Here is a 72,089-nt window from a genome sequence, read left to right on the forward strand (position 1 = left end):
TAACATGTGCCTGAAAATGCACACAGCCAGGCTCATGACAGAACTGCAGGCAGAATCATACCTTCCTCATGGCATCAGCCAGCAGACCAAACCCCTCATATGTCAAGGGACTATTTCCTGCTGGGGCAATACACCTATCCTAAAATTTAGGTTTTCCCTGTGTTTAAAATCTACCAAGTCTAATTCTATCTCCTGTTATGGGGAATAAGCAAATCCAGTTTGTACAACTGAAATCTGAGGCAACAAAAATATGCCTTCCAGACAGCCCTATAACTACCTTTAACCATATATAAAATGCCCAATTTAACAAGCAGCATATACTATCCACTACACATAGCTCATGTACAAGTATTAAGTAGTACAGGTTGAACCACACTATCAGCTGGTACAACAGACCCAGAATTTGCCTTCGTAGTGCAAGAAAGGAATACTAATTAGAGAACTGTAAGACAATTTATACCCAAGTTGTTATAAAATACTATAAAAAGGATTGCTGCTGATAGAGGGAAGGGCATGCTGCTCGCATACAGTCAGCAAGATCATGATCAAAGCTAGGACAAATATACTGCAAATACCATGTAATGTACAAACACTTCAAAGGTACGCATCAGAATGTGAAGCATCCTCACAGCAGGAGTCTGGAAGCACATTTGGTGTAGCCTCATTTGCCAACATATCACAGCCAACTAATAAATGCATTTCCCAAAGACAGGCAAGTTCTGCTGGGCTGGCCTAGCACCATTAAAAAGCTGTTCTGCATACAGCACGCAGCAGCCATCCAAATCTGTGTTACACTTTCAGCACTGCATGTAAAACATTGTTAGAGCATGGTGCTTTTTTGCAGAAATTAGCAGTGGGAGGGCACTTGTCAGCAGGCAGCCCTGCATTAGCAAGGAGGACACTTCAGCAGCAGGCTGCAGTTAGGGTCCTGCAGTTAGGGTCCCCGCTTGCACCTACTGCAGCAGCAGGGCTTAGCTGATGCTCCTCACACCTTGGAAGGGGCAGTTCACACTCTGGGCAGGCTGGGACACTGAACCCCCACATCCCACAGACACTAGAGAGCGTTGCATCTCAGATGGCTAAAGTTAGCCTCCAACTGAGCTGAAGAGCTTTTCCTTTTAGGTGCTGCCTGTTTCCCTGAGCAGCAACAACTCTGCCTCAGTTTCCCTCTGTTGAGCAAATCCTACAGGGAATGGGACAAGGGAATAGCCATACTATGGAGTGCCTGTGCCTGGGGGTTAAGAGTAAGCTCCAGCTGCACATGATTGGCCTTAGCTGTCACGTCAGCTCACTCAGCTCACAAGCAAAATGCCCACGCTGGGTAAGGACAATTTCATACCTCTTCCCCACCTGTAGATAAAGTTACGCTCTACCACTGAGCTTGGTTTAGCCCTCTGCACCCACCATTGTAGACAGACCCTTGGGCTCCTGAATACCCATGTACTTTGAAAATTAAAAGAAGGGAGGAGGTGGCAGTTTTGACAATTGCAGCCGTAACCCAAAGCAGACTTCTGTACAACTACATGCAGCGCCTAAGCTTGCACATTTCCAAGGAAGAATTAATTATTAATAACTTAATGCAATAAGAGCTGCTGTTCTCATTCTCCTCACAGCTGTCAGGGGGGCACAGATGCAGCACCACCTTCTGTAATTGGAATCTTTATTTTACAAACGATGCAATAGACTGTGTTTTATCTCCTTTGATCCCTGTGTAATACAATCAACGCTCACTAATCAAAGCTCCTTCCCCTTTGTTTGCCCTTCAAATGCTGCAGAGAGCCTCTTCCTGCTGGATGTTGTTGTTACGTACATTGCACAGTGAAAATGTGTGTGATACATGAGGCATGAGAGAGAGGTTTTGTCCTAACTTTAAGGTATCTCCATAGTGCCAACTGGCAGTGCATAGCAGCCTGGCCAGGTGGTGTTCTCCTAAAGATACAACTAATAACAAGTCTACAAACAGATCTCCTTTATGATTCTTGGTGCTACTGAATTAAAATACACTGAAGAAGAACAATAGTGTCTGGGTCTTATCTAGCTGGCAGACCTAAAGCATGAGCAGAGCGAAGCAGCTCCACTAAGCCACAGAAAGGAAGGAAGCACATTCAAATCATAACCCTGTGGGAAGCCCTTCAGGCACAGCTGGAGCAGAGGCTGTCACTGCGGTTTCAAACATTTGGGACTGCGGAACACCATCTCCAGTTGGAACTTTGTCCAATCTTAACCAGTTAGGCCGTTTCTAAGGGGAGAGATTTTGTGTGAGCATTTCAATCACAGCACTTCTGCCATTTCTGAGAAGGACCCTGAAAGAAGAACAACCCAATTGTGCCCAGGTTAACTACAGATTTTTACAAGCTTTTTTTTTTCTTTAAAAGCAGGAGTATTTGCAGCAAGGAGACAAAATATAAACAGCTTTAGTTTTCATGATAACCTGCCTGATTTTGAGATAACTTCGTAAGTAGAGTTCATGCCCACTGAATATGTTTCCCTAGAATATTCCAGAGCCAAGACATTTCAAGGATGTCTGTGGGGTTTTTTTGCCTGCTTACTATAGCTGGTTCTAGGGGCCATAAAGGGGAACATTTTAAAATTAGAAAAAATCAGTGCCAGATAATGAGGGACAGCAGGATAGATAAGGAGATGGAGATAGATGGCACTGGCTAGGGAAGAAAAGAAAGCAATAAGAAAATGAATGTAATGACAAACAAGAAGTTTGGCTACAAGCAGTACAAAACCAAACACAGATGAATTGATGAACTAGCCATATACCAAGGAAACAAGCACTCACTTAACAAAGAGCAGTGTCAGTGGAATGCCAGGAAACCAGTAAAGACAGATTGGTTGAAGAGCTGGGAAAGCAGTGTGAACGATGTGAGGAGTTGAAGGCTTAACAGAGTTGGAGACTGTATCAGGCTTCGCAGGTGAGCCAACCAGCTGCAACAGGAAAGCAGGGCTACCCAAGTAGTGATTTTAGCTTTAAGGAGGTGAGGATCACAGGTTATGTTTGGATACAAACAACAGAGACAGGGCTTGTTTGAAAACGGGAGGAAAAGCAAATGAGCTTTGGGCAAGTGTGCAGTAGAAGGTGTCCAAAGAGCACATCCTCTCCCTAGCCTTAGCATCACATTTGGGGATAGATATTACATTATGCAATTAATTTAGCTGTGCAGCCCTCTGGTAACCCTGACGTCCAAGACTAGAGCAGATTTTGGTGGTCTCTTTCTCCTCAGGGTGTGAGAAGGATCTCAGCAGCTGAGGCCCAAACAGATGTCACTGCTGCCATGAGATGTGGCCACTCTTCAGCCAGCAGTGGCAGAATAGGGAAGATTTTGGGGTCTTTCATACACAGAACCTATAAATGTAGGTGAAGCTCACCTGCTGCCAGCCTTGCTGCACTATCCCAACTACTTTGCTCTTTGAGCACATGGGAAGCACAAGCACCTTTCTTCAGTGAAAACAGGGTGAGGCCCACTCAGCTGGCTCTGCCCTGGTTCTGTGCCCTGGAATGCCTTCCCACTTATCTTCCCTCTCTCAAAGAGGTGGAGAGAAATCCAGCAGTAAGGAGATGGGGGGGGGGGGGTTGGATCAGTCTGCATTTGCTACCTAAATCCCAAGAGCTCAAAAGCTTTCAGCTGCATCATACTCACATCTTTTCCTTGTCAGATATCCCTTGATGAGAACAGAGCTTGACAGGAGGGGAGGAAGAAGGAAATTACATAAGCAAAACAAAAGTGTAATTAAATTCCCTCTGCAGATGAGCAGATCAGGTCTCGGCTGTTACTTTTCTTCATTCTGTCACATTCTGGACTGTTCTTTAAGGAATTCTCTGTTAAATGAAACCAAGAGGGCAGCTTAAGGTTTGCTTTTTCCAAGGAGTGCCATATGTCGTCTGTTTTTTTCACTCCTGCTGTCTTATGCCACTCTTACTAACGTGAGCATTGACTGGGTGAAGGGCAAAGCACGTATTTTCAAGCTACTAAAATGAAACCACCAAACCCATGGTTGAATTTTGCAGGAAGAAAGCATGCTTCCACCAGCAGCCAGCCTCCCTAGAGTATTGTCCTCAGCTGTCTTAGCAACTGCTTGCAGTAGTAGCAAAATGCCAGCTGACTGATACTGTTAGCATTTCTAAGGCATCTCATCAATCACAGCTTAAGTCTTTCCCAGTGAGTAACTTGGAAAACAAGGCCATTCCTCCTGCTCTGATGATTTTCAGTGGCGCCATTATTCTGAGTTACTGACAAATGCTTAGTTTCTCCTGTTGCACAGCATCTAGGTGCAAACTACTTTTGATTTAGCACACAGATTAAGTCCTTATCCCATCTCGCTTTTCTAATTGGAAAGAGGCCTGAGGCAAATTCGAGGAAAATTGTCAATGATTCTTTCTTTCAAAATGGAGATGTGAATATTTTTTTAGAGGCACACAGAGGATGTTGGTGGTAAACTGCATTTTCAACACCGCCTGGAGAAGAAAGACTATGAGGTTCTAATAAGAACACTAAGTAGTATTACATTAAACTGCTGTACTTTTGTTCAAGGTTATTAGGCAGTACAACCTGAAGATACTCCTTATAGTGGGAAAACTAGATCAATTCCAGATATATTGTCTGCATGCAGAATATCATTCTGACATTCTTAGAGACCAAGACAAACTCAAGAGACTAAATTCAGCTACCCCAGATTAAGATCTTTAAAGAAATGAAATGCAAACTGCTGAACTACAACAAGCCTCTATGGCCCATGTCCAAAGAGAACAATATTTTTAATAACTTACTTGCAATACATGCACCCTGATACATTGTAAGGCCACTACGAAGGGTGCTGAAACGGTAGTTTGAATTAGTAATCTAATCACCACTCAGAAATGCTACCTTCTTTCTCAGATCTTTTTAGCAGCTGGCTATGAAATTCTAGAGAATTTATCCTAAACCTTGTCAAGACTCATAAACATCGTAAGTCCAATTGCTCATAAAAATTATGTCTTATTTTCTCAAAGTATTCTGATCAGCTAAAAGCTATGCCCTATTTCTGGGGGATGCAAAAAAGGAAACAGCAAAGATTTAATGTTAGGAATAGAAATTATGAACTTTCTTGTAAGTTGCAGGGAAAAGGAAGTGAATCTTTCAACTCAAAAATGCAAGGTAGACAAGAAGTCCTCAGCGTTTGAATCAGCTGAGACCACATAATGGTGCAATCAAGCTTATTGCATTGCCAGCTTTATTTCTCAACTTTTAACTTCATAGCATTTAGCACAGGTTTCAGAAAAGATTTTATATGGACGTTTAGTTTACTTTTAGGATACTTGATAATTTGGTGGGTAATTATTTGACAATGATTGTTAAAAAAATATTGAGTTATAGCTACCGTAGAGGAAAACTGTCTCTGAATACCATTTTATTTCCATGAGAGTTACTTCTCAAATTCAGACTCCAGAAACTATCAATTTAATGCATTAGATGGATTTGCATGCATTTAAATTCATGATATAAAATACCAGCAACTGTGCTCACACAAAATTAACATGCACATACACTTGCCTACATTTCACTCATTACAGTTTAACTGACCCTTATTGAAAGTCACCAGTGTTTTCCCAGGTTGAGGAAGTGATTTACATAAATGACCACCAAGAGGGGGAACTTGGGCTCCAAGTTCTGCCTTCCTCAACCTACTTTAAAAGCTCACCAGAACTTCTGGAGGAAGCAATTCCACATCTTTGAAGCAATGTTTCAGACCACAAGCAGCTACACTGGAATACACTGATAGTGGCCTGTATGGGAACGTGTTTCTGCTCAGTTCAAGAAACAGTAGGTTTGAATCAGTTTGACTATCACAGAATGATTTCTCATTATATTAGCCACAGGGTTAATTAGTCTTATTTAGGAAGGCATCGAATATAAAATGAAATGGCTTTACAAATATTGCAGGATCCTTAATGACAGATTTTGAGAGTATTTTATCATATACCTTGGGGAAGACTTTGCACATGCAGTCAGGCAGATGGCTGGATGACTGCATATCTATATAGTTTATTAACTGTATGAGTTACTAACAATCCTATTTCCAGTCACTTTGACCCACGGCTTCTAGCTTTTATGCTCAAAACTGCACATACAATTGCTTAATCCCTGCACTCAGCTGCTCACCCCTCAATCTTGCATGACCCAGATCCCTGCATGCAGTCAGCCAGTACAGTTCCAGTAAATAGGGAGCAGACAAAGATGTCCCGCTGGTGAGCACTCAGCAGGTGCAAAACCTGGCTACACACTCTGGCTTTTCTGCCCGCAAATCCCCAGTCACAGTGAACAGTTTTCCAAACCCTGTCTTAGGTGCAATTTAAACAACAATCATTCCATGTTAAAAACCATGAAGCATTAAAGCATTTCTACGCTATTTAAGGTCAATGTAATGACATGAATTAAAATTGCTAAATGAGTTGAGGCTTATGATTGAACGTGTCACTCCAAGGAACCACAGTGCTCTATAGTCTCTGAATGTTTGGCCTTCAGGCTCACACGTCTGCGCTATGTGACGAGCACACGTTCGCCATCATAGAGAAACAAAAGGCTGATCTTGTTAGCATGTACTCAGACATCCCTCCCAGCTGTAGGGAAGAAGAGAAATGTCATAGTCTGGGAAACAGCAGAATTTCTGTCAGTTGAAAATTCAAATGGAGAAGTTGTTGGGATAGAGCCAGTTTGAAGAAAGACTTCACAGAATCCCAGACTGGTTTGGGTTGGAAGAGACCTTAAAGCTCATCCAGTTCCAACCCCATGCCACCGGCAGGGACACCTTCCACTAGAACAGGTTGCTCCAAGTCCCGTCCAACGTGGCCTTGAGCACTGCCAGGGATAGGGCAGCCACAGCTTCTCTGGGCAACCAGTGCCAGCGCCTCACCACCCTCACAGGGAAGAACTTCTAACATCTAATCTAAATCTGTCCTTTGAGTTTAAGGCCATTCACCCTTCTCTTGTCACTACATGTCCTTGTAAAAAGTATCTCTCCAGACTTGGGGACCTATAGGCTCAGTTTCAAACACCCTTTATATATTGTTCTCTAAAACCAAGATTATACTTGATCTCTTATCTAAGAAAACATATTTCATCAAAGAATCAAACTAACAGCAGCATTTCTTTAAAAGGAAAAAAAAAAAAAAAGAAAGAAAAACAGAGTGACAACCTAATTGTGGCAAAATGTTATCCCTCCCATCAAATCCTGAGAATAATTTCATTGTGAATCACAGCGATAAATGTTTGCCTGTCTTAACTGCAAAGGACATACAGCTTATATGATCCAAACAATTGCTGGGAATATACACAAAAGTAAGGAAATAAATTACCCAGATTACTAAAGTGACAGCCTGCTGTACTATGTATATATGGTATAACTTGTAGAAACATTCATTTATCTATTTGCTTAATGCAATGCCCAGAATATGAAATTATACTTTGTACCATCTTATTTACTACAGGTGTCATGGTTCAACCCCAGCCAGTAACTCAGAACCACGCAGCCACTCGTTCACTCCCCCTGCTTCCTCCTCCCACTCCCAGAGGGATGGGGAAGAGAACCGAAAGAATGTAACTCCCAAGGGTTGACATAAGAACAGCCCAGTAACTAAGGTATAACACAAGCCACTGCTGCTACCACCAATAATATGAAAGTCAAAAACACAGCTCTGCACCAGCTACTAGGACGGAGAAAAAGGACTGCTACTGCTGAACCCAGGATAAGAGTAAAGAAGGTTACTGCAGGAGAACATATTAAATGCTATTTTCATTCTTTGAAATAATTGTGGCATTTGCAGAATCCTTACGAGGAGATTTGCAGAAGAAAGTGCTTTTAAGTAACTCCACAGGTAGCTGCATTAAAATAAATTCTCAGACAGTGAAGAGTTATTTAACAAAGAACTTGGAACAAAACAGCAGCCCCCACTGGAGACCATGCTTTCTGGTCCCAGGTTTTTTATGTTTTCAAAGCAGCAGCATCCACTGCGCACCATTTTGTTCTGTGTGAGCACAATAAGAAAATTTTCCTGTACTCACAACCAGATTAATTCAATATTTTCATACTGTAAGTAACCTTTAAATACAATACAGTCTGCATGTTCATCTCACCCTGATGTCTCAATATTACCAAAAACTGAAGCCATCACAAAATTGCAAAGGGAAGCTCAGCAAACAGGAGCAGGAAATAAACTGAAAACACCATAATCCTGGGGAGAGCTCCGGGGTGGATGCAGGAACTCATACTGGCAGCACATGGAAAAGGTTTATTCATCTGGGGCAGAACAAACTGTCAGAACTCATAAGCCAGCATGGGGAAACCAAGTCTAGGAAGACCCCAGGAAAGCCCATCACCACTGGCATAGATGGAAGAGCACCATCTCCTCCCTCCATTTGTTAGATGGGGCACTTTTACAGATTTATTTTTAATATCAATTGGTTCAGTGTTGTATCCTCTCGAGGTAAAATAGCTAAAATATACAGAGCTGATAATAATGACAGATATCCACACAAAAGAGAGGGAAAGGAAAGAGAAGTATCCTGTATTTTAATCAGCAGTTATAACATACGTGGCATGAATGTCTGGTCATACCACCTGGAGGAAGCACAGGAGTGGGAAGCATATTTTCCTTAGATAAGGTTATAAGAGAAGCAGAGGGCTATGTCAAAATTACTGGGTATAGAAACTCCAGGCTCGGAACATTCTGGTGGTCTTTGTCAGTCCCAGGGAGGCTGCCTGTCATAATCATAATGATGACGTTATTCAAAACAGTGGCAAGTTTATAATCACCAAATATATAGTCTTCACCAAATATATAGTCTTCAGTTTCACCGAAACATTACATCAGTCTCGAGCTGACCACAGGGACAGGGTGACCCTAGCAAACTCCTGTTTGCTCACTGGGCATCAGCACACAGCTCTGAGATGAAACAGAAACCAGGCTTTTAATAGCAATTGTGAACTTGGCTCAACTATGTAGATTTTTTCATTTTTACAATCTATTACTTTTCAGGCTGAACAATAATGACTTGTTTCTACATAAGACTCATGAAAAGCTGAATGGAAAAGCCAAAGTGACAGGAGCTTTCAGTGTGCTCTTTAAAGATCAGTAAGCCAAGAACTGAACTTGCAGGGACAGTAAATCTATGGCTGCTGCCTGCTCATTAATCTTTACTACCTACACCTACATTGCTACCTGTGAGGAGCAAGGCAGCCTTTCCAACCATGCCCACAGTCCCTCTCAGGTTATGGTAACCCTCCAAGGAGGCCAGCAAGATGCTATTGAAAGACTTCTCCTTCTGGCACAAACCACTGGGGCACAAACATTAGAACTGTTTTTCGTCTGACTCTGTTGTCATCTACATGGCCGTATATTTTAGCTTTAGACACATTACATGCATAATGGAGAATACATAAATGAATGCACAATGATTACAGATATTTATATGCATCCTGCCAGTGAGAGATCATGCCTATAACTGATTTGTGGTAAAGCCACAAAATTATGACCGTATTCCTACCACTGCCATTTATAATCCAATGGGAATCCATTACCATTTTATTTCTCATGTTGCAAGAGGCAATTTATGACCATCTGTACATCACATTATGGTTTAGAGGTGATGATAATGTAAAGGCAGCCTGACTTCAAAACGGACTGATTCAAGAAAAATGCCATTTCACAAGAAGTATACTTGGTTTCTTGGAGAAATGAGGAACTACAGGTAAAACTTTTTAAATTTTAGGGATGGCATTTATTTTAGAAAATCATTTTCATCAAAATAATCTTTTTATGGGTCATTTAATTTGATTTTCCTTTTAGGAACAGAGGTGCAGTTTTACTTTTTTAATCACAACAACATACGAACTCAGCCTATTTCAGAAGCTTTGAATAACCCATTCTCTAACGTTTTAGTTTGGTCATTCCCAAGCCATTTTTTTACCAATACAGAGCTGTTCCCAGCCCAAATGCAGATATCAAGGCCGTTACTATTTATCTACCTCCTACTTGTGTTGTGAGGCATAAGCTCTTGGTGCACTTACACACACCTAACACTTACTGTGATGCCTCTTTAGGCAGAGTTAACATCAGACAGCTGTAATGTCTAACTACACAGGATCTGATGGGTTAGAGTCGTACCTGCTATCTTCTACTTAGAAATGAAGTAGTATTTGCGATAACAACTATCCAATGTCCTCCACAAAAGCTGCATGCCACTCCTGAATGAGAGACATGATATGAATGTTCCTTTCTCACTGTTATTATTATTGGTTTTGTTATTATTTCTAAGGAGAAGTGTTCTTATTTCTAAGGAGAAATGTTCTATTACATTCATTTACTCCCTTAGCAGCAACATAACTTTGTTCACACCTTTGCAAACCTACCACATTTGATTTTTCAGTTTCTTAAGTCTGCCATATTAAGGATAGTATTGCTATATTCTGGTTACAGTTTTTCAAAAGCTGTAAGTTCCGTTCTCAGTTGAAGGGAAAAACCTGCCCTTCCACAGGTGTAAGTATTTCAGAGCAGATTCATGAAAATTGATGGCTAGCTAAACTTTATACAACTTGACCTCACTAAAAGTTCGGTTTCACCTGAAGAAGAACCATTTATACTGGCATAATAAGTATAGCTGAAGTCAAATTACACTTAATAAGCTAGACTGTATTTTAAAAAGATTAAATTATGGCTATAAGATTTAATGTGCAACTTAACTGTCACATTAATAGTAAATCTATCAGTAAAGATGACAGAGATACAGTGGCTTAGCAGTTGCCAAACCAGACCATTACTGCTTTATGAGTAAAAACGGTGAACAGCATTATGTGAGCAATTCATATCTTTTCTTATACGGAAGATCAGCCTCTTGAAATTCCTGAACAGTCCCAGCTAAATGGGACTAGTTATGACTCTGCCCAAAGTCAGTTGACATGCCAGAATGTGGCTCTAGCAAGTGCAGAACTTTCCATTTTCCAGGTTTAGTAGAATACCTTTTGCTGTGTCTTCTATGCAATGTCTGAATGGACTCAGGGGTCTGTTACTCTTACAGCGCCTAAAGAAAGACAACTCCTTTTCAGCATCAGACTGGAATTCCTTGTTAGACTCACCTGCACCAGCAGAATGAGCCGTTTTCAGATAGGCCACCTCCCTGAACCAACTCAGTGAGTATGGTGGAGGTGCCACAGATCCGAGGGGGCAGGACGTGGGACGGGAGTAGCCCAGACTTTGGTCAGTTTAAGCTGCCATGAAGCTGAATACCCAGACAGGAAACAGCTGAGGACTGATTCAGTTTCCATAAAGCCCCCAGCAGCTGCTGAGCGCAAGTACAGATAACAACTTTCCCATGCTTTGCCTTCACACCACACTGTTAAGGAATAAGCTATCTGAATCTCATTTTTCCTATGTAACTTATTTTACTTTATATAGGTTATAGTCTAAGTTTAATGCAATATTAAGTAATAAATACAAGTGAATTATAAAATATGTAAAAAGTTAACATTTTAAATCCGTTTATTAAAATTATATTTAAAAAAATCTGTCATTGTTGGAAAACTAAAAACAAATTTTAATTTTAATTTAATTTTGCTGTACTCAGTGCCTGGTCTACTTCATTTTTATGTCTTGTCATTTAGTACCTCTTAATCGAAGGTCTTAAACTGATCTGCACTGTATTTCCTGTCAGTATCATTCAGTATATCCTTCATTTAGCTCACTGAATGTAAAAAAAAAAGGACCAAGAACTGAAAATTGGAAAGAAAAAAAAAAAAAAACAAGAAAAAGGCTAACAATTCAGGAGAGCAAAAGTCTTAAAACTCAGGTCAAAATAAACCCTGGATTCATTTCTAATTTTTTCAGAAAGCCAGCATAATTCTTAAGTTTACCTATGCTGTGTTTACCAAAAGACAAGTGTTTGTTGGCAATATAACCAAGTATTTTCTCTAATTGTCAGCATTTTACACGAGGACTTGAACTATGCTTAGAGCTGTATGGCATTTGAAACAAAGAAATTATTATCTTGACTTTGACCTACCCTTTCAAAGGATTTGTGATGTAGCGGTTCAGCAACAACAGGCCTGTGGGGGGTGAATTCAATTTTTAAATCTCTTTTCTTACTAAGGATAATCTATGAATCCCAAACTTTGCAATTCATCTTTTTTCCATGTGATTAAGGGAGAGGTTTCAATACAAACCAGAGTAAATTACACAAGTGTCTCTCCCTAAAACTGATGTTTTCTCTGTTACAGCAGTGTGACACGACTTCCAAAAAGGAACAGGCAAACATGATGAAGAAGAGATTCTTATCAAGGCTTTGAAAATGTCAGAAGAGGCAATAACATTGGTTTAACTAGTTTGATTCTGTAACATTTTGACATTTCACAGAAATATCTCTGGTGGCAGAAGGAAGATAAAATTATGCTTTTGTTAGGTTTTCAGTGATGCATTTCGGAGCTTCTCCACCTATTAGGAGACTATTTATTTTTTTTAAATATCATCCTGACGATGCAACACTTCATACTGAAAGAGTGTTTTCTTCTTTTCATATTAAGCAAGCTTAATGTTGGACAGAGGTGAAGATTTATCTCCCACTATCTAACACTTCAACTTTGAGCTTCTGAACATTTCAGGAACGTCAGCCTCAAGCTCTCTTCACTCACCAAGGAAAACTGCAATTGCCCAAATAGCCTTCTCTTTCTGCCAAGACAACAGCTCAAGTTCCACCATGCCTTATTCATCCCTTCATTCACTGAACAGGCTGCCAGTACAGGTTTAGCAGATGCTATGTGGTCCATGTGCTTGAAACAATTTTTTCCTTGGGCACTGAACATTGCTCTTCAGCCATGTGCTAGAACAAGTGAAAAGCTCCACAGCCAGTTACAAACATGCTGAACTATTTGATCATTTGGATTAGAAAGGCTCTGAAGATTATACACAAAAATACACTTATTTAAAATTATCTGCTTTAGGCTGTATGCTGTATAAACCTGTGTTTGGGCCACCCTGTGGAAAGCTTTCTCAATGGAAGCTGAAGCCCTTGTTTCTATCTTTAGTACCAACCTCCCCCAGCAGGAAGTTTCATGGGCACTGTGGTCTGCTCAGAAATTCAGTTGCCTCTGGCCACAGATAACCATCCACTAAGTAACCCTAAATGTTATCCTCTCAAGGTTAAAAAAGTGTGTTTAGGATTACTCTGGCTTTCAGTTCACATTCTTGCGTCCTTCCTGAACTTCTGCTTCCCAGGAGATTCTGCCTGGTGATGGATACAATCTGTTTTTCCTCTTGTACTTAGAAGTTGATTCATTCATCACACTAGGTGGGGAACATTTTTTAAGCACTGGAATGAGAGCTGGTCAGCACAAACCAGCATGCATGAAAGATAAAACTGTGAGGAAAATAAACCTAGGTTAGGATTGAGGAAAAGTCAGAGAAGTGCACAAAAACGTCTCCTGCAATACACGCCTTGTATCAAGCAGCTCACTGCATCCCTTCTCAAAACTCTGTAAATCTCAACTGAAGTTCTAAGTATTGTGATGGATTATGGTTTATTACCATTAACCTGGAATATCACACCAAAAAAAAACAACATTTCCTCTCATCTTTGAGGCCTGTTCAGTGAAGGCACTCAGGAAGAAAACTGTTCAATACACTGCCTGCATTAGTATTGTTTACATAATGAACCCAATTACATCAACAGAATTTCTTACAAGTATTTTCCACATAAGTTTTTAATAGAGAGCGACTTTTCTCCATATATATTTTCTGCTTCATAGTATCTACACTCATCATCTTAACTCTCCCATATAAGTGCTAAAGTTCTCCTAGAAAACAGAGACCAGCTTTCACTACAGCTGAAGCTGTACATATCATTACATGTCTCACCATTCAGTTTTCACCTCACAATCAAAAGGAACTAGGATGTAATCAACACACATCAAATAACAAAACTACTCATAAGATTACTGAGAAAATTTCCTTTCAAAATCAGAGGGAATTAATTCCAGGGTTTGCCTTTGCAGGGTATAGATACTCATACTTACCAAAAACTCTTCAGTCATGGAGGATTTGACTTGTAGGAACAGCTAGGACTTTAGGACAGGTCACAAAGCTCAAAGAATGTAGTTTTCATCTACAGGTGTAGTTACTGTTGTGCTGTACATACAGAAGCAAACCAACTGTTTTAATGCTCAGGTTGCTTAATGCAACAAAATGCCATAACACATTCTGAATTCAGAACAAAAATCACCATCGGTATAGAAAATAAATTAAAGATGAAATCTTTCTGCTGCTGTTGATTTTCAAGTATCACTAATCTGCCCGATCTGTTACTTAACCTGCCCATGCTACCGTTGATTTCAATGGACCAATGCTAATGATTTGATTTTTTTCTAACGCTGTCCTTCAATACAGAAAAAAGACAGATGTCATAGCCACAGAAGAGACGCTAATAGGGCAGAGACACCTCCCTGCTGAAGTCCTATCAGTACATAAGGTGATTACCATATCTGGGGTCACCACAGCTCTGCAGGAGGGGATATCAGATACAGGCAAGGCAAGACACAACCCCTATCTACTGCTGAAAGCTGATACATACAGCAAAGGGAGTATGTTTTATTTTTTAAATATGACTCTCCTATTTCCCTCCTCCAAGATCTCATATTTCTAAAACTTATTAGCACTAAAATACTAACAGAAAAAACATTCTTCTCCTTTTCCTTAAATTTTGCCTTTTTTTCCCCAACAGCCAGTTTCTAAAGTGTGAAAACAACAATTCCAGTAGAGAAAAGCACACTTTAAAGGTACATGTCTAAAATTTTACAACAGTCTATACCTTATTTCAGCAGAAGTCCTGACACAATGTGCTTCCTGTCCAAGGCTTTGTTATGCAACGGAAATCCTTTCAATAGAAGCATAGATGGGTCAAAACAAGCCACAACTACTGTATTTGGAGAGCAAAAAACGCTCCCATTCCCACATATTATTCTATTCAAAGTGTATCTGATAGCATTTAAAGGCATCCCCATTGCATCTTCCCCTTGCACCACAGTACATGACTTTAATGGAACGCCTTAAAAAAGCTAAGAAATTAGTAGCTTATTTTCTTTTCAATAAAAGTCTCGACCAAGGAAGGGGGCACTTCAGAAGTCATCCAGTAAGTAAGCACATGCAACAAATGTCATGGGAAACACTACACTGGGGTTCTTGAACATCACACCACCACCTAGCAGTTCCAACCCAATTCTACTCCATAATGGATGGACTGAGATAGCGACAGAGACATCAACAAGGAGAATATCTCACACCTGACTTCATCTAGTATATTCTACAATCTGCTTTCTTAAGTTTCAGAGATCCTTTGGCCCTACACATCCCTACAATGACTCTCAAACCAGAGAATGAAGAGACCCTAGATGGCAAGCAGGCCTCCCCTGAAGTGATGGTAAGAGTCCAACACATGTATAGCATACAGCTTTGCAGCATCTTCAGCTCAGGCTTTTATTGCTGATGAGTACTTTGTGAGATTTGCATCATTTATATAACTGAAAGTAGCTACCACTACAGAGTTATATGATGCCTACAACAACATGTTACCAATCCAATTAAAACCAGCAGTCAGGCCCTGCTTTCCAGAAAATGAAGGCAGCATTTGATTTTAACTGGCAATAAAAGCCTTTAAAATCATGATTGTACTTCTTACTACTTAAAATCATGATTGTACTTCTTACTACTTTAGAAAGACACACTTCCAAGTTGTATCAAACTCCAGCAGTCCCAAGGGACTGCTCCCTTCTTGTCTTCAGAGGTTTGAGGGGCACGGTCCCATTTGCAGTACAGAACAAGCTGAAGGTGCTGCAGAGAAAGCAGGGCAAAAAAAAAACTGGAGGAGCTGCATGAGGGAGCAGGAGAAGGACGTTGAGTGCATGTGGACCGGCAGGGAAAAAGGAGGAGGAAATGCAATGTGCTGGCTGGAAGAGGAGGGGTGGGAAGGGAACCCTCTAAACAGCAAAAGAAAAAACAAATCCTCAGCTTTGTGACAGGAATATCTGCAATCCCCCAACCATCTCCACCTGTTTAGCCACAGCAATTCCACTGCACCACTACAAGCCAAGGTATCTCTCCAGCACCCCAGGCTCTTGGCTATACTTCATCAATAAGGATGCATGCAAACACGCTGCTCTGCCTAATAGGCACAACTTCTACAGAAGTTTCTTACCTTCCAGCAACAAGCAGAAGGAAGCAAAGATTGTTCCATAACTAAATTATTTTGGTTACAAGAACTATGAATTCCTGCTTCAAACTATGTTTTTTCATATTTATTAACAAGGGCACGTAGCACAGCACTCTCATTTCTCACATGCCACTTGGTCTCTTGCTCTGTAAAGCCAAATCAAAATCCAGAATTTCTCATTTTCCTGATGTGTGATGCATTAAGCTCTTACTGGGTAATGCAACTCTGTGACTACAATTGCTCTTTATTTCCCTTTCCACCTCCAGACTGTCAAGGCAAAATAAAGCACAGCATTTTTTCAAATATAATCTGTGACAGCTGTACTGGTCAATCACTGCTAAAGAAGAAAATCATAGAATCATTGAATAGTTAGGTTTGGAAAGGACCTTAAGATCATCTAGTTCCAACCCCCCTGCCATGGTCAGGGACACCTCACACTAAACAATCCACATTTTCAACTATTATTCAAGTTATAGTAAAAAGTGTTTAAAAACTGTAGTTTACAGCCTCAGTAGAAGCTCTTTATATTTACATTTGTACAATTGTCAAATACCAAGTCTGCTCCAATAGGTGTAAACTGACTCCTTATAAAATAACCTTTACTTTGTTTCAGGCTTTCATGTAGCACATTAAATATCTCAGCCTGCCAATAGATGCAGCACCACTGTCAAATTGTGCTCAGGTACCCATTGTTTTGAGTGTTAATTTGACCTCCCTTAAAACAAATCTACCTTTTGTAATGATAGCTGTAACATCTTTATTTTTTTTTCCCCCCTCCGGATAAGACAGGACAGAAAATTTTTGCAGTGACAGTCAGAGAGTGCTGATGTGAAACAAAGCCCCTGTAACACCCACATGTGCTCTTCTATTTTAGTGCTAGACAAGCTGTCCTGTGTAGCACTGGAGAAGGCATCCTTTCCCCCAGTGAAATCCCATAGAGTCAGGACTCATACCACTTGGACTGAAACACTCTCTCCAGAGCCACACCACACACGTTTTCTTCCCCATCCAGATGGAAGCCACCAAAGAGCATCACCCCCAGCCAACAGCACATTCCAGCTTGTTGACTCATTGCATGTCACTGCCATTGGGTTAGGTGCCTTTTTGTTTCCAGCACACCAGATTTTTTAAATCTGCTCTGATTTACTGCTTCCATTTCATAACACTTTTGCACTCAGTTCCTACATGCAGCCAGAGTGTAATGCTCTACATTACGAAGATAGCAAAGATGATGCTCCACAGGGATGATTAGAAAGGGCTCACATTTCATCCCAGCCTTCCCAAAACGAACCTTTCTGAAGATGTAAAGGAAACACGTAGAAGGCATTTCTCATTGTGCTGCTGTACACCTGCAGAGACCGACCAAGGTCAGGAGAGGAAACAACAAAATTCTTCAAGAAAGCCAGTTCCTTTGTCATCTGAACACATGCAGGAAACACTGGAAGTGTCATAAGAGTTTTCCTAATGAGATCCTAGCCCAGTCTTGCAGAAGCCAAATACTGATGATTGTTGTTAGTCCCTTCCAACTGTCTGTTCTATTCTATACAGCTCCGAGGAATAACTGCACTAACATCTGGCCATTTCAGTCCAATAGTCAACCAGGCCAGATCCCCACATTCACAGAGGTTTCTGTGCTGCCGAGCACAGCAACAGGCACAGAGCTCTGGTTTGAGGGGAGGGCAGGGTCAAGGTCTGGGTCTGGGTCAGAGCTCCTCTGGTTTAACTGCCCCATTTGCCAAAGAAGGGCCTGGGTTGGGGATCTATTGCTCCGGGTTAACTTTGGCAGCCTTCACAGAAGGCTGTAAGTTATTCTGTAACACAAATAATATTAATTACCAGCCATTTTTTTTCAGATACTTGAAGCACATTTAAAAATATTCCATTATTGTGCAAATAATACATAAAAGGTAGGGTTTTTTGAAAATAAAGTGTTTTGAAAATATGCTTTCTCTTCAAAGCATTTTTTAAAGTTAAATCAGCAAAATTTTCTGCTGCATTAAACTGGTGACAAAACAGCTGTAAATCTACTTGCAGTAATTCATGAACATTTATCTTTCCTCCTGTTTAATGTAAATATATATTTACACAATAACTTAATTTAGCAGCATTCCTTTACAGGAGCATGATCAGGAAGTTAATTCCTAACAGAATTGTTCATGCATAACCTTTGCAAACGAGCAAGATCAGTCATCTTTATATTTCTCTGAATTTCTAATATTAATGTAAATCCTGAAAAGTCAAAGCAAGGATTTAACTGTCTTAAATTTTCCATTGTGCTTTTAAATATACATTTTCTCTCATTTGAGATTCTATTTGGATGTTAGCAACTAACTCTTATTCTTTTTAATCTCTGTTAAAGTGCACAAGGATGGGCACAGCATAACCATTTGTAGGTTCAAGATGAAATATCAGCAAAAGAAAATTGTCCAAGGCAGATATATTTCAGCATGAATCATTAATTCCTAAAGCTTGAGACTCTTCATTATTCATTACACATTTTTCATCCTGCATTATTCCCTCAGTTAGCAGATTTGCAATGAGATACTTACAGCTCCAAAGTGTTAACACGTACCTGAGGAGGTGAGGCCCATGCACTATCAAACTGAGCAATTCACAGGTAACCACAAGATTAAAAACGTTTTTTCCACTGTATTGCCAAAATCACAGTCACTAAAATCTGGCATTTGACAGACAGAGCCCTTCAGCCTCTGTGACTAGTTTCCCTGACTATTTGCAGGGTGCTTCTTTTTGCCAAAATTGCAAACAAGAAAACCCAACCCCAAATATTCGGATTTCTATCAGATTTGTGCTGTCTCTATGCTGTTAGAAGCTAGGAAGCTATTTGTGCAATTATTCCATTAAGAATTACATGCTATTTTATCAGTTCTAGGGAAAGACTGTTACTTTATATTCCACATTCCACTGCAGTGCCTAAATTCAAACTGGTGTAAACCAGAGCTGCCTCATTGCAGAGGAGACAACACCACAGCAGAGAATGGCCTCCAGTGTTTAAATAAGGGAAAATACTAGCTGCTGCTGCCTCCACACATATGGCTCCATTTCAACAGGCTGGGGGAAAAAATCCATACTGACTGATTTCCAAGCCATTAGGAGTTCTTACACATACTCTCACTGGCTAGAAGAGGCACAATGCAGACTGCAGAACAGGAATAATACATGGGGGACTGTCAGTGAAACACTTAAACCATCTGCATTTTCACAGCGTTTGGCAGCCTAGGTCGGGGGGTATAATAAAGGGAGTGGATATAAATGCGTAAAAGTCACTGAACCAATTTACAAGGCATTAGTGCATTGGCTCCCAGACTTCAACCCCTCAACAAGAATTCATTCAGAGCAGCTCTCTCCACCCTCCTTTTGGCAAACGCTCAGACATGTTCAGCCCAGCGGACAGATCCACAAACAGCTTTTACAGAAAGCACATGTACCTCCTTCCCTTCTCTCTTGCACTACTTTAACAAAACAAAACCCCAGTCTGAAATCCCATGCCCTTGGGAAAAGGGTGGCAGAAATGTGAGACTCAGGTCCATCTGATCCCTGTCACAGAAGCCTGTAGCATCTCACACGCAGTCTGTGTGGTGCAGCAGACCCTGGACCCCACGCCTCGCACATCTCCATCCAGCATCAATAACAGGGTGTCACAGCCTCTCTCCCACTCCATGAAACCATATGCCAGAGAGATCTGGCCAGCCCCAACTGCGATCTGCCCACCAGCTGGGGCTGGCACACGGTGGCCAAGTGGAGCCATGGCTGTGCAGCAGCGAGACAGCATGTGCATGTGCATGTGCATGTGTATGTATCTGCCTTAGTGCGGCCCAGCAGAGCATTGCTGGGAGATGCTCCAAGCACAGCAGTGGAGAGCTTCTGCCCACCCCTGTGCGATGGAACTTGGCGGGGAGGTAGGGAAGATCCGTGACCTGGCGCAGGAGACACCAACGTCAATGGCATGACTTCACTGGAGTGCCAGCAGTTTGATTTCACAAGTTAAAAGGAAAATTGAGGGACATCAAGGAAAGCATTTAAGATATTGGTCATCTCATGTCCTGTAAACACCCAGTGTAGCTTCCCTTCCAGGAACTTGTTTATTCTCAGACTCATCTGGCACAGAACAAAGCACTAGTCAGACGCATCCCTTCTCCAGCAAGTTTACAAGTGGATGGAGTGCATTAGCATCAGGAAAGACACTGAGGTGAATGGCAGCCCAATATCACCCTGAAAGCAACACCAAGTCTGTGACCCACTCTTTGTTGCACTCCTCTCTTTTCACCCCAATACTGTAAAATCTTATTCTCAAGATAAAACTGTTTCTGCACTTGATTAGTCACATGAATTCCATCATTACAGAGCTATTTGTGTGCTGCAGCTTTTGGGATGACATCTCTTCAATGCCTGCAATGGTTGTTTGTTGTATAGCTTGCAGTTCAAGCAACAATCTCACTTTTTATCTCCCCTGAGGCATTCATAGAACAATAAGAGGCGGAAAAAAACAGGTTTCAGTCTTGTTTGACAGAAAAATCAACATTATTTCAACCCTTTTTAAAGTTTATCTATAATCTTCTTCTGATTTAAAATTTACTAGCAGACAATCAACTTCAGAACAAATCAAACAGTTGCAGAGTGCAGGGACACAAGTACGCTGTCCTTGGTCACCACAGCACTGTAGTCAGGAGCTTGCAGCCAAGTGCTTCAGCTGGCAACATCTGACCCATTAATGGGTAGAATGACCAGGAAAGGCATTATCAGGATGGACATCATGTCACTTACACAGCTACTGTAGGAAGGAAAGAGAGGGGTCCATAACCCTGCTTCTCTCTAGGTCCCTACCTCTGATGCACTGCATCCCTTACAGAGTGAGGAATCACAGCACACAGTCATGGCAGAGTGTAAGAAAGGGCTCAAAGAGGGAAACTTCTCCCATCCCTCCTGCACCAGCAGCCCCACAACACTACCTGTGCATCACCTACTGCAGAATCTGGTTCTTACTATTCGTTAAATTAATGCACAGGCGAGAGAGTGTCTGCATTGCCAACTTTACCCAAAATGATGATGGATGCTATCACTCTCATTTCAAACCTGGCATAACAGAGAAACTCTTTTATGCCAAAACGTGAGCTTTGTGATGATTTTCATCACTTTTTTTAGTAGGAGAAGAAGAGATTGTATTGTTCGGGGTTTCTATTTCAAGGCCATTTCAATTAAAGCAGATATTCTTTGGGTGAACAAGTTTCACTGAAATCAAGATTTTTTTATCAAAAACTTTTCTGGGAAAAAATTTTATCACCTTCATACCTCTGCATTAGACTTGCTCTTCAAACTCAAATCCCATATATCAAGGTTCATGTGCCTGAGCCTGCCTGCAGACTTGCTCATTACAGTCTCTGTGGATTGTGTTTTCAAAAGGGTTCATGATTCCTTTCTTTCAGTCCAATGATGAGGCAGTTTCCTTTTACAGCTTCTGCCCAGAGTGCTACTAAGAGCTTAGCACAACATGGGTGCATTTTTCACCATCTGTTTTTTCCTGTCATTTCCAAACGAGATCATTTGGGATCATTCCCTGAGGAACATTATAGATGCAAATCCTGCGTTTAAGCTTATTTAGCAGGCATCAAAACAGACCTTGGTAATATTGACCTGTTGCGTCAGGGCATATATAGAGAACACAGGGGTTTTCTCTTTTCCTTTTCTGAGCAGTGGACGTGAAGGGCTCCCTTAACCTTATCCTTTGTTTAGGTTAGCTAAGTAGCATGCCTACTCCCAAGTCCGCAGATTTGAACATCAAAGGTTCTGCAACAGTTGTAAATACAGTTGAAGTCATTTGCAAAAGTAAATCATATCTGGGACCGTTGTCTGCTGTGGGTACCAGATTATCTCTGAGCTGCATCCTGACCAGATTAGCTACACTTCCCTGGAAAACTCCTATCAACATCCTCCCTGCTGTCCTCTCTAATTTTCTTGTAAGAAAACTTAACTCTGGTTGGTCTCCTCATGTAAGCCTCTGAGAAATGTCTCCTCATTAGCTCCTTAACTTTTCTGAATAATTAATGTACCAGTTTTTTAAAAAGCAACTCATCTTTGCTGCTATACATCATAAAAATGTGAAACAACCTGACCAACCTCAGCCTTCCAGCAAGCCAGGAAATTAATACCCTCACCTGTGCTAGACTGTGATGACAAATAGGTGCAAGAGAGTATTTAACTGTGGAACATTATTATTTAAAGTCCTGAGTAAGATATATTGAACATTTGCCTACACTTATTATAACAGGCTATAAGTGAGTTTTAAGTTAGATCAGACACTTCTTAGATTTTCTTCTGCATTATTTAGCTAAAAAAATAAAAAATCCCCTTCCATTTGTACTGTCCAATGCCAAAGAGAGACCTTTGTGTTCAGCTTTAGATAGGGGTCAGAAAATGGCAGGTAGCACTTAGGAATGCATGACAGTCCCACAAAAGAGTTTGGGTTCTCTAAGGTCATCATTTTACTTGTGAGAAATACTGCTAAATTTCATTTTTACACCCAGCACTGACAGCACTTTAAAGAAACACAGTCTCATTCACATGAGGGCTCTAGCTTTTTGCTTGCAGGTATAAAAATCTTTACAGACAGGACATCTCCAAACTGCTTTGGAAATACCATCTGTGCAAAACAGGCATAGCCTGTGCTGATCAAGTCTCAGATGCTATTCAAAGTACCAGCTAACTCCTAAAACTCGTTACAAAACAATACTAAATAACATACCAACTTTTGTGCTACACTCAGAGCCTATTTCCTTTTATTCAGCTCCCTCATTAGAGTCAGCAACAAATCAGTAGGTATAGCAATAATAAGGCTAAGTTTATCTATTTCCTCCACTCCCTCTTCTCACTGTATTACTTGGAACAATAACAGGATGCCGGGATGCAGGACGGGAAAAGGCTGACTCCCAGCTGGAAAACCTTAGAGACTGGAGAGCAGAACACTCCCAGTATTGCTTAACAAGAAGAGAAGTGTAATTTTCTGTTTGATCTTCATTTTCTGTACACTGCTTAACATTTTGGGATACTGCTGATTTTAGTTTGCCTGATTTAGGAACAAACCGAAGCTCCACCAACTCTGACTCAGGTAAGGGACAAATGGTATTTGCTGTTCTTTGGCTATGAAGTTCATTTCAAAGGTTTTTTTAACTCCAAAAATCTCTTCCAATGTCTTTAATAATTTCAGAAATATTACCACACTATGAAGTGTGGCTATGAAGTTTATATACATATTTCCACAGAACACTCTGGGCCTAACAAAGATGGCACTTGTACCAAATAAAGTGTGGATAACAGCAGATCTGTTTACAAATGACACTGGAAGAGGAAAATCTCTTGTCTTTCTTGGGCTCTATCACAATATTCCTAGATTGTTTAAAATAAGAGACATTTTATGTGCCTTTTTTTTTTTTTCTTTTTTTATTCTGTTTTGTGATATTTAGATCATGTTGCTGATGCTTATTCATAAGGGAAAATGGACAGAAATGATACTGCAAATAGCACCTGTAACCCTTAAGGAGAGGCTCCCACTTGCAGTGTGGACAGTTACAGGCTTAGTACTACTTTGGATGAGAAGGTGTATGCTGTGTTATGATCCGGTGCAGAATGTTTTATCAAAGTGGCAGCTGACTTGCTATCTGTGTTTAAGGTGCTATGGCTTTACCATGACCAATGCCCAGAGGAGGTAAAGGCCATGTACACTAGCCAACTTGGGCATATTTCTCAAGCTAATAGATTTGTTAAAGGCTTAGAAGAAAGGTTACATAAACACATCAGTGACTTGGTCTCCTAAATTTCAAGTTTAAGTGCCCCAGGTACTTTAGCACTCTAACCCCAGACTACCAGGTTTTATAGCCCCTGTTCTAAAGGATCAGAAATTCTTATTTTAGAAGTTTCTTGACTTCAGTGGTCCAAAAATAAATTTTTTTTCTGACATTTTATGAGCAGGGACTTGGTACAAAAAAGTTGGTTAGAAAGGCTTTTATCTTGTTGTAAGACAGTGTAGCAAGACCCTGAGCTAATAAGTTTGCTGTACAGCTTGCAGAGACAAGGCATTTATGCATAAGAGATGAACTGATACTGCTTTTCCTGTAAGAAAACTCTATTCTGTAATACTGGGACTGTCAGTGTGCACAGCACCTTACTGTGCTATTGTCAGGCTGTAATAAAGATAAAGCAAGGAAAGAAATACAAGGAAAAAAGATACAGAAGATGAATTTCTGTGAGAAAATCTGTTCCATTCTTAGCTATTGAAAACATTAGAAGTTGGTTGATACTGCAGTTAACAAAGGCATAGTTAATCAATGTGTCCCTGCCTCCATTGATTATAAATCATTATATCAGCATTTGTAAAAGCATACAATATTATAGATGTTCATGTAAGAAAAAATATTAGACAAAAGCAAGGATACTCCAATGATTTACAAAAGCTTCTCATCTTAGGCTAATTTGTGCCTTGTAACAACAACCAATACACCAGAAACAAATCACAGAAATGCTGACTTGCAATTTGTCTGCAGTTATCTCCAGGAGTTATTTTTAATCCTAAATAAAGGGTGACCAACAGGAGAAGACGACAAGGAATTGATTTAGCATATGACACCACTGGAATAGTGCAGTATACTAGAGAGAAGAATGTGAAGTTACAAACACTAAAACAAATTAATTTGAAAGCAAAAGATAAATTCAATTAACAAATCATTCCTGCTTTGCCCACAAACCTGGGCTTTGTTTTTCCAAGTGCTATGGCTGTATTGCAACAAGAAGAATTTGCCAAAGCTTTGCTCTTTAACATAAGATCATAAAATTGTTACTTAAACATTTTAAAACACATGCTGACACTGAAATTATGACATGACATAGCTACACTTCCATCAGCAACCTGCAGCTTTCAGAGCACCAGGTGCAGGGCTCAGTGCTGAAGAGGCAGCTTAGGCAGAGAAAGCTCCACCCAAACAGTGGGCAACACGTTTGTTGCCAGGTTTGTTTCACATCCTGCCTCTGTGTTGGGGGAAGCAGAACTGAAAACAGGATATAGGTAAAAATCACTGGGCAAGGTTTAGAAGCTCCTCTGATTTATAGCATTTATGGAACAAAGGACTTCACTGTGCACCCATAAATCAATTAATTCCATTAATATTACGAATGGAAAATAGAAAAGAGTTTTGAAAAAACTCTGTTTTCTTGTTAGGGTACATGTCTACAGAACTACAGGCTTCAACCAGGCCAGCTAATGCTTTCTATTTTCTAAAAAAAGAAGTTGCATCACAGAATAGTCGTAACCGATTATTTCAAGAAGCTGAGCTTTCTGTAAGGAATCTTAGCCATTATTTTTGTCATGTATTTGTAACTCCAGGTTTTGTTCAGGTTCCAGAAGTTTAATTCAGAGGTTCAGATGTTAGTACTAAGAAAACATGAGGTTCTCTGTCTTTGGGAGAAATTTGTTGGCCATGAAAATATTCTGGTGTATTTTTTAAAAAAAACCAAATGTCTTCCCCGTTGTTATCCTTGTGGGTTTACAAACAAAATTCCCTCAGAGTTTAGTCCTCACAGGACTGGTTTCTCTTCTAACCTAGAACAAAGCAGACAGGGATTTCTCTGTGTAAACTGGAGACTTGCTACGACAGAGAGATGCCCAGCTCAGAATCACTAAGGTAAAATAATTCCCCATACATGGAGAAAAGCGGATGAGAATTTGAACTAGAACAGACCTTAGGACATCCAGAGCTTGTTATTAGTTTGATCCATAATGAATTTTCTTGATCCATGTGAGGAATTCAGTTCAGCATCCTGCTTCATTTGAAGGGCTTATGCAGGTGTACGTCTACTGCAAACACAGAAAGCAAACACTCTGGTGCCATGATCAGGAGCCACCATTTCTGCTGCCAAGGAACTTACCGTCACCCTGCTCTAGTGCCCAGATACAAAGCCCACTGCAAGCCCAGGAATCCCACCAACAGGATTTACCAATGCATGTATCACTAAATTCCTCAACTCTGTGATCAGTTTGGTCTTGAAACAGGAGAAAAAAAAAAATAATAATGAAAAATTGTGAAGGGTTTACAAATCAAAAATCCCTCAAAGTTTAGCCTGTGTTAAACTGTTTATAGTTTAACCTGTTGATAGTTCTTCAGTGCAACAATACAAATTAGCCCTTTCATTCAATGAGAACCTGATCTTCACTCATCTTGATATGAATTTCAAATTTATCAATAAGCATGGAATTAACCACACTGTGAATCTAAGATCTTGCTGAATATTTTAAGTAAGTTGTCTCTGTAACATATTTCTGAGACGTTATCTGTGCCATGAGTCTCTTTTGTACATATGCTGCTACACACATCTGTCAGGCAGGCAGAAGATTTAGGGCCCAGCCCTCCTAGGTGCTTGTTAAAGCCCACAGGTGTTCACAGAAGTGGAACAGTTCAAGGGATATTTCTTCCAAGCTGGGCAAAGACAGGGGAAGTGCAGAGGAGAAACTTACCTATCCACTGCAGGTGTTCACGCTGCCTACACTTCAGTTATGGTATGCTGAGTATATTCAAGATTTACAATCAGTAAAAGAGAGACACACAGGTGGATGGGGCCTTTCCAAAAGACCAGTGGAGGGGAAGAAGTATTCTTCTGTTATCTGAAATGTAAGGAGTTACAGAGCACCACCACAGACAGAGGTAGACCAAAAGCAGAAATGTTTTAAATTCTTCATTTTTCAATATCCAAAGAGGTCAGTTCTCTTGCCCTACCCTAGGCATCATCAGAACCTTCATGTTCCTGTGGGATCTCACCACTGTCCTCTCCCAAAACTTTAGAAGAAAGCCTCCTGTTTCTGTAACGCATTCTTTCAAAAAGTCTACTATCAGTCTCCACAAATTAGCAGTAGCCCACCTGGCTTTGCCCCCACTGAAGTCACTCATTTCCCTGAATCCTCCTCTCTCCCCAAGCCCACCAGCAACATCTGGAATGGTCCTCCTGACACCTGGCAAAGTTCACAGCACACAAGGTAGGTTATCTGCAGCACACACAGGACCTTGTCTTTATTGTGTATGACAATATAAGGGGAAACTCAACTTCCACAGTATGCCTGAAGGATACACTTGAATTCCTTCTCCTGCTTTTGTCCACATTTCTAAGCGATGCGTTGGTAGGATTAGCCTTCCTTTTCCCTTTCCTTTTATGATGCTATCTGCTATGAATTTGTGTCCTGGAAATCCTCTAGGAGTGCAAATTCTACCTTACAACATACTGCTTGAGAAGACTAAGGGCCTAATGCTGCTCTCCTGCAAATGATAGGAAATCCTGCCATTGATGGGAACTGTTCCTGTCAGAGGTTCAGCTTCACTGGCAGAATCTCCAATGGCACATAGCTTTAGATTAGCTTCTCCATTCTTTTTGTGGGATACTCCCCCACTACCTCCAGTCCTAGACCTGAATTCAGAGATTTACATTATCTTACTGGATTTTATTGCCATTATCTTTCTCACAAGAGAGCTGGTTTACTCATGTTATGGTTAGGCCAACCAATTAATATTACTAATAAGACATCAGACTTTTCACCATCTAATCTATCAGTCCAGAGCTACAGTGAAGTAGTATGTATTATCTATTTTCTGTTGATTTAGGATTTTAGGCTGTTATTAGATAAATAAAAAAAAATATTGTCACACTATGGGCATTTTAGTACCATCTACATTATCAATGCACTCCACCTAAAACATATATCCAGCACCAAAATTAAAAAGTGAGAGCAGAAAGCAGAGAGCACAAAAAGCAGGAATGTTTTTTGTAATGGGTTCATCTTACAAAGACAATAGTGTGAGTTTGACAGTGACAAAGCGACTGCAGAGCTCTATCGTTTGTAGCACCATTTAATGGACACATTTTCTTTGTACACTAGATTTGTCAGCAGCAGCCCTGGTAAGAGTTTAGGATTAGAACAGATACTGAATCCTCCAGTAACTGCACTTAGAGATGACTTAAGTTTCAAACAGGAAAAAAGCTGCATATTTTCCTCTGGAATATATAGCGTCATTTTCCTCCTGTGAAATGGTGAGCTGGATTACCTGCCTTATATGGCTTGATTTTTGGCTTCTTTAAATGAACAGAAAAGGTTTATTCACACAAGAAAAGGGTTTTCAGTGGCCGTGAATACAATATGAGTTGGGGCGGAATAAACGTTCCGTTTACGCAGCCACTAAGGAGAGATCCAACCTCAGATTAAGAAATACCTCCAGCTGTGCTGTGGATTCAGGCAGCAAATCGTCAAGTGCAGCACTGCTGTGAACAAGAACTCCCCAGACAGCCAGGTTACTTTAAAGCCGCCAGCTCCCAGGGTGGCGCAGGCTGCTCCTCGGTGCTCACCGCACTGTGCCCCAGCAGGGCGGCAGCAGCAGCCACCAGCCCAGATCCTGGCACTGGCTTGAGAAGACCTGTGAGCAGAAATGTCCCCGGGTCAGCCAGCTGCAATGCACCCAGCTCTCCCAGCACTTTCACAAGGGCTTCTTACCACACATGAACAGACTCATGGCATGCCTTGAAACAGGGTCACTTCTGCAGTCATGGCTTACACGTTGAACTATCACCCACCATGGCAGCAATCTGCTTCATGAAGCAAGCTCTCCTTTCATGCAGGTTCCCTCATTGCCTCAGGACTGGGGTAGCAAAGTGCATCAGACTAATGTCTTGCTTAAGTCAGTGCATAGATGAGGGAAGAGAACTGTGTTAAATCACAATAGCTCCAACATTGAAACAAATACATATGGAAAAAAGTCTAGCTCTAAAAAAACCCACAAAACTTACAATAGATTTCCTCATCTTTTTAAGCTTCCCTGTGTCTGAGGCCCAAATTTTCTGGCCCTCCAGATTCTGAGTACTGTAAGCTGGAAATTTGCTTCCCTAGTTTTATTTTGATTTGAAGATGAGATTTTCCAGACAGCAGCTAAGCTGTAAATAAAAATATTGAAAGGCTCATTGTAAATTCATAAGAGCAGTAATAATATCATTTGTATTATCTCACAACATATGGTTATTATAACAATGGAAATGTTCCAGGAAAAGACTGAACTATAGAGGTAAGCAGAAAAGGTCTTAAAGTTGATTAAGCCTGGTCTGGAAGTCTAGTTGAATAGGGGCAGGAAATAGATAAGAATGAACTGACATTTGAATTAGGCATTTTTAAAAGGGAGAAAAATACTGAATGCTAATTACCAAAGAAAACATACACAGACACACCCAGGATTTTTAGCCTCTTGGCCAGCCGGAAAACAAGAGATTTGTATTTCTGTACATGCTTTCTTTATCTGCCACAAAATTAATTTTTAGAGGAAATACTAATGGATTCAGTTACCCAGTAGAACAACCTGGACAAAAGGATCAAAACACATAGCCAGCTAAACAGGGCTTCTCTGCTTCAGATTACTGTTAGCGCATAAACACCAATTACCGTGACCTGTGCACGATGCTTGTGTTTGAGACAGATACTATTGCTCTTGAGCTTTGGCTGAACGAAAATGTCAAGAAAATCTTATCTGCTGTAAACATAGCTACATTGTACCTTAAAAAAAAAAATTTGTATTTATTGCACACAGTTTCTCAAAGGATGGGGACTTTTCCTTAATCAAAGCCTCTCAATTGGAGCTCTGTGCTAGGAAGCCTCACTGATACTAAGGCTTTATCTGGAAACAAAGGGAAAGTGCAAAAAACTCTATAATATGTTATTCTCATAGTGTACCTTATTTTGCTTCAGCTTGGCCAAACTCTTAAACATTCAGTGGCAGATTTGGCAGAACCAACCAGAGGGCCATATGAAAACAGCTCAATTCTGAAATAGGCACACTGTTTACTGTAGGAAACAAAGCTTATGGTTAGAGATGCTCGCAAAATCTTTTTAGTGATCACTAACACCTTCAATGTAACCAAACTGTTCCAATTCTGCACTGGGATGAGCCAAATAATTTTTGGAGGATTCCCTTGTCCCCTTCTCACCCAAACTTCCATTGCTCCCAAAAAATCAAACATCGTCATCTAGGTGTGAAAAGTGCTGGGGATCCGGCAGGCTCAGTGCTGAGACACCTGCACCTCTGTCTCTCCTACCAGAGCCACTTTAGTCTGGGCTAAGCAAAAGGAAACTGGCTCAAAGCAAGCAAAATAGAAGCTGGATCTACAGTCCTGTAAATATGTCACTGAGACCAGCAGAGTCTGTCATTCGCAGGAAGAGTATACCTGGCTGCAAGACCATCCCTGAAACTACTTTTTGCATACAAGGAAGAAAACAAGTTCTTTGCCTGTCTGTAACCCTGGCACTTCATCACTATTTTCAGCATCTGTCTTTATCAATAATTAATCTGGATGGGAGATATTTTCCTCTTAGCTTTTATATTTTGGACAAAGAATTCACAGGGGAAGGTTTTGCAGTTCTAAAGTATGCATATGCAGGGTTAATCCCCCTCACCTTATTAGCTCATTTCAGAACAGAAGGGCAGTACTTAATGCAAAGTTAATCCCCCAAAATAGCTCAGATTTCAACAGCATTTGGCAACCATCATCAAAAGACATGTGGCCGAGAACAAATTTTCTGTCATTTAATTGTTAGTTTCACCCTGCAACATCTGCAAAGTAAATGAATCATAGTAGACATAGGTACTATGAGCTTCCTGATTTTAAAAAATGAGCACTTTAAACCAACAGAACACAGAATCTGTATGACACGAAGATGATAAGGTGCAATATTGTCTGTACCAGCTCCCAAACTCTGCTTGTGGGTTTGAGCATTCTCACCAAATACCAGAATAATCCTGCTCCTCAGGAGTCATTCAGCCCTCATATACACGCTCCCAAAGCTCAGAAGCTGTGAAGAACTATAAGAGAGTAGCTCATGACCTTAAACTCAGTGTTCTCCATGCTGTCAACAATTTAGAGTAAGGCAAATCTTCTGTTTATGTTAATATATTTATTTGTTATGAAAAAGTGTCATAAGCTTGCTTAATAACTTAATCACAAATGAGCTCCAAAATATTTTAGGGGCTGGGTTTATATCGGACACTGTGCTTAAGCACATTTTATCCCTTGTTATATTTTATACTAACATATTTGTTTGTGAAGTAAAAGGCTTTATGCAAGAAAAGACTGGACAATACCACTTGCTTCTTTAAAGTACCCTAACCAATTTGGGGATCACTTCAGGAAAAGGTTCTGTAGTAAAGCATTATATGACCATAGTAGCAAGGCCCAAGTAAGAACTCTTAAGCAGCACCAGAACATACATATTTCAGTGCTTCACCTACTGCATCTGTTCATTTTCAAATTGGTTATCATCAGCTCTCAAGTGTCTCTACAGTCACTGTGATGACAAATACCATTATCAGGAAAGCAAGTAAAGATCCTGATTCTGCACCTGGCACGATACATGATCTGCATGCTGAAAGTGTGAAATGAGAAAGATTCTTAAAACTCACCTAATGATTTGGTGTGGCTCTCATAAACCTTCACATGTATTTCTCTCCTGGGTGGGGTACAAGACCAGCAATATTACTAAAACTGGTAGATTACGTGCTAGACATATCAGGATGCTCATATGGAAGGAAAACAGTCATCCACCAGAAAAAACAATTAGACTGCATAACTGATCTGATAAAAAGAGAAGGCCAGTGCTCACATCACCCATTTTTTATGATTTCAAAGTATTCTTTTACCTTTGCCATGTGACTCATCCTCACCACAGCAAGCAACCCTCACTTAAACAGTGCACTGTCATTTCAACAACAGAACTGATTCAAGAATTATTAATCTAGTCCAACAGTAATGCTTCCTTAAGAAGCCCAGTAACTAAACCACGTATTTAATTTGCTTCTCATTTATCAGATTTGTAAGTAAGAAACTCAGATAAAACTCCAGATCAATAGAAAAATTATTTAACTAAAAATTGGAATAGGAATCATAGCTTGTGCACATGAAACACAGAAGCAGTCCCTCTTGGTTGGATAACTTCACTCTGTGAGATTTTTGACATGCCACATAAAAAAACTACCCCTATCTTTTCTCCAACCTATGTTGCAAGTTACTTACTGCTGTAGATGCTATACAGTCACATGTTTTATTAGATCTGGTATGGGATTCAATTCCACAAACAGAAATGCTTCAGATCACCAGAAAGTAGTTAAACTAGCATCATCCATGAAAGGCTTCCAGTTCTGGCCCACTATGATGGCTGAGTGCATCTGTAGTACTGCACTGGTCATAGGCTGAAATTAGCAGGCCAGTCTTTCCCCACCCACACCAATATATTTTCGTTTGTCTACCACCCTTAAATACTACCAGGCACATCATTGATGTAAAAAACCCAACAGCAAGTCAGGAGAATTTATTGATGCAAGCTCAGATCCTGCACCTGACTCATCCTGCTGCTCTTTTGTGTCTGTGATGTGAATCAAACTGCAAATCTATAAATCCCTTTGCCATAAAAGCTTCTTGGCAAGTAACAAAAGAGATCTTTGTGACCTTTTACAACTTTCTTCCTCACCCATTTCTCCAAAATCATTCTGCTTACAGCAGATGTCTGCTTAGACACATTTCTTACTTTCAGTTCACACTCAGCCTTTTCCTATGCCCTTCTCTCAGTATTTACTGCAGGACTTTAATCCTGGAGTCAGCAAGTCACTTGCTAAATGCAAGCAGGGGTGTCAGGAAGCTCTAGGAGGACATTCAGGTAGATTTCATTACTGCTGCTCGCCCGCCTTCAGAGCACAAGCTCTCACAGATTAGCTTGGAGAGGGCTTTCTTTCCTTAAATAAGAGAAAAAAGAAAAAAAAAAAGAAAAAAAAAAAAGCCAAACCAGTGCTTGCCTCCCCCATTTTTAGCCACTACTGTATCTGAGATACCAGAAAGACTGGGAGACCAATTTGGCAGCCTGCTGTCCACCAGACAATGAATCTTTAATGTATACATAGTAAGTATTTATAGGTGGTTTTCAACCAAATTTCTTCATTCCTGGAAGAGGCATGTCCTAGCTCATTCCTCCATCTACTCATGAGTCAAAGATGTGTTTTGTATCATGCAGTAGAGAATTTTCTGGTGAGTTAGACAGAGGAAAAAAATCATTAATCTGAGGGCTGCAGCACGTCTCCAATGAAAACAGGTGAAGAGAGTTGGGACACCTTGTAACAGTCTTCCAATACTAAAGGGTCCTGTAAGAAATCGGGAGGGGGGATTTTTACAAGGGCATATAGCAACAAGAAAAGGGGGAATGGCTATAAACAGAGACTTAGATTAGATCCTAGGCACAAGTTCTTCACTGAGGGTGCTGAGGCGCTGGCATAGGTTGGCCAGAGAAGCGGTGGCCGCCCTACCTCTGGCAGTGTTCAAGGCCAGGTTGGACGGGGCTTGCAGCAGCGTGCTCCAGTGGAAGGTGTCCCTGTAAGGTCCCTTCCAACCCAAACCATTCTGTAACACATTTTCCCCAGACCTACCAGAAACTTGGAGCTGAAACCACAAAGAACTTTCAGAATAAAACTATTCTTTTTTCCCTGCAAAAAATATGAGGAGCTAAAAATTCAAGTGCTGATTAATCTCCTCAACTATATTGATATATGGTGTTGCATTATCAACACCAAGAACTGAACAGCACCAAATGCATCCAAGAGTGCTCTCGCAACAGCGAGTGACAGGTGGGTTTCTTTTCAAAGTAGGAGGTTCAGTTAAGATACTGCTGAAGTGCCTATTCATTCAAAGGTACTATGACAAGTGTAAAATGTCATTTCATAATCAGTTTTCAGATAGGCATTTGCTCTCAAGATTGTTTAGTCATCAAAGTGGCTATTTACTCAAAGGTACTATCATGCATATAAAAAGTCATTTTATAATCAGTTTTCAGGTAGGCATTTGCACTCCAGACTCCAGTCATCAGTGAAAACCACTTTGCAGATGCATAAAATCGACATAAGGACAATCAGAAATGTAATACCAGGTAGTCAGGCACTTGGCACATTTAAATCAGCTCAATAATCTGGAAAAGAAAAAGCGTCACAGTGTTCTCAGGAAAGGCCTATTTTAAAATGACTCATTATACATTTTTGAGGACGTGTTAACAAGGCAGCTTTACTAAGAACTAACATAAACACTGAGAAACCACAGGAAAAAATCACATCTGAAAATGCAACAAAAACAATTGCTCCAGGTCAAATGTTGCACAATTTACTTAGTTTTTTAAGTAATGTTACTAAAGTTTGAAGACCTACCCAAGTTCCTTTTCTCACTGCACTCACTTGTGCCCTCATCTCTTCCCACACTGCAAGCTCAAGGGAGTGAAGGAGGATCACAGGTTTGCAGCTTAGATGCCAAGAAGAAACTGGAGTGAAGGTAACAATTATACAGACATGATTACTTGGCTGGTGTGGCTCTCTGGGTTTTTAGAAGCTGGTTAGAGCAACATTGTCTAATTATGAGATGAGGAAACTGGGAGAACAAAACTTGAGAGTGTTCTTACTCCTGACCTTGGTCCACTGTCAGGAGATGGCAAAACACATTTATATCCTCTGCACTGCAAATGTAGCTTCTGAAGTGTGTATTTCTTTTTATCTAGCTGCAGCACTTCTCACAGAGAAATCATGAGGCTTTATCAGTTGATGTTTGCACAGCCCATTACAGTCCCTGAAAGGAAGTCTTAAGTATTCCTAAGACTTTTAATAATGTTTTGCCTGCTTACTACAGGCATTGCAAGGAAAAAGGTACTTTACCCCCTGCCTGTGTATAGTATGTTATTTATTTCTTAATTCTCACTGAATTCACACATTTACCTTTGGTCTTAAACATAATATAGACGAGAAATTAATGTAAAAATGGATTCTGCATAGTGTGGCTCTTCACGGTTGTTTTGTTAGCTGACACTGGGTCAGATTCTACTCTCTTTATATCTAGCATGGCTTAACTGATCATAGTAACTCTGGAGATGTTTAGATGGTACATCAAAGAAAATGTTTTCCATCTGAAAAAAAAAAATACACTGAAATGTTGTCTACTCTGTGTTGTAGGGTTTTGTCCACTATAAATGCAACAGGATTGTTTGCACAGAGCTATGTAGGAATACTGGAGAGAGTGCAGCAGACAGGAGGGGAGAAAGTCAGAAAACACTAATTAAACCCAACTAAAGCTATCCACGGTTAACTTTTCTGCAAAACCTTTTGTGAAGAATGCTGCTCAGTTTTCTTTCTGTCTTAGCCAGTTGCTGCGTCCCCATGGGCAATGCACCTACACAGGCACCCTGCAGGGTCAGGGCCCACACATAAACCAAGAGCACGTTAAGCTGAGAAAAAACCTTCCTTCCAGCTCCATACTTCTTCCACCTGATTGAGTACAGTATTTCAGATATTTAGTACCCCTTACATTTACATGGCTGCAGGCATGGCAGCTGAGGTTTCATTAAAAAGCAGAAACACCACAATTTCCAGTTCTGTGGAATAGATTATGCCCTATAGTATTGATTTATTAGTAATTTTGTTAGTATTTTCTGCTTTGATGGAGCTCTTGGTTTTGCAAGGGATTTTTCATTTTCATTTACTTTGCTCAGATTCCAAACAAGATACTGTAAGCAGAAATAATCATTAAGTTCCCAGCACAATCATCAACAATAATTTCATTTCCAGCTTCTCTAACAATGAGGTTGCAAATTATTTAAACAATATGGACACAAACCTTTTAGGATTTATTTCTATTCTGGTATGATAGCCATTTCAAGCCAGTTTCTCTCTTAGGATGTTTCTTTTCACCATTTCTAGCACTAGCACACAAAAATATTGAAAGATTAGCATAATATTTTAGTCCCACCAACCAGAAAAAAAACCATCATTTCAGCTACAACTGTCTCCTCATTCACCAAAATCTCCATACAGAAGCCTGGTTTAAATGCTATTTAACAAGCAAACATAGAACAAATTTATTTTCCAACTAAACTAACCTCACCTAAGCATTAAGATAAATCTCTAGAGTAAGCCAGATGAGGCAAAAAGCAGAAAAAAAAAAAAAAAAGAAAACCCACAAATGTTCGTAAGAATATTTCATTATATTATTAGCTGCTCATCAGCCTTACAGTTGGTTACTTACCAAAACCACTTGTAAAATGCAAACCTCTAATTAGTACACCATTGTCTGTACCTCCACCTGATTTTTTTTAATAATTACTTCCAATCTGAAAGAATAAACTACACTGAATGAGTCATGTGTCCACATAAATCAGTTTGAATACCAGAATTTCTCAATTAACAGCCTGTAGTACCCTCCAAACCAAGAGTTATTTGCTAAAATAATTGAATGCATTAAATGAATAATGTTGGTGGAAAAACCCATCATTTGCTGCAAGAAAATCTAAGAGCAAAGCCAGAAGCTTCGCTACCAAAATAAACCATTCCCTGCTCAGATTGAAAGAAGCTTGAAGGATTGGTCTAATCAGAGGGGTAACTGGAGGTTGTATGCTAAGGCGGACCAGCAATGGGGCCTCATGGCAGCATGCCAGGGATAGCCACGTGTGGGACACATGGGTCACAGCACATGCTGTGCTGTCCCCCTTCTCCGGAAGGGTGGCCAGGGAGCCACTGCTTGAAAGGGTGTTTCTCACGTCCTTTTCTCGGTCCTGGCTGCCACAGCAGACACAAGAAGAAACAAAAAGCCAATCCCTCCATGTCATCTACCTGTCCTGCCTCAGAAACTCTTTTGCTTCTGACTCCATGGAAATGCACTGCCCTGCTCAGGCTTAGGAATCTCTCTCTTCTGCTCCTACCTCTGGCATTTCAATGTGATCTCCTGGAAAGAAAAACTATTGCAGAGAAAAAATGAGAGAGTGTTTAGTACAGCTTGCCAAGAGCTAACATCCATGGAACATGGCCTTCACAACAGGACAGTGCCCTTACCCAGTTACTGCTCAGCAGGGTCCTGCTTCTGAAGTGCTAGTATGTGCTGCCAAAGAAGGGTATTCCTAAATACTGTGATGAATTCAGCTACAGATTCAACAGCAGTGGACTTCCAGCTGCCAAATGGAAAACTTGTACGGTGTCATAGAATCATAGAATCATAGAATCATAGAATAGTTAGGGTTGGAAAGGACCTCAAGATCATTTCGTTCCAACCCCCCTGCCATAGGCAGGGGCACCTCACACTAAACCATCTCAACCAAGGCTTCGTCAACCTGGCCTTGAACACTGCCAGGGATGGAGCACTCACAACCTCCCTGGGCAACCCATTCCAGTGCCTCACCACCCTAACAGGAAAGAATTTCCTCCTTATATCCACTCTAAACTTCCCCTGTTTAGGTTTTAACCCATTACCCCTTGTCCTGTCACTACAGTCCCTGACAAAGAGTCCCTTCCCAGCATCCCTATAGGCCTCCTTCAGGTACTGGAAGGCTGCTATGAGGTCCCCACGCAGCCTTCTCTTCTCCAGGCTGAACAGCCCCAACTTCCTCAGCCTGTCTTCATACGGGAGGTGCTCCAGTCCCCTGATCATCCTTGTGGCCTCCTCTGGACTTGTTTCAGCAGTTCCATGTCCTTTTTGTGCTGAGGACACCAGAACTGCACACAATGCTCCAGGTGACATCTCAAAGGTCATAGACAAAGTCTTCTCAGAGTCAGACTGCCTTATGGAGCAACACGTACCCCATGTCCCTAGAAAAGACATCACACAAAGTGCTCCAGGGTGCAGTGTTACTTGTACAAAAAAGAAATTTTGAAAGATGTCAAAGAGAAGCAGAAGTCAGTTTTCGCACAAGGCTCTTCTATCTCAGTCTGTGTTTGACCTACGTGCTCACCAGAAGGCAGACCAAACTGCACCAAATTGGTCACAGAGGAACCACTGGAGGTTAGGAAAGTTTTACCAAGGAATCCGTCAATGAGGAGTTAATGGAAGTGAAGCCACCTTAAAAATCTAAGAACACAAAGGTGGAACTGCTGAGTTTCCAGGGTAGCCTTAAGCTTCAAACGAAATGTGCACAGCCTGAGAGGAGCTCTTAGGCAGCAGTTCTTCACTATGAGGGTGCTGAGCCGCTGGCACAGGTTGCCCAGAGAAGCTGTGGCTGCCCCATCCCTGGCAGTGTTCAAGGCCAGGTTGGACACAGGGGCTTGGACCAAGCTGCTGTAGTGGAAGGTGTCCCTTCCTGTGGCAGAGGGTTGGAACTGGAGGAGCTTTAAGGTCCTTTCCAACCCAAACCAGTCTGGGATTCTATATATTTAGAAAGACTCAGTTTAGCACTTTCTGTATTAGTGGCCAGGCTTTCACACAAGGCCCGAACTGTGAAACACGTACAGGCCATCTAGTTCATGGGAGAGTTTGCATTTGTTGCATGAACCCTCAGGAATAGTCAGGGTACTACCACAGTCCCGGAGGTTCTATACAGATAATTGTATACTTGCTATGAATTTCAGACTTCCATTTCCTATAAGCAATGTTCTGTGTTCCTATAAGCAATGCATGAGGACACTGAAGGTCACGGAGTTGCACTTACTAGTAATCACTCTCAGCAAAAGCGAGAGAAGTACTCTAAGGCATTTGACAGGCAGGGCATGTCAGGCCCTGAATAGAGCATTAGTCAACAGAGAGGCAAATACCAGGAAAATATTACTAGGAAGACAAAAATTTCTCTTTCTAAAGCAGATTTCTACCGAGACCACTAAGCTTTAAAGAAGACTTGACTATTGAAGTTAAAAATGCTTTCTGCATGGATGTTTGTAAGCGTGAAATGAAACTGAAGTGGGCAGTCTTGTTCTCAAGTTTTCCCAATTAATCTCTTCACTACAGCGGTACAGGACATCTCCACGGTACCAGAGCAACTAGAGAAAATTACTCTGTAAACACTACAGTCTGTTTTTTACCAAACCACAGCCTGCACTAGTTATCATTAACCAACTGGTTTCCTTTGGTTATCATGTTTTGTAATTTAAGACTAAAAGACAGACTCATGCCTTCACAACAGAATCACATCAATACCTTCCAGTGTCCAGGTGTAAAGTGTTCATGTATACAAATAAAACATAGCAAAACAATTAAATTTTGCTCATTTTTCTAAAAATATTCAGAGCAAAAGTAAGTGCATAGAACACAAAAAGCTAGCTAAATCCAAAATGTTTCATATGAATCCATAACACTGGATAAAACACAGTTCAGCTATTAAAAAGCAACTTCAAAGCCACCTCATTTGGTCACTTCCTACACAAAGAACCAGGAATGTTCCTCAGTTTATGTACAACAATGTAGAAGAGAAACAAAAACAGGAAAGCATAATTTCATGGTGGATAAGATCATTTTACTGACAATGAAGCTGCACCACAAGATAAAAGTTCATTGCCTGGTTACCAAAGAGTAATTCTGGAAATCTCAGCACCTTCCTGATGAAAATATTAACTTAATCTTGCATCTAGCAACCTGTGTGATGTCAACATCCCTACCAAAATTAACAGTTTTATTTTTGATGTGCATGCTGACAGCTCCTAAAAATAATGGAAAATCATTTATGTTTAATTTAAAGTCTGATTGAGTGTTGAAGTTCCCTTACAGTCGTTAATACTGGGAGGGGGAAATTTAGTAAGAAAATGAACCAGCTTTGCTACATTAAAATAACTTCCCAATCTGATATGAAAGTCAGGCCTCAAGTTTTCTAATATTAGCAGATGATGCAAAAATATGGTTTCACCTTAGAATAATTTCACAAATTATCATTTTGTAGATGGTAAAACCTGAGAACAGGGGATAAAGGTTCTTCATATGTGTCTTCAAATGTTTCAAAAGACAAGGAATTGAATCAATACATGAACTCTTTGAGAAAGATAATTTCCTACATCACATTTGGAACTGATTGAAAATTTCAAGAGTCATTTTTTCCACCTTAAAAAAAAACCAAAAAACAGATTTTATTCTAAATCAATATATTCCATATGAAGATATTGACTATAGCATGTTCTATATTCTATATATGTTCTATAGCTATAGAACATATAGCTTACTTATATATCAATACCTTATAGAACATGACTATAGCATGTTCTATAAGATACTGACTACAGCATATTGACTATAGCATTTTGTATCAGGGAAAGTCAAAACACTGTATTTGGGTTTGTCAAGCTGGAACATTACATTCTGAGTTGGGTTAACAGAAACTTTGACCTCGATCAGCTTCCCTCAGTGTTGCTTCCCAGGCCTGCTCTTCCCCTGAGCGGTGCTCTGCAGCCAGGCACTTCTTTCTGCAGTACAACAGCTGATCTTCACTTCTGAATCTCCTTTTCAGATGAACAATGGTAGCTCAGGTGGATGCTGGCTTTCAAAACTTGCACATTTTTTATCTCATTAAAATATCTTTATTGGGTTTTACAGTTGTTGTCTAAAATGGAAGGAAGAAGCCTGATATTTCAAATTTTAATGTTAAGGCAGATGAAAATTAATACAGAAAGTAATCAAACACTTCTATAGAAGAAAAGTCCATTTGAACTTATACATGTGCTCTAATTGATCTAATTCTCTTGTTACTGATATAGTTTTCATATTTTATAAATCTTTCTAGGCTACAGAAGAAGATGAACCACATTATTCTACTTTTCTCATTGTTCATGGTTCCAGCATTGGCTGATGAAGAAAGTCAGAAAACAACCCAAAAGTTTTCTTCAAACAGCGCCAGTCATAAACGACTGAAGAGAGACTGGATATGGAACCAAATGCATATCAAAGAAGAGATTGATACACCATTACCACACCATGTTGGCAAGGTAAATGGCAGTCTGCTAGTAATGAAGAATTAGAAATGCAGACAGCAAATGGGTATCTAGAGAGGTATTACTTGTTTTCAGTCTAGGCAGAATAGAAGAGGGGAAAAACAAAAGAAATAAAAATGGGACTTTATAGCAACATATTCATGAGTTAATCTTCAAAATATGGATACAGAGTAAATCAAGAATAATGGCAAAGGCAATCTAATTCTTTTGAAGAACACAGATTTTGGAGAGTGAGAGCATCCACAGTGCAGGAACAACTGCGCTGCACACAGGTGCACCCTTAGGAAGGAAGTCTGGCAGCTGATGTATGTCAATATTTTTCTGGCAGCTCAAGATTCCTTCAAAAACCCAGGAGATCAGCTAATAAAAACATACATATTGAAACCCATACAGTTTATATCTCCAAGCTTAAGACACAAAACAACAGTGCCATGTTTAAGATTGCTGCTGCACAATCAGAAACTTTATTGCACAAAGTGAAATAAAATAATTTTTGAGAATAACAAGCACTGACCTGCCTGCAAACACATTTCCTTCAGGGAAGCACTCATAAAATCCTATGATTAACAGCATATCACCCAGATAAAGTTCTTCAAATTTACTCTTTCAAACTGGGAACTACTTTGACACTTTTCAGATAAATGCAGTTGTAGGTTTTCCTCCCATGTACAACAATCAGCATCTGTCAAGGCTGTCTCGGCAAAATGAAACAGACCTTTCTGGATCAGCACTGCTCACTGGCAGACAGTACGACAGAGAGGAGAGAGGCCATAGGGTACTCTGAGCTAACACAGGGTATCTCTGTTTCATTTCAGACCAATTCAGTAGCAGATTGAGAACACTTCTATTCCTGGAGCTGTCCTAAATAAGAGTAATTCATTTTGTACTGTGCTGTGTGGTCTTTCAACAGTGAAATGCTTCTGATTACTTCTGCAATGGCTGCGTTCAGAGCATTGCATTTGCAGGATTGAACACTTGATAAATCCTTTTAAAAAGTCCACAGCAGCAGCATGGCAGAACTGAGTGACAGCAGCAGAAATATGCTGATAAGTTTTGATTCTGTCTTTTACGACGTTAGATGCTTTCCTTTGTATGTTCATCCTTAGCTTTAGAAAAGGCAGTCCTGGAAGTCTATACCTGTTACACTGAATAAATACATAAAAATTGACAAAGCAGGCAGTGTGTGGTTGCAGGCCAGAAAACAGCCATATACAGGGTGCATCAAAAGGAACGTGACCAGCCGGTCCAAGGAAGTGATCCTGCCCCTCTACTCTGCTCTCATGACACCATACTTGGAGTATTATGTACAGTTCTGGTGTCCTCAACATAAAAAGGACATGGAACTGCTGGAACAAGTCCACAGGAGTCCACGAGGATGATCAGGGGACTGGAGCACCTCCCGTATGAAGACAGGCTGAGGAAGTTGGGGCTGTTCAGCCTGGAGAAGAGAAGGCTGCGTGGGGACCTAATAGCAGCCTTCCAGTATCTGAAGGAGGCCTAAAGGGATGCTGGGGAGGGACTCTTTGTCAGGGACTGTAGTGACAGGATGAGGGGTAACGGGTTAAAACTTAAACAGGGGAAGTTTAAATTGGATATAAGGAGGAAATTTTTTCCTGTTAGGGTGGTGAGGCACTGGAATGGGTTGCCCAGGGAGGTTGTGAGTGCTCCATCCCTGGCAGTGTTCAAGGCCAGGTTGGACAGAGCCTTGGGTGAGATGGTTTAGTGTGAGGTGTCCCTGCCCATGGCAGGGGGGCTGGAACTAGATGATCTTGAGGTCCTTTCCAACCCTAACTATTCTATGATTCTACACCATCTTTGAGACAAAGGTGAGGTTTTCTTATGTTACATCTCCAGAGCTTAAATTGTTCTTCAGCAGCCCCAGCAGCCACAAACATGAGTAAGTATGTGAAACAAGGGAAGAAAATTTTAATGACGCACTTCAAAATAGAAAACAGGAATGAAAGAATGTTCAACAGTAAATGACAACTGCAGGATAAATGAAATCCTGAATACGAAGCAGCTGCAAATGATGAGAACATCAGTAACAAAAGACTAGAAATTCTTGGTCAAACCCAGCAATTATTGATGAATAGCTTGCTAAAATAAGAATGTTAATGTACTGCATAGAAAATTGTGGTTTAAACCTTCCATCAGTGTCCTTAGCTGGGTGAAAGTACATAGAAAAGCAAGAATTATCAGATAACCTGTAGATTAAAAAAAATGTGCAAAACCATTGGATTAAATTACATTTTTAAACTGATTAATGTTTGTTCCTTTTAGCCCATCCCTTTTTCATTACATATAATCTTAAATTTTAAAATCCTTCAGGTGGAAATTTAATCCTACTGCCACAGCATGAGCCTAAAAGACTGACTAGAAAAAAAACTGCATGTGACTAAACACAAGAAAGCTGTCAGCTATGGCAGGAGTTCTGCTAAATGCTATGTGATACAGATAATGCTGAATAATATCAATAGCTCTGAATATAGATTGCATTCTGTAATTCTGAGAAATCTAAGAAAAATCTCTTCTAAATTCAGAACGTCACTTGCAAAAAGGTGTAGCTCAAGCTGAACATGGTGGCACACATTATTTCAGACACAATGAGATTAATGACATGTATGTGTTAACTGCATGAACAATTTGTATCTTTAGGAAATATGAGATACGATCTGAAAAAATAAATGCTTCCTGATATATAAGCAAGAAAGTTCAGTCTGGATGCAAGCTTCATCTTACAACCCTACAGGCTGCCCAAGAAAGTTGTGGCTGCTTTATCCCTGGCAGTGTTCAAAGCCAGGTTGGACAGGCCCTTGAGCAACCTGGTCTAGAGGGAGGTGTTCCTGCCAGTGGCAGGGGGCTGGAACTAGATGATCTTAAGGTCCTTTCCAGTCTAAACCATTCTATGATTCTATGATTGTATGGCTATAGCTGCTGTGGTGCTGTTTGTTTAGTAATACTCCAGCTGACATCAGCCTCAATGGCTATTCTGTTTCCAAATTGAGTCTGAAGAAGTCCTGATCATGTGTATCTTCAGGTAGAAACTGTATTGCATCTGGATGACAAAGCCCACTTCTACCTCTTTGAATTATACTTTCCTTCTAGATCACATCAAGTGTAAGGCACAACAACGCTAAGTATATTATTGAAGGTGAATATGCCAACACCATTTTTAAAGTGGAAGAAACCAGTGGTGATGTGTATGCATTTGAGAGGCTAGACAGAGAAAAGAAAGCAGAGTATGAGCTGACAGCTCTCATTATCGACAGAAGAACCAACCAGTCGCTGGAAACTCCATCCAAATTCATCATCAAGGTTTATGACATTAATGACAATGTCCCTGTGTTTGTACAAAAAGTATTCAATGGATCCGTCCCAGAAATGTCACCAGTAGGTATGTTCTCCCATCACTCATTTCCATTCATGTTGCTGGTTAAAAAGCAGAATTTATACTAAATATGCTCTTTGAAAACCCTTTTCCAGGAACCTCGGTCACTAAAGTGACAGCTGTAGATGCTGATGACCCAACAGTGACAGGTCATGCCACAGTTACCTACCAAGTCATTAAAGGAGATGAATACTTCACAGTTGATGACTCTGGTAGGTCAGATATGCAAATGTCTTCACACTTTGTCCTTACCTTGCACTTAGAATAAAATGCAGTTTTAAGCCTTTTTCATTCTGGGCAAGGGGGATAATAACACAAAAATATAATTTTAATCATAATTTAGAAAAAATTTTCATTCATGCTCATACAATACCACTGCCTGCCTCTGGAAATGAACTAATAAAGTCAGAATTTCAGGTGCTCATTTCAGCCTAAATGAGAAGATAAAACGTCATTTTTTTCTAACTGATTAAGAGACTGACTAGGAGGTAATTGAAGTTCCTGTTTTCACAGTTCAGCATAGATACTATTTTTTTGACCAAACAGTAAAAAGGAATACTTAAATTCTGAGGCAGCATTGAGTGATCAGTGACTCAATCCTTTGCTTTCTTAAACTTTCTCATAAATTTCATCCAGTTTTAAAAAAACTGCTAATATCACTTGTAACCATACTAGTCCCGTGAAGCAAGTAACTTGGACAAAGTGGTGCTCAGATGATCTCTCTAGATGCTGCAGTGACCAAGTTTGGACATTGTCAGACTGTTTCTAAGCAGCAAAGATCAGTTCAAAGGAAGGTATTGTATAAAATTCCCCAAATATTCCATCATGTGGGAAGACTTTTAACATTTCTAGCCTTGGAAAATTACTACTGTAAAAATGCTATTTTGAGTTGAACATGTGCCATAAGGCAAAAATTTGCTGTCAGTATTAAGACATGTTGGACATGCTGCAAAATCTAATCATATTCAATGTTATTTTTTCAAAGGTGTTATTTCTACAACAAGGGCTGACTTAGACAGGGAGAATCAATCAACATACGAAATTATTGTTAAAGCAAAAGATGGTCCAGGGTCTTCCGGGGATTCCAGCACAGCCACAGTCATTATCACTTTAACAGACATTAATGACAACTTCCCTGTATTCAAACACCGTAAGTATAACCCAAGTGCAGCATCATTTGGAAACCAGGGTTGACACAACTATAACAAATTTATGTTTAATTCATCACAATTCCACTTTTCTTAAGAGTGGACAAAATAACTTACATGTTCAGAAGGTCTGTATTTCAGCCCTAGCTATACATTTCCTGGGTGACGCACACCTAGAGTAGGAAATAAAAATGAGTATTAACTTTACCACCTTGTACAAGGTGACAGTTTTGACAACTTTGAGAATTAATTATACTTTCTTTAAAAAATACATCAGTGCTGTCTCCAGAGATGCACAATGCTTATTTCCCAAGGAAACATTTTTATGTACATTTATAAACTAAGAACTACTTTTAACTAAGTTCTAACTTCTATGTACACACTTTATGTCTTTTTTTGTTGTGCTTTTTTAACAGCATCATTTCACTTTAAAGTTCCTGAGAACATTTCAATAGGAGGAGAAGTTGGCAGAGTCAAGGTAGAAGATGTTGATGAACCACAACACAGAAATACAAAATACAGCTTTGTCAGAGGAGACTACAGGGACACCTTTGAAATTGTAGCAAATCCATTCACAAACGAAGGAATCATTAGGCCAAAGAAGGTACTTCTCCTATAACAAGGATTATTATTTTGGTTTTCCATTTAACAAGAATTTGATTCAGTTTGGGACTATTAGCAGGAAAAAATGGAAATGTGTGGAAGTCAGCATGAAATACATTTATTCTGTGAGAAGGAGAGCTGGTGATTTCCACTGCCAGTCACTGAAAAATCTAGATTTACTGCAGAGTGCAATGGGGACTATGTCAGATATTCAGCTTATGCACTTTGGGATCCTCCCAAACTTCAGATATCCTGATCTATCTAACTGACTTCATACCCAAGTCAGTGACTTTAAGAGTTGACCAACTGACCAAGTCAAAGAATCTTTCCCTTCTGCAGCCAAAGTGAAGCCAAAGCAGAAAATGTGAACAAGTCAACCTGACCACTTCTAAATGTGCTCTTCACAGTTTGGCAGTTGCTCCAGCCTAAGTCACAGGTCCCTTACTTTCCTCAGAGTGTTTTCAGAGCTTCCCCACTAATTCCTAATAACTTTTTAAGAGGGCCCAGACTCTCCAAAGCCTTTACTATGGTTTGTTCTTTGTTTTGTAGTTCTCAGATGTGCTTGATTTGTACCAAGGGATGGACATTCCTGCATTATGCAGAGCAATGGCAAGCAACAGTTCATTGATTTCAGTTACCTACAGTAAAAAAAAAAAAAAAAAAAATAAAAAAGGAGGAAAAAGAGGAGGGTGTAATCCTCAGATGTGGTTTTTACTTCCAAATGTCCCTGACTGCTAAGACTAGAAATGTAGGAATGTCATTAGGAGGAGAAAACTTTAAGGAGAAAAGTACCAAGTATTCCAAGACCAGCAGTGAAATTTCTTCAGCTGTGGTCACACTGAGTGTAAACAGCTCTCCTTCCCCAAATGCAGCCCTTTTCCTGGTCTGCTCAAGGCCTGAGGAATGCATTGCTGGGAACATCTGCCCAAAGAGGAGGGACAGGAGACCCCACACATAGACACACAGGGTGATTTGGAATCGGCTCATCTTTCAACACGCAGTGGGCAAAGTTCACCCCACTGTTTTGTAACATGCTTTTGGCCATGCACATTTTAAATATGCAGCCATGTGAGATAAGATTTCAACTGTCAGACAAACAGTTGGAGCAGACTTCCATTGGCAACGTCTCCTTGAAAAGTCACCACAATTAATTCCTGTGCATTTCACGATGCTTTTGTAATCTCAGGTGATATGCAAAGGGACCCAAACTTCGAAATGGGTGATGGCTTGGGCATTTTTCACTGCCCTAGCTCCTGGTCTTCCTTCCATTGTGCAATCCCCTTCCTAATCTCAGTCAATGGGAAAACCAAGGAAGCGGATGTCATTTATCACTAAATGTCCCAGCTATCAGTCACAGCAGCTATGAAGTCTGCATTGAACGGCAGCCAAGAAGAGAAGTCTGGTCCCCAGTATTTGAGAAAAAGAAGCTAAAGTTTTGTTAGCTACAGAATTATAAAAAGAAAATTATTTAAACCATTAAATACTTGTTGAACTTAGAATACTGGATGAATCTCTTCAAAATGAGAAGCTGCTCAAACTGCTCTAGGAAAAAGAAGTTCAGTCTGGGAATGCTTCAGCATTCCCAAGAGACTAGCTAAGATGCAACTTGGTAATATTTCTAAACATGAATTAGAACACACAGCTTGAATTTGCTAATGCAAAGTTTATTTTGACATTTCCAAAGGCAAAATATCTGTGTTGGTCTTTTTTCTAGCCCCTGGACTTTGAAAAAGTAGCAGAATACAGGTTTGACATTGAAGCAACTGACCCCACAGTTGATCTTCGCTATTTTAAAGCTGGTGGCTCTAGGAGCATTTCAACAGTCACCATTGAAGTCACTGACGTTGATGAGCCTCCTGTCTTCACTAAACTACCATATGAATTTAAAGTGAGGGAAAATGACGCAGAAGTAAGAACACTTGGTTCAGTGTGGGCACATGACCCTGACGCAGCTAAACGGAAAATCAGGTAACATGGCTTTACCAATTCTATTTTAAAGTGGAGAATTAATTCATGATTAGTTAGTGATTCCAAGAACTTGACACAGAACTGAGATGTTGGCCCTATTTTTCAGAACATGCATGCCAATCTGATTTTTCCAGCACTGTACCCATGGATATATGTGCTAACCAACAAATACAAACATAAATTATATTCACTTATGTAATTATCACATTTGCACCAAAAAAAAAAAAAAAGGTAAAATGCATAATCATGGATATCTTTACATGTTATACTTTACTGTTGCATTTTGTCTCGTAACTCCCTCAAGCACGTGCTTTGAAAAGAAAATAGACTTCTGAAGCAGCAAAAAACAATAATCAGGAAACTTTTCCAACATATATGTTTCACTCTCACAGTTTGTGTATTTCTAGGAAAATATTCTCAGACCTCCTGGTCAAAATATTAACATAATTTGTCACGCATGAACTCTCTGACCTTCCATGATGAAGAACTTGGGAGAAACACAGTATTATCACCCTTGCATTGACATTATCTCTTTTTACACAAAAAACAGATTTGTCCGACGAAGAGCTAGTCCTAATGGAGACTATATCAGGGTATCTGATACTGGAATTATTCAACTTCCCAAGCCCCTGGACAGAGAATTCAGTTCCTCATACAACATCACTGTTGCAGCTCAAGAAATCCTTGAAGATGGTAAGTGCTATCCACTTCCCTATTGGACAGAAATCAGTGTACAGCTTTACAGCAGGACTGCATCTTAAAAAAGTAGAGCCACAACCTGACAGCCTGTTTCCACTAACATACAAATGAAAGGGATACTTGCAGGGTTTGTACAGTAATCTGCCAAATCAGATGAGTACCTACAAATGCCCAGGAGCATCTCTGCACAGGCATCCCTGTATAGCTTCCTCAGGTTCAGGAAGCAGGGCAGGCCTGGGCCAGGAATGCATTGCATTTAGGGGAGGCCAGCCTTTCTTGGAGGGTGAAAAGTATTTAATAATGTAGACACAGCCTGTTCTGTGCCTGTTGCCTTTGTGTCAGAGAACAATGCTGGATCTCACAGCCACACAGTGTGAAGAAACAGGAAGTCATAAGAAATTGTCGTTTTCTTCTTCACAGAGGTTTGATGACTTAGTCTAACAGGAGATTTTTTAGGAAAACATCTTAATCTGTCAAAGGAAAAATTTAAGTGAATGATGGAGCTAGAAACAATCTGTATTTGTCATGCATGAGGCACAGAGGCGGACACAGTGAAAAGGAGGAGGGAGACCTAGACAACTGAGATTCCAGACATCTCAGAGACCTGTACTACTGTTGTTGTCATTTCAGGCCGTCTTTCTGACAGAGAATCACATGCCCAAGTTCATGTGATAGTTACTGACGAAAATGATAATGCTCCAGAACTTGTTTATCCTGAGGAACCCAGAGTGTGTGAAAATGCTGCACCAGGAAAGGTGAGAGAGGAGGGAGAGTTTTTCACTTAAACCTCAATTACCTGTTTGCAAGCTCAAGCAAAATATGTCTTTTATGAATAAAAGTTATTATCAGTTTTCATACCCAAGCAGCTGATCATTTCACTGATTTCCAAAATCAGTGGTCAGAAATCTCTCTTCAGGATTTTACAGTGTTGGAATATTGACTTTTATCTGCTTATACACATGGGCTGCACAATTCCACTCCCTCCAGCCACTTAAGTATGTACGTGCATCAGCAACTGAACCATGAAGCACAGGCAAGCCTTGCAGAGCAAAAATTAGCAATTCAGTTTTATCACACAAATGCTCATACATGAGTCAGACAATGAAATCATTTCAAAATACAAAAAGGAATATAGCTGAATAGATTGTAGTATTCATCAAAGTGCTAGTACCTGCAGGAACAAACATTGTTAGTATTTGTGGGTTCAGACGTTTGGCCTCAGACACAAGTATTTAGCTCATACATTTTGGGTTCAAACTTACACAGGGGAAATTTAGGTTAGATATAAGGAAGAGGTTCTTTACTGTGAGGGTGGAAAAGCACTGGAATGGGTTGCCCAAAGAAGTTGTGAATGCTCCATCTCTGGCAGTGTTCAAGGCCAAGTTGGATGGACTCTCGTGTGAGATGGTTTAGTGCGAGGTGTCCCTGCCCATGGTGGGGATTTGGGTCTTAGGGTCCTTTCCAATCTTAACCATTCTACAATTCTATTCTATGTGAGGTTTGTTTAATTAACAGACTCTGTCTGGACTTTCTGATGGAGTCTGTTATAACACGAGGTATTATTTCGCCTTTAATTTTTTTTAAGTCTCTTTGGAACATAATCATACACATTTTTATATTTTATACAACTAATCTACCCCAGAGTTTTTAAAAAACAAACATGACATTGAGGAGTGACAGCCTCTATGACATTCTATGAAGGAGTCATACTTTAACACTAGAAGACAGCCATGTTGGGTTCCTCTAACACACCATATGTCTTAGAGCATAAGACTTTTTTACACTTTAATTTGTTTACCACCTGTGAAAGAAGGGGTGAGACTGCTCTTTTTGAAGACCTACAAGGAAATTACTTGCCTTGAAAAGATCTGAAGGGAAGCATCACAAGATACCTTTGTCCCACCCTTTACTGAAGGGTTATACAGGATACACAGCCCAGCCCTAACTTACATCACTGGAAGCAATGTATACTGAAAATTATTACCTCTTCCATCTTTGTAGGTGGTCATCAGGATTTCAGCTACTGATAAGGATGAAATACCACCTAGAGGGTTCTTCAAATACTCCCTGGCCACAGAAGATAGCAACTTCTCCTTGGTTGAGAACTACGGTAGTGTATCCCTGCAAAGTTTTTTCTCAGCTAGTCAAAGTGAGACACTAGGACACAGGGGAGGAAAGCTCTAGCAATGACCTATGACTGGCCTAGCTGAGCTAAATAAGTGTTTATTTTTAAAGACTTCATTTACTGGAAAAAAAAAAAATCCTGTTGCTTGTTGTCACCCAGGTTTTACTGGTTTCCCTAAAGGCTGTCTCTGTCTAAGGGGAAGATATACCAGCTGACTTATAATCTATAAGGAAAATCTGGTGGAGTTTATCACGTAATTAAATGTCCTTACTTCTTCCAGATAACACAGCTAATATCACTGTCAAATATGGACAGTTCAACCGTGAGCTTGCCAAAATCCACTACCTGCCTATCATCATCTCAGACAACGGTGATCCTGAGATGAGCAGCACAAATACACTCGTCATCAGTGTCTGCAAGTGTAATGAAAAAGGGAACTTCACATTTTGTGAGGAAAGAGCTAAACAAGTTGGAGTTAGTATACAAGCACTGGTGGCAATTTTTATCTGTATCTTCACAATCATTGGTAAGTATCTGGCTTTTGTAGTGTTCTACAAAATGTGGGGATTGTTTTGTTCTTTCTTAACTGAGACCTACAAAAGCTTCCTGGCTATAAAATGGTCATGAAGGCAGAAATACTGTAACTATTTGATTCATCCTACTTGCTCTTGCTATTTGGACTGTTAGCATAGTTTCAGTTACAAAGCTGCTCATTCTATTGGAAAGGCTGAGTCACTGTAAAGGTTATTGCACATATGCACAGTATACTTGGCTTACTGTCACCAGGCTCACATGTAGCTATAAAAGAGGAAATTTGTGCTGGGGCAATAACAGGATTCCTGTTTCCAAAGGCTAAGCTAGTGAGGAAACCCTTTAAACACTACAGTGAGCACAAATATATATATATGCATATATTGATCTGTAATAAAACAGCTGACCAGTACCTATTTGCTGTATTTGGAACCTGTCAGAGAAGGAGCAACATTTTTTCTTGCTTGAGAAGAGGCCTCCTCTGCAATTACCACATAAGTAGCATTTGACACCTGGCACTGGAAGATTACCAGTGATTTGAGGCAGTAGCTGATTCAATGAACTTGTGACACTATGCGTCTGTACTTGTGATTCCAGCTCAAGAGTCACTTGTACAATTCCTGTACAGACTGAATTGCTTTGAGATGATACAAGGCCTACAATTAAACAGTATTTTAAGCTATTTTTAAAATAATTATATATTTAAAAAAAAATCACACTGGAAGAAAAAAACAACACTTCAGACTTTATTATATATCTTAAATGCAATTTGGTTTACTTCCTTACTTCTCTATACACGGGCTCATCTAAGTTTTCCTTGCAGTAATCACATTGCTAATTCTTCTGAGAAAGAGACACAAGAAGGATTTGAGTGGTCTTGGGAGGAATGTGGCAGAGATTCACGAGCAGCTTGTCACTTACGATGAAGAAGGTGGTGGCGAAATGGATACCACCAGCTATGATGTGTCTGTACTCAACTCTGTCCGCAAGAATGGTGCAAAGCCAGAAGCAGTTCCCTCTCCATATGCACAAGTCCAAAAGCCTCCTGGAAATGTAACTTCTGGTGCTGGAGAAATGGAAATGATGATTGAGGTTAAAAAGGATGAAGCCGACAATGACAGGGATTTGCTGCCATACGACACACTTCACATTTATGGCTACGAAGGTGCTGAGTCCATTGCAGAATCTCTCAGTTCTTTGGAATCCAGCTCCTCAGACTCAGATATTGATTACGACTTTCTAAATGACTGGGGACCCAGGTTTAAAATGTTAGCTGAGCTCTATGGATCAGAACCAAATGAAGATTTTGTGTATTAAGTTCAAATTAGCCATGAATTTTCTCCCTCCCACTACACACAGACATGAAGAGACTGCCAATGGCCAAAGAAGAACTCACAGCTGTTCATCCAAGCTGTACTAGAATTTGAAAAGACATGAAAAAAATGAAAATTGACAGCTGTAGGGTGAAAAAGAAACACGCAGATCATGTATATTGACTTCCCCCAGCACTGCCATCCTTGCTAACATGTAGTTCTTTCCCAAAAAATTGCTGCTTGAGGACTTGCTCGAGTCTTCTAGAACACAACTCCTCCCCCTATCCAGGTAGACCACCCCTTAAAAAGTGGTTTTATCCCCAGTTTCCCCTTCATTCCTCTCCTCATGAACTGTTTTCATCAACAAGCATTCAAGGTTCGCACCCATTGTGACAGAGAGGTCCACTGGCATTAGGAAGGAATGTTTTGAATACCCTCCTGCACCTCCAGCCGGCTGGTTTGCCTGGCCCTCCTGTAACATCTTTATTGATGTTCCATGCTTACACTTACCCAGCAGAGGAGGGGAGGAACATATGGCCCACCACTTAATATTAGAAATTATTCCATCACTTTCAAGAAGAGGCATGATTTTCCTTCTTTTCAATATATTAATTATTCTTGCTTTTATAGTCTTCTACTATATACATGAGTTACTAAATTAGACAGGGTTTTTAGATGCACAGTCTGGTTTCATCTGTCATTTTTAAACAGCCTGATGATGATTTCAGGCACCTTTCTGGCGTGCTAGAATTTGCTTTAGCTAGCAGCAAAATTGTTTTTTCTTTCTGTAAATAGGATCTCAATGTTACTCAATGAAACATATCCTGCAGGGCAGGAAATGTGGAGATCAGGGGAATGTTCAGGCTCCAATACTGTAAATCTCTCTAGATGAAAACATAGGTCTCTCTAGATCTCTGAACAGGTTGAATAGGCTTTTATTCAACACTATTAAAGCAATTGTATTTTTTCAGGGACAAACAAATGAAGGGCCTCATTACTGTGAAACTGTTTGGGGTTTTTTCTAAGCAGGTACTGTAAAATGGGGATTTTCCACCTAGGAATATATTGTAGACTTCCAAATCAAAATGCTAAACACACACACACGTTTGTCTGCATAAAAGAACCGCAAATGCATGTAAGGTTTTGGAGGTGCAGCTTCTATGTCCCTGGTAAGTGTGTGTTTAGTTTCTCGCCTGATGAAGAGCCACAAACGAACAGAGTGAAACTTCCCATGCAGGAAGTTACCCAGCCAAACACAGTTTGTACAAAGCAGGTCTCTTAGGACAATGGCCTGTCTCTGGCTTCCAGCAATGCAGATTCCTGTTGCCTTCAATAACAGCAGAGCCCTACCACACAGACTCTCACTTTTGCAGAATGCGTGCTGGAGCTACATGTATTAGTTTAGTTGATTTGATTATTTAAATTTGGTAGCTAACCAAATAACACTAATCTTTTTTTTTCCCTAAACCAGTATAGTGGAACCTCGTGATTTTGCTTTTCACTTATTCTTGTCATCTTTAATTTCCACTCCCTTTCCCCAAGATGCTTTCTTGGCAGGAAATCACAGCACATGATAATATGGCCTCACATCAGTCCTCACTACTCTAAAAAGCTGTACAATACAGTACTCAACTGGACTCTAATGCCTACTATCATCAATAATGCAATCACTCATATTTCCAAATATGAATTAAAGGAAAACTAACTAGAATTCTGTCCATCAGTCATATCAGCTTTGGATCACATCCTTTATAAAAGAAGTATATTTGGGGGTTGCAGCCTTGGTTTTATTTTTAACGTGCTCATTCTCTTCTGTTTTTCTTAATTCAGCCAACAGCGTATGCTACTGAGGTTCCACATGGTAGTTTATTATAAAGAATGCTAACTAATAATACTTACACAGATTAAGGTTTTCATCAGTAACTAAGGTATTGGCTATCAACAGATAAAGTTAGTTATGAAATTATTTAGTGCATTAAGTACTTTGGTATGCATCATCCAGATAGTATTACCTGTAATTGCTATTTTTAAGCCTGTTTTATAAAGCTTATTTTAAAACACTGTATCAATTTCCTTTGTATAAAGTTTTTGCACTGGATAGTTTCTTTTTATACTCCTGTACTGTATTTTTTCTTTTTTTACTACATAAAGTCAGTCTCAAGTTTGGATTTTGTCTGCATTAATGAGTTTCACACCGAACAGTATACCAGGCTTTGTACCACAGTGAACCCACTGGTATCTACGCTCTAAGTGAACTCAGACTAGACATAGAGTCTCTAGAGGACTTGCTGTAGAAGTAGTTTTCTCCACTCTTTGGAAAGCCGTCAGTAAAGCTCCCACGGTAAGGAAGAGAACAGCACAACAGTGCAGCCTGGTTTCAGCAGCTGGTGAGGTTCAACCCTCTGACTTTGGAGGACTCATGTCTGCCAGTGCTGAACAATGCATTCAGTTTCTAAGCAGATGTTTGGCATGCCAGGAATCAGGCTGATTTTGAACCACCATGTTTAATGAGATCCCATCCTTTTTTCTGACTGGAAAAGTACTCCTGGAATGGTAAAGAACATGCTGCAGAACAGATGTACTAACACCCTGGGTCAGTACATGCACTCTCCTGCAGGGAAACTACACTTATGCCCACCACCTGAGTGGTGCATCTACTTCAACTGGAAAAAGAGGATGACACCGCAGCCCCTGGCCTGCTATCACCTTCTCTCTTCTGCTCCTACAGACATACACAAGCAGGATTACTCTGTAGTACACAAAAAGCTCCAGCTTTCTCACAGTCCAGGATTTAGACAGGACATGAAACAACAATACATACCTGCGTCAGGAAAAAAATGACCCTTAAATTTGCACCTTTAGATAGCACAGTTTCTTACTATTTCTTTCTGCTGCAAATAATCTGCTAGACTACTCTAGCACTTTGAAAAAATCACATCCATTTTCCCCAGATATAGCCTGTATAATTTACAAAGCCTGGCATAAAGAAAAAAGTTCAATTCCTTCACTGCTAATTGCCATAAGCAAACTCCAGATCAAACACACTTTGGCACAAGTTGTATTAAAAACACAATAGATGTGCTAATTATGCTATAATGAAATGCATTTTTCCATAGAAAGAATTTGATTAAACAGCTCCTCACAACTTGTAGCAGAGAGTCTCATAAAGGTTTTCATTATTCATTTAATTAATTTGCATTTTAATCTCTTATCCCTAAAAACATATAAATTATTATTTTATTACATTCAGAGGCAGAAGTTCATGCCATTTAATAAAGGTTTTTTCCTCCCACCCCATTAGAAATGTTTATGAAATAATGACTCGTGAGCAGAATGCTTTACATGTATGAAAGCAGCAATGAAAAGCTGTTTGAATATTACTACCAGGCCCACTGCTGTATGTCCCAGACAGGTCAGGTGAGCCAAGGTCCTGTCATCAGAACCAGTTTCCGCTGTTCAGAGAAAGAATTATCCGACTGCAGTCCAGTGGTACTGATACACTGTCTGAAGAACATATCAGCAAATCCAGTGAAAACAGAAGGACTAGACAGAAAAGGAAAAAATTATAACCTGTTCTGAGTTCTTGTTCTTCACTTAGTGGGTCCTTCCTTTTTCTGCTTTCAGCTACAAGGGCTTTGAATAGCACCAGAAGGAACCAGCCAGCCCAGCCACTAGACCTGCTCAAGCACAGCCAGGGTTAACAGGAGCGAGTATGTAATGTAAAGCCACACTGCGTTTTGGAGTTCAGAGCCTGGAGTTCAGAATACAGATCCACCTATATACATTTATTTCACATGTTTTCACTCCTGTGCATATGTCACAAGCAGGGGAAATGCCCATGGTGGTAGCAAATTAGTTTTAAATAGTTTAAATTGCTTAAAGTAGTTGGCAGATACACTATCCTATTTGACTATAATAGTGATACTTATTTCCACTATATTTCAGGGGGGGCTAGGACAGAAAAAAAGAACAATCACCATCTTTGCTGACCTATTTTCCCTTCCTACTTTTTAATAAATGTTTCAAGTTTGAGGGAAAAGAAATAAAACTCTTGCGGTTTTACATTCACATGCTACCTAGAAGGAAAGAAATCACCAAGGTGATATCTCTCCCATTTACGAAGCTATCGCAATTTTACTGTAGCACAAGTCATCAAGTCTCACCAGGAACTGAGTAAAAGACTGATCAGATCAAAGTGGATGATTTAGCCTAGAAAAAGCATGACAGAAAACAAAACAGCAAAGATACCCTTTTAGTCTGCATCAGAAAAAGGAAAACAACACCAGCAAAACTCTTTTATGAGCAATAAAACCCCACAGATCTTTGCTGACCTCTCTCAGCTTCCTGACTTTGTTCCTGCCTGACCTGAAAGCAAAGGGGAAACCAGCATTTCCTTCCACTTACCCCCAGCGTGGGGCTGTCCCACCTGCTTTCCCACAGGACTCTAAATTCATCCCAGTTAACCCCTTCATCAATGCCACAATAACCATAAATCTCTGCAGTTCTTTCATTCCTCATTAAAAAGGGACCTGTACTTGAAAGTCAGTACTCTGAATGAAGTTACCAAAACAAGCAGAACAAAGCAATACAGAGTTCACCAGGCAAACACATCACAAAAATAAGCCAAAATAAGGATTTTCAGAGGGTCGATAACAGCTGGACTGCAAATGGTCCAAGGAGCTCTTCTGGCAGCCTCACTGGAGCACAAGGCCTGAGCTGCAGTGCCCTTTACAATCCAGCACATTCTCAACTGGAAAGGTTCAGAAAGAGGCATTTGTAGATGGTTCACAAAGAGGCCTGCTGCTCTGACCTGCAGAAAACCTCCTACACCACCGATATTTCCTGGGACAACGTCTGGCTGCTACAGACGACTTTTACACAACTGGGGCAGGACAGAGAAAACATACTAAAATATGAGTCCAAGTTCCATCATTTTAAAATATCTTTTCCGAACAAATGTCTGTGCTTCCCTCTCCCCATTTAGAAAATTACACCTGAAGAGCTTAAAAAAAATGACAAAAAGCTGAAGCGCCGGATTTTATTGCAGCAGCATGTCACACGCGCTCGCACAACAGCGGACATCACACGTGAACTGATCGCGGGGTCCTGCTGTCGGCAGGGTCGCATCTCACACTGCGCTGAGGCACGGGCACAGGCAGAGGCGCTGCGGCGGTAGCGGCCGCCGGGGGGCACCCGAGCCCAGCGCTCCCGCTTCCCCTGGCCGTTGTGTCAGCTCCCACGAGCACCTTACTCGTGTCCGGGGAAAGCAGTACCTCCAGAAAGCGAGCTCAATCGGTTGCGTGCTTCAGCGCCAGCTTCACGACATTTCCATAAGCCAGGAAGGCTGCAAAGCGTCAATTTATACATTAAAAAGTAGTGACGCTGTTCACGAGGGAGTTTTGAAGGGTGAGAAGGGCATGGAAATTGCTGTGGGGAAAGGATGAAAGCTCCAGATGTCTCCTTTATTCAAACGTCAGTCCAGGTCGTGCTGCTAGTTGGGGCATGTTTCCCTGCTTGCTAGGAGTCAAATGCTAAGTTTCTCAGAAGACACTTTTAGGAGAGGACTTGTTTTACCGATTGTTAGCTAAAGCAAACCACCAAGTTGAACTTTAACTAAACAAAACCATACATTTGTCAAGAAGGAACAAGACAAAAGATAGAGAACATTCTTTACCTATACAGCTCACTGAACTAGGAACCATTGTTCACAAGGTGCCTCTCCAGCTCATTGAACTGGGAACCGTTCCTCACAAAGGCAGAAGAAAAGCCAACCTAAGACCATAAAAGGAAGACAACAGAAGTTCAGCTGAAGGCCAACAAAGATACGACCACCAGGTACCCGACCACCGTGCATACTCTAGAGGGTGGTAACCTGTGTTACTTAGTTCTGGGAAGAAACTATAACATGTATAAGATTTCTGGGAATTACAATGTACACGTATGAGATAAATGCTTATAGTCAAGAAACCTGTAAGAATCAGCATACAAGTTAGGCAGAGCTATCCCCTGTGCACCTGGTGCCATAATAAATAATGCCTGCTTCTTAATGCTACATTGCAATTAAGGAATTTAGTTACCCTGACTTTTTGTGGCAACACTGAAATCTGTTTTCTATGGAAACAGTGTTGTCCGACCCTACTTCTTTAGAATATTTTTCCTGCCAAACAAACCTTCAACTCCAAATCAGGATTTTCCCAAGCAATACCAAATAATTTTAATTTTTAGTGACTCTTGTGAAACTGTTGGGGTTTGCCTTCAATGAGTGTGTATGAAGGCATACATTATCCAAGTCATTGTTATTACTGTTTTCATGTTATAACCGTGCAGCAAAACTTTCCCAAGTAGCCACACAAACAAACCAGTGAAAAAATAAGTACAAGGAACTTCACAGTGACCATCTCAAAGTTGAGGATATTCACAGAAATCACCCGCTGCACAATTACTAATTAATCATAGAATCACAGAATAGTTTGGGTCAGAAGCGACCTTCAAAAGTCATCCAGTTCCAACCCCCTTGTATGATCAGGGACATCTTCAACTGGCTCAGTTGCCCAGTACCACATCCACCCTGGCCTTGAATGTCTCCAGGGATGGTTCATCCACCACCTCTCCAGGCAACTGTGCCAGGATCATTGTAAAGAATTCTTTCCTCATGTCCAGCCTGAACCTCCCCTCTTTTAGTTTAAAACCATCACCCCTCATCCTATTGCTACAGGTCCTGCTAAAGAATCTCTCCTTATCTTTCCTATAGGCCTATTTTAAGAACTGAAAGGCTGCAATAAGGTCTCCCGGAGCCTTCTCTTCTCCAGGCTCAACAACCCCAACCCTATGACCTTTTTCTCGGGGGGGGGGGGGGGGGGGGGAATAAGTTATTTCTCCCTCTGATCCAGAAAGTTATGTTATGCACAAGAACCAGATTGCAGCAGAGTCTCTGTAAGCATAGACTAGCCTGAGGGACTTGGGCTCCTTATTCCCGATTTGCAGCTGAGCCACCTTGGCCTGCTCAGCTCCCACATCTGCTCCCCTGACACACGTGGGTCCCATCCTGCTGCCATCCACTGCTCTTCACTCCCACAGACACACAGTAGGACACAGCCAGCAACCAGGGCACTGCAAGCGAGTCCCACACTGATCACAGGTGCCCCCTTGACAGCCCTCCTCCTTCAGAGAGCCAGGCCCATTTCATCAATGGTGCAGCTGACAACAGCCAGGGTTTCTTCCTAAAGCTGCAGTCCTGGCAGATTGGCAAGCAGAAGTGACAACCGGGAGCCCCAGCCCAGGTCAGAGGGTTCTGCAGCATCCACAGGCAGCCTTGGCCTTCACAGAGGGCAGCAAGGGGAATTCTGTGCCCTTCCCAGACCACCAGCAGGAATGGCTGTGAAGTTGTACCGTGCCTGGGAGTGCAGTAGAGTAGGTGGCTTCCTGCTTGAGGAATTACTGTTTGAACAGTAGTGCAACGTTACAGTTTGGATAGAGGTGATACAAGCATGTAACGTATCTGGGGAGAGTACAAAGCTCTCCTTTGTATCGCTCACTTGGGTAAGAGCCGTGGGTACTGAAACTTACAAATGTCATTGCTAACTACTCCGGCTTCAGGTATATGACCATTTGCCAAACCCGGAGTATTTCTGCCATTATACACATGGATGGCAAGCAGACACAAGCAGTGCACTGCCCTCCTAACACCTTGAGAATGATGTGAGCTCTGCAATTGCAACCAGGTAAGGATCCAGAGCAGCAAAACTACAACTGTGGGACCAATGTAGACCACACAAGCGCCAGAAACACACGATGGCCATGCCCAGTTATGCTGCCTTCTAGTACGCAACCAACAGCAGAAGCAGAAGGTAAGACTAGCAGGGATCCACCAAGGAAGTCAACCATGCGAAAGAGCTGGCATCAAGGAATATACCTAGAAAGCTAGCAGAGGGCTAGACACAGGTCAGTCAGAAGTACCAGGCAGCAGAGCTATGTCTCATGCTGACAAAAAAATGATTATCTCATTCTGTTTATTTGGCAGTGACCACTTGTCACCTGACTGAGCAATCACATCTTGAACAGACTCAGATCTGCCTCTCAGTACCAGCATGGATCTGGCAAAATTTCTCATCAAGCCAGGCAGGCTGATAGCTTTGAGTAAGTGAAAAGCATTATACCGTTACTGGAGAGCCATTTAAAACTGTTAGAATATAACCATCCTTCTTGTCCTCCTTTACTAAAAGAGCTCTGATTTACCTAGAAAAATTAAGTGACTCTCTTCAATTCTAGGAAAACATTCTCTGCAATTAATTCTTTCTATAAATGGTTGCTGAAGCGTCAACCCTAATCAGAACTGGGTTTCCTCAATTTTGTCACAACATCTGGATTGTTCTAGATGTTGGTCCAAGTGCTTGGCAAGCAGACAAGGCATTCTGTGGTCATAGCTGTGTATAATTAATCTGTTGTCACATACATCACTTCTGTGTGAACTAGAAGCACCATTCAGCCCTCCAGGAGAAAGGTAGCTGGCAGAACGTCAAATGGTCACCAGACCTACGCAAAGTTGCCTGCATTCTATAGAGACATATTTCAGGAGGGAATCTGAGGCTTACAAACAATATGCATTAAAAAAAACCTGTTTGCAGGAGCAGAACTCTGGGCTTGTATCCTAGCTGTGACACAGAGCTCCCTTTTCATCTGAGGTACAGCATGTACACTCAGATATTTGCTTTTACACACTGTGTTCAAAATGGGACTCCCTTCTGAAAGGTTATCCGGCCACTGCCTTCCCCTTCATGCACCACAGCAACCACATATACACGCTTCCCCACATCATTACAAGGGTTAGTTAATATGCATAAAGGCATTCTGAATAAGTAACATTCTCTAATGCTTACTTATTTCAAGGATGAAAGCTTTAGTACTATTCATTATTTTACTCACACTTCATGGCACAAGAGATTTTTGCAAAAAATCTACAGAGACTTCTAATTAAAATACACTCCCCTGGACATATTTGCAGCTCTGCATGATGTACGTAGTATTATTACCACTGCAATTAACAGAGAACCTGTAGCATTGCATGAGCAGAACCTGCATTTCATAAGTCACTGTGAGCAAAAGTGATGGGTAGCTCAGTTAATGAGGGAGAGTTAGAACAAGGTACTCATGTACATAGCTGCAAGTTAAAATCACTTGTGTTAGGCATTAAATTCCATGGTATAGCCACAAAGAGTATTTCCTGCATGCAGAAAACACTGGTGAGAAATAAAGCACAGATTTTATTTTTAAGAGATGCTAAATGTATGACCAACATATCTCCTGTGGCTCCACATGGGATAGAAAAAGACTCACACTTAGTTAAGGGACTCAAGTAGTTTCAGCGCCTTTTCATTACTTCAGTTCAGCCTCTAAGAAACATGTTTATTTTAGCCATTCATACTACTTACATCAGACTTTTATTGCAGCTGCCCAAATTATCCTGGTTTAGACCACCACAAATAATCAACACTCAGTTGTTTCTCCTGCACAGCTCTAAACTTAACTTTTTTAATTTCTACCCACCTGTAGCAACCAGGTTCAGAAGCCATCTGGATCAAATCCTTTACAGCACAGGAAAGGACTCATGAAATATACTCCCCTCTAGTTAACAGTTAATATTTCCTTTGATCATGGAAAGCTTAACCCAGGACAGTTCTGAAGACCTCAAATTGCAGCTGAACAGTCGGACAAACCTTCCTTTCCCTGAGAGCAGCTGTTTGGGCTAATGTTCAAGAGATCAGTTTTGGAAGCATTCACATGCAGAATTTAAACTTCAGAGCTGACACACTTCAAGGCCAGGTTGGATGGGGCTCGGAGCAACCTGGTCTAGTGGAAGGTGTCCCTGCCCATGGAAGGAGAGTGTAAGTGGATGAGCTTTAAGTTCCCTTCTAACACAATCGATTTTACAATTCTGTGAAATAGGGTTAAACTGGACTCCAGTTAAGTAGAGAACAAAGAGTAACATGCACAATCAAGGCACTACACTGTATATGTTTATGCACTGCATTTTATTTTGATTCTTGTCAAAGATGCCTAGAATTGCATCACTATACACAGGACCTCCTTCTAGTCATCACTGAAGCAGCAGGAGCTATGGCTGCATAAGCTACAACACAAAATCACTTTAACATGCCCTTAACGCACAGTAACACAACACTGTTACAGGGTAGTTGTCTCAGAGACTTGATTACAGCAGGCAGTATTGAAAGTTCAATGTCTCAAAACTTTTCCTTCTAGGAAAGGAGAGACCTTCATTTTTATGAAGCCCAATGATGAGTAAATTTTAGTCCAGAACCACTACAGACTTAAACTAAAGTCTCTGGATTTATGACTAGCAAAAACCCTGAATGAACATTATACTTTTTTTATTTATTGTTAGGACTCTGAAATACTTACATTAAGCCCAAAGAAGATGGGAGAGACTGAAGTGGGTAGCTGAGATATTAGCACTGAGTTCCTAAAGGAAAACTGAAGTGCATATCTGCTGATTCTCAGAAACAGCACAAAATGTTAAGAACCTTCAATGGCCCAGGAAAACATCCTTGCATTCACACACTGGATAGAAAAGTATTGTTAAGTGCTGCCTTTAGAAGCTGAAGTCTTCCTGAGGCTTCCTTGCTTTCAGAAAAAAAAGAGGACATTCATAAAGACGACGCCTGCCTGAGTCATTGTTAAGCACCTAGAGTTTGCAGAAATTGAAGTTTACTGAGGCTCTTTCTTGTCCTCTCTGCAGTGAACTAGCAATCTTCCCTAGCTCCGTTATCAGATGAGGTGTTTTCAATGCAGATGCAAACTTCTGCCCACCCACATTTGCAAACACATGTGCAGTGGCTGTTAGAGATTCTTAATCCTGAGAGACTTTCCAATACTGTACATGGAGAGAAAGGGACTGGCGCTGATTACATTCCTCCCCCAAGCAGAGGAGACGAAACAGGAATCAAGCTGTGACTTTCACTGTGATTTTCCTGTCCTCTTCTGCGCACTGCACAACTACTGAAGCACACAGGGATAAGGCTCTTGCTGAACACAAAAGCTATGATTTTACATGTTCAGCTATGCATTTCCCTACAGGCAGGACAGTCTGCAAAAAGTAAACACTGTCCATAGGACTCTGGAACATACACATTGCTCTAAGCACCTCTGATCTGAACAAGTCTCCACCACTATGAGCGTACAATCTCACATTATAATCTTCGGACAAATGCTAGATCACAGTATGGAATATTGCAAGCACCAAATAAAGATCTGAAAGCTGGATTATAGGACCCTTAACATACGTTTATCATGGAAATGCTGTTGGAAGCTTAATTGCAGTGATACTACTATATGCTGCTCTGCTAGGCAAGCTATTTAGGTCCTTTCAATAATGTTTTGCTGTAACGGGAATGGTTCAAGCTGCAATATCAGATTTGCAACACAGAACACATTATAGCAGTTGATCTTATACTTTCTAATGCACTCATTTTAATAGCATTTTTTCTGCTGCTCCACCTATCAGTCGCCCTTATCTCTAGAGAGCGCAATTGCCTTTTTTCTGCCATTTCCAATTAGTTATGGTTTTCAGATTCAGCTTAGAGGAGCTTCACTCAATGTAAAATATGCACATCTTTTTCATGTATCTTATTTATTTGAGGATACCAAAGTCTTGAATTATTTGCATGCAGAGCATGTGATTGCACTGCATCCAACTAACTTCTCTCTGCTAGGTAATGAAGAGCTGCAACACTTACCCACCTGAGAACCCTGAGAAATTCAATGCCCACTAGATATTTCTACAAAAATAACCAGACAATGGAATAAGACACTAAGAATGGGGGTCACCTAGAGAAGCAGTTTTCCAAGCCCTGATGTCAGATGGTGGGATGCCAAAAAAAAGAACAAGAGGTAGCTCCTCTTAGAACACTGGACTTGTTCAGCTTCAAGTTTGTTTTCCCTTCATCCTGCTTTCCCAAACTCAGAACTGTTCCTTTCATCCATGCTCCCACACATATCTCTTCCCCCTTACAACCCCACATTTTCCAAAAAGGTTCCCAAACCCACCTTCTTGTCACACCTTTACACACCCAAACTATTTTCTCACCCACACCTCTCTGCATCTTTAAAAATAACACCATGAGGTCCCTATCTAAATTCATAAACTCCTATCTGCCTTGCAGCTGAAGATCATAGAATCATAAAACGATTTTGTGTTGGGAAGGTCCTTAAGATCATCAAGTTCCAACCCCTGCCATGGGCAGGGACATCTCGCACTAAGACCATGTCGCCCAAGGCTCAGTCCAGCCTGGCCTTTAACACTGCCAGAGATGAAGCATTTACCGCTTCTTTGGGCAACCCATTCCAGTGCCTCACCACCCCTGCAGCAAAGAACTTCTTCCTTATTTCTACCCTGAACTTCCCGTGTTTAAGTTTAAACCCATCACCCCTTATCCTATCACTACAGTCCCTGATGAAGAGTCCTTCTCCCGCATCCTTGTATGACCCGTTCAGATACTGGAAGGCTACTCTGAGGTCTCCACGCAGCCTTCTCTTCTCCAGGCTGAACAGCCCCAACTTTCTCAGCCTGTCTTCATACGGGAGGTGCTCCAGTCCCCTGATCATCCTTGTGGCCCTCCTCTGGACTTGTTCCAACAGTTCCATGTCCTTTTTATGTTGAGGATACGAGAAATGTACAAGATGCCCCAAGTGGGGTGTCACAAGAGCAAAGTAGAGGGGCAGGATCACATCCTTTGACCTGCTGGTCACGCTCCTTTTGATGCAGCCTAAGCCCAATTTGTCTACATGCAATTCACAAATGTCAGTGACTAACCTGCATCTACATCTACTTACCTGCTGTAAAAGATGAGAGCATCATCGCACATATTGGATCTGCAAAGAGTAGATCTACTCAGCGTTGATCAGCTTTACGTTTCAGATTGACTCATCTTCAATGGCAAGACATGATCTAAGCCAGCTGCTCTACAAAAGTTATTAACAATTGTCTGGCATTTATCCTCAGCCTCCAAAACCATGTTTAAATATTAAGACATTTTGTTTAATCCCATCTCTAGCTTCCCAAGGATTCTGATTTTTATTATGATTCATCCTGGTTTTTATGTAACAGCCTAATGATCTGTCAAAAAGTGGTAGTTTATTTGCTCAAATAATTGTGTGGTTTTAAATAAAGCATTCGAAAACATAGGTAATGATTGTAGGCTTAGGTTTCTCTGAGGAACAGATTAGGTCAGATCACTTGAATTTTTCTTAACTTAGTAAAAATACACTATTCATATGATAATTTTATATTGGTTTTTGTCTTGTTCCTAGAATCGTAGAATCATAGAATAGTTAGAGTTGGAAAGGACCTTAAGATTATCAAGTTCCAACCCCCCTTCCATTGGCAGGGACACCTTGCACTAAACCATGTCACCCAAGACTCCATCCAACCTGGTCTTATTATATCCTTTTTTGTGTGTGTGTGAATTAACTGGTTTTACATAATAAAACTTGAAACACTAAATGTCCAACATAAAGGTACACTTTTACTTTTGTAAGCTTTTAAAGTCGCATGCAAGCCAACAAACTAATGGCAGTGTTGTACCCAGTTTCCCTGGGTTTCCCAATCTCTCGTGACCATTTCATCCATGAAGATTACAAGACCTTCTAGGAAAGCACTATGCAGTTCCCAAATCCAAGTTCATGCACAGCCTGCCTAAAGAGCCGCTTCAGGATAGATGGACTCTGTAAATAAATCACTTCACAGCAATACTAATCCTTTTCCAGCAATAAAAGGAGTGCTCTTCTTTACTCTCCTTTACCTTGGAGCTCCTGCCCCACAGGCTTAAATCTACAGTAATTTAAATGCAGCTGGATATTGGTTTCTATTAAGCATAAGTTCTACATCAAATCCCTCACATGGGGTAACTAAAGGTAGAAAAAAAGAAAGAGCATGTACCAAAAACCCTAAGTAGGTGGGACACATTTTCATTTTGTTGTCAGTTCACATTGTCAGAAACAAAATGATTTTGAAAGTAACAGAAAATCTGTGTAATAACACTGTCCTCAGCACGGCTTTGAAATACATTCATGGGAGTCCCACTGGTAAAACACATATATAATTACAACTGAAGCTGTATTTAGCTCCAGACTAAATGCCATCATGAGGTAGCATGTTAAATAATGCATTTCCCGAGTGCTTTTATCATTTCATACATTAAATTTAGTGTTTTTATAATACAATCTAGTAACTTCACACTGACGTGCACTTCTGCAGATTTCAGTGACACAGGATGTATCTGCACTCTGAGAAGTGATCACTGATAGACACAAATTTCACTGTGTGTCAGATGCACTCCCCCTGCTTCACCTGGAACAAACTAAACCCTAAAGAACCAGCAGTATTCAGGGAAACACGGGCCTTGATGCTCCAGCACAGTTTCACTGTCCTGGGTTCAGCAGTAGCAGTCATTTTTCTCCTTCTTAGTAGCTGGTGCAGTGCTGTGGTTTTGACTTTCAGCCTGGGAACAGCGCTGATAACACCGATGGTTTTAGTTGTTGCTCAGTAATGTTTACTTTCACCAAGGACTTTCCAAGTCTCATTGTCTGCCAGGGAAGAGGGGGGACCGGTGCTGTTTAATATTTTCATCAATGACCTGGATGAGGGAACTGAGTGCACCCTCAGCAAGTTTGCTGATGACACAAAACTGGGAGGAGTGGCTGCCACACCAGAGGACTGTGCTGCCATTCAGCGAGACCTGGACAGGCTGGAGAGTTGGGCGGGGAGAAACTTGATGAAATTTAACAAGGGCAAGTGTAGAGTCTTGCATCTGGGGAAGAACAACCCCATGTACCAGTACAGGTTGGGGGTTGACCTGCTGGAAAGTAGTGAAGGGGAAAGGGACCTGGGGGTCCTGGTGGATAGGAGGATGACCATGAGCCAGCAATGTGCTCTTGTGGCCAAGAAGGCAAATGGCATCTTAGGGTGCATTAGAAAGGGAGTGGTTAGTAGGTCAAGAGAGGTTCTCCTCCCCCTCTACTCAGCCTTGGTGAGGCCGCATCTGGAATATTGCGTCCAGTTCTGGGCCCCTCTGTTCAAGAAGGACAGGGAATTGCTTGAAGGAGTCCAGCGCAGAGCCACAAAGATGATTAAGGGAGTGGAACATCTCCCTTATGAGGAGAGGCTGAGGGAGCTGGGTCTCTTTAGCTTGCAAAAGAGGAGACTGAGGGGTGACCTCATCAATGTTTACAAATATGTGAAGGGTAGGTGTCAGGATGATGGAGCTAGGCTTTTTTCAGTGATATCCAGTGATAGGACAAGGGGCAATGGGTGTAAACTGGAACATAGGAAGTTCCACGTTAACATCAGGAAGAACTTCTTTACTGTAAGAGTGACAGAGCACTGGAACAGGTTGCCCAGGGGGGTTGTGGAGTCTCCTACACTGGAGATATTCAAGGCCCGCCTGGACAAGTTCCTGTGTGATGTACTGTAGGTTACCCTGCTCTTGCAGGGGGGTTGGACTAGATGATCTTTTTAGGTCCCTTCCAACCCTTGGGATTCTGTGTGTGATTCTGTGTGTGTGAAGCCAGGAGGAAGCAGAGGCAGGACACCTGACCCAAACTAACCAAAGGGGTATTCCATAGCACAGCACATCATGCCCAGTATATACACTGGGGGGAGTTACCCAGAAGGTTTAGATCACTGCTCGGGTCAGGCTGGGTATCAGTCAGCAGGTGGTGAGCAGCTGTATTCACTTCCCTTGTTATTTCCCTTATCATTATTACTATTGGTGGTAGCAGCAGTGATTTGTGTTACTCCTTAGTTACTGGACTGTTCTTATCTCAACCCATGGGAGTCACATTCTTTTGATTCTCCTCCACATCCCTCTGGAACTGGGGGGAGTAAGGAGGGAGAGTGAGCAAACAGCTACGTGGCTTTTCTGGGTTGACAACTGGGCTTAAACCACAACACTCAACAACTCCGCAACTTCAAGTTTCCCCACTGGCCTGTGGGCAGCAATTGTATTGTAGTCCATGTGCTTAATTCTCTGGTGGGTACACAAGAAGAGTGAGCAAGCAACTCTGGAGATTCTGCTACAATTGTCACTGCAAGGAATGTTATCTTAACATATATATAACATAAATTTTAGATTAGAGATATATATTAGACATTGGGAAAAAATTAGGGTGCTGAGGCGCTGGCACAGGTTGCCCAGAGAATTTGTGGCTGCCCCATCCCTGGCAGTGTTCAAGGCCAGGCTGAACAGGGCTTGGAGCAACCTGCTCTAGTGGAAGGTGTCCCCGCCAATGGCAGGGTTTGGAACTGGATGAGCTTTAGGGTCCCCTCCAACATAAATCAGTCTGTGATTCTGACTCTATAAACAAGGGCATCCTATCTTCTTATAATATGCACCAACTCTCTTCTCACTTACAGTCTATATACTCGTAGACATTTTTTTTCCATTTTGACTTGAATCAAGCCCCATTGCTAAATTTTTTATTGCTATTTTCCATGCGAGACGCACCAGTCAGCTGGTGTTAGCTGTCATCTTGCCAAAATAAGAGTAAAACAACAAAAGGCAGGAGGTAAGAGTGTTGATCCCAGCTATTTTCTGGACATCTTTCATGGGAATATCTTTGTCAATTTAACATGACATTTCACGACATTTCAGAGCACACTAGGGACATGTTCTTCCATTTTAAAATGCCACAAGTAGAAACTGGCTAGATAAAGTCACATTGCATTCTCTGTATTTATTCTTACTCTGTTATTTATGTCTGTTGTATTTACAAGAGAAGAAATGTATGTTCCTTGTCAGGACAGCAAATGCATCTGGAACTTCAAAATCCACATATTCTCTCTCCTTCTTAAACCTTGACACTTCATAACCAGTCTTTCTGGTGGTACAATATGCTACAATTCCTCCACAGCTATTATTCAAAATCTGCTAGTAGATATCATACAGAACCATTATTTTATATATATATAAAAATATCTATTAATATATATAGTATATAAAAATAATATATATATTTATATAATATATAATTTTTTTTTTTCAGTGAATAGATTTAAGCCATTTCCTTTTGGTCTTTACTTTTACTAGTACTTAAATACTAGTACTAAAATAAATGTGTTATCTTCATTTTGGCCATGGATATTCTTAAAAAGATTGACAGGCAATTAATCTATTACGTAGAAAATACCAAAATCTACCATTGTGTAAATAGCGTCTTCCAAACACAACAGGATTTACATTTCCTTGTCACCAGCTGAACTTAATTTTTGTTCTTTCACCAGACAGTGGCAGTTGCAGCCGAAATACAGCAGATGGCACCGAAATCAGTTTAAATGACATCACTGTTGCCCGTTTCCCCTAACTACTAGCACAGAATGTTACAAGCACACCTTCCAACAGGAGTTGAACCTGGAGTTTTACATTATTCACAGTGAGCATGAATTCAAAGAAATAACAAACAGACAATATGTAGATCCAAAGCATAACTTTTGGAACCTGATTTAGTAAAAGGCAGTAGCTCTTGGTGTATCCTCTAAAAAACCTTACAGTTACTTGGCTGGTATCAAGTGCAGGATTCAACCATCTTGACATACTCCAAAGCCTGAATAACTGTGTTGGGGTTTAAAACTCATTTACAGTGTCTCACACAGTATGGAGAAGCTGAAGGCAGCACAGTCCTTTTCTTCTGTAATGATGGGCTGAGCAAAAGGTAACTTACTCTCAGAAACACTAAAATGGGCTTTTGAGTGTTTTTTTGGCACAGGTAGGGAACACTGTAAGGCAGTTTTAGATTAACTTGGAAGTCAGCAGTTCATATTATGATTTTATTTAGTTTTGTTCTCTTAAACATGGTTAAGCACTAGTGGAAAAGACGATGATGCTAACTGTGGATGCTGACTGAAGGCATCACTCACGAGCCTGTACTCAGCTGTGCAGCTGCAGCCACTACCAGAACACACAGTGCCTGGGGAAACACCAGAGGAGACAACTAGGAGAGAAAAATTAAGGGGCACAATTTCTGTCCATGTTCCTCACATCCTCAAGTTTTTGTTCTACAGAGAAAACCACCCTCATGGTCCCAAGACCAAAGGCATTTCAGATACACAACAGCTAAAACATTATTAGTGGCAGCAAAAAAACTGAAATGAAAGAGAGGAAATATGTCTGGACAAATTCACAGAAGTCACTCCACTAAGAACTGTTAATTAGAAAGCCCTGAGGCTTGAGCTGACATAGGCCACTGCAGGCTACACTGGCTGATGCAGTTCTCTAGGTGTTGAACCTTGACTGCTGCCAAAAGCTGGATTATTAACCTTCATGTTAGATCTACTGGGGTACAACTGTTCCCAGGTTGTCTTTATCATATTTTCATCTCATTTTCCCTACTACTAAATTTTTAAAACTTAAGGTGTTAGCACAGAGTTTTGGGAGGTCTTATGATTCAGAGAAAACTCCAGGAATAAACTTGCCAACACAGTTTCCAAGTTGACAAGCAGGTATTCTTTACTGCAGCGCTGGGAGACACGGGCGGAAGCTCTTCCTAACATGTCTCCCCATATTGCTACACAAGCCATCCTTATATAGTCCCTGGCCATACATACATTACATCATTTTCCAGAAAGTTCCCCGCATGTGTACAGAATTGTGGTGGTGGTCTCTGAGGGTCATTTACTTCTTCCAACAATCTTCATCACTTCTGGCAGCCTTTGAAGCACGCGCAGTAGATGCTCATACCAGCTTAATTGGTTCACTAGCACCAGAGACACAATAATCCTCCTGTCCTCCTACTTATCAGTTAGTTTAACTGTAGCCCATCCTGGACACTTGCTGTTCCCAGATACTCCTTATCCTTGCATCCTGTTCTTCTAGCCTGTTTTTCTTACATTAATTTTGTGCTACGGTTATAGGGCCTAAACCTATGTCAACTACAACAGTTTATCTTGTACAAGAATTCACAGTATGTTCTCTAGCTGTACTCTACTTTTTTTTATAATGCACCTCAGTAATTTTCCATTGCTATTGTTACAAAGCCATCAAACTTAACATTACTTAAAACTGATTCTAAAGGTTTATATATTCCATTTTGTAATTTTGTGCTTTCCCCCCCCCCCCCATCTCACTTAATAGAGCTCTAAATGCAGCATGAAGAATATCCAGGGGCATGAGTAATGCTCATCAGTCTTGGATATGCAAACATTCGTGCACGAAAATCCTCTCCTGTGAGGGTGGTGAGGCACTGGAACAAGTTTCCCCAAGAAGTTATGTCCACCCTATCCCTGGCAGTGTCCAAGGCCAGGCTG

General features: G+C 40.7%; 1 protein-coding gene across 3 annotated transcripts; it reads left to right on the forward strand.

Annotated features, from left to right (window-relative positions):
• Nucleotides 1-23,161: 23,161 nt before the first annotated feature.
• Nucleotides 23,162-54,943, forward strand: CDH5 (cadherin 5). 3 transcript variants are annotated; one of them, XM_065662891.1, is made up of 13 exons: nt 23,162-23,352; nt 34,550-34,613; nt 40,795-40,996; nt 44,108-44,396; nt 44,486-44,602; nt 45,376-45,540; nt 45,955-46,142; nt 47,856-48,109; nt 48,660-48,802; nt 49,439-49,563; nt 50,810-50,918; nt 51,214-51,459; nt 52,288-54,943. In XM_065662891.1, the coding sequence occupies exons 3-13, from the start codon at nt 40,808-40,810 to the stop codon at nt 52,779-52,781; spliced, it is 2,319 nt and encodes a 772-aa protein (XP_065518963.1). In that variant the 5' UTR covers nt 23,162-23,352; nt 34,550-34,613; nt 40,795-40,807; the 3' UTR covers nt 52,782-54,943. The 3 variants fall into 3 exon arrangements, with proteins under 3 accessions (XP_065518963.1, XP_065518962.1, XP_065518961.1); XM_065662890.1 differs by lacking the exon at nt 34,550-34,613; XM_065662889.1 differs by lacking the exons at nt 23,162-23,352; nt 34,550-34,613 and adding an exon at nt 25,858-25,918.
• Nucleotides 54,944-72,089: the final 17,146 nt, after the last annotated feature.

The sequence above is a fragment of the Lathamus discolor genome, chromosome Z (genome assembly GCF_037157495.1).
Source record: "Lathamus discolor isolate bLatDis1 chromosome Z, bLatDis1.hap1, whole genome shotgun sequence".
Lineage (NCBI taxonomy): Eukaryota > Metazoa > Chordata > Aves > Psittaciformes > Psittacidae > Lathamus > Lathamus discolor.

Excerpts from the sequence above, each read along its gene's own strand:
- CDH5 (XM_065662889.1), top strand. The coding sequence starts at position 25,896 with ATGCCCAGCTCAGAATCACTAAG. Across the intron at positions 40,997-44,107 it reads TACCACACCATGTTGGCAAG|ATCACATCAAGTGTAAGGCA; the intron begins GTAAATGGCAGT and ends CTTTCCTTCTAG. Across the intron at positions 49,564-50,809 it reads AAAATGCTGCACCAGGAAAG|GTGGTCATCAGGATTTCAGC; the intron begins GTGAGAGAGGAG and ends CCATCTTTGTAG.